Genomic DNA, 72,089 nt, shown 5'->3' with positions numbered 1-72,089 from the left:
CTCAGCAACAACTAAAACATTGGTATGTTATCAGCATTGTTCTCATACTAAACCCAGAACACAGCACTGTACCAGCTACCAAGAAGAAAATTATGTCTATCCCAGCTGAAATCAGGACAGTATCTAAAAATGTTAGTCCCATTGACATAGACCTTGAGTTACACAGATTGAAGGGAAGCAGAGACCAGCACTGCAGAATTTAGAGCTCAAGAACAGTATCTGCTGCTTACAAGGACTTGGGTTTTTTTCTGTTCTCCTGAGAAGAAAAAGTCTAAATGGGAATGGAGATAGTGCTGGGAGAGCATAAGAAAGGGTATGTAGTGATAGGACAAGGGGTAATGCCTTTAAACAGGCAGAGGAGAGATTTAGATTAGACATTAGGAAGAAGTTCTTTGCTATGAGGGTGGATACTGTCCTGGGTTCAGCAGTAGCAGTCATTTTTTTCTCCTTCTTGGTAGCTGGTGCAGTGCTGTGTTTTGACTTTCGGCCTGGGAACAGAGCTGATAACAATGATGTTTTGGTCTGGCCAAGGACTTTGTGAGCCTCATGCTCTGCCAGGAAGGAGGGGAAGCTGGGAGGAAGCAGAGACAGGACACCTGACCCAAACTGACCAAAGAGCACATCATGCCCAGGATGTAACTGGGCAGGGTTGGACAGGGTATGGGTCGGTGCTTGGTAGCATGGGGTGGGGTGAGTTATCGGTCGGCTGGTGGTGAGATGTTGTATTCTCTTCCCTTGTTATTTCCTTTATCATTATTGGTGGCAGCAGTAGTGATTTGTGTTAAACCTTAGTTACTAAACTGTTTTTATCTCAACTGTTGCATTCTTTTCGATTCTGCTCTCCGTCCCTCCAGGAGTAGGGGGAGGGCAAGAAGGGGGGGAAGTGAGTGAACGAGCTGTCTGGCTGGGTTTAAACCATGACAGTGAGGCGCTGGCACAGGGTGCCCATAGAAGCTGTGTCTGCCCCATCCCTGGCAGTGTTCAAGGCCAGGTTGGATGGGGCTTGGAGCAACCTGCTCTAGTGGAAGGTGTCCCTGCCTGTGGCAGGGGGTTGGAACTGGATGAGCTTTAACGTCCCCTCCGACCCAAACCATTCTGTGATTCAATGATTCAGCACTGGTTTCCAGACCAACACTGCTGTGCCTGAAGTACAGTGTAGCAAGTTTTTTGACATTTTGGCGCAAGAAATTACTCCCGATGGACTATGTCTACATTAGGTTAGATTGTGCTGAGCCTATTCCCTAGTCAAGGCAGCTACATGGAAGTTGCTCTCCAGTTCTTCCTACTGAAGTTGCAGCTGTCTCAGGAGTTTGCATTCTCTGTGTTGAAATGGTAGATAAGTAAGCAGAATCTTTCAGGAGAGAAAAAAATGTTGATTCTTTTAATTCAGTCAAAACGAGTTCCTGTATGGACATTTGTATATGCAAGTAATTCTGATATTCCGATATTCTTAATTAACATTAAGAATGTTCACAGTTCTAGTCCTCATTGCAGATATACAATGAAGTATTTACAAATTACTAAGGCAGACTTTCTACGTCTGACACGAGCATAATACAACATCAGCAATCAGGGTCTACTGATGATGTTCTTTGTGCAGAGTCACATTTAGGCTGATCTTTGATCCAGTATGAATGTCAGTGGTTTGGGATGCTTACTATGGGTAACTGACAAAAATGAAGAGATGTAACACAATTCTTAGCACTGAGATGCAACAGTTGGATGAAAGATATACGTCTGAATCACCAAGGACAAACACTTTACGAATAGGATGAATTCTGAGTGTCCCATCTTTGTTCTGCTTAGCCTGAGGCTGTGGGAAGAACAAACACAGAACATGTAATTGTTCTCACACAAGAACAGACTTGCCTCTATTGAAAAGATAGTGAGTGAAAGTATCAGGATTCAGGGACATCATGTGCAGTCTCCAAGGAGAAACAAACTTCAGCCTGAGACCTTGAAGATCAAATGCAGTCAAAACACTAACAAACCCTTCAAGAAGACACAGAAGGGGAAGATCAGCTTTCAGGAGCTCCCTTTGGAGACAAACTGACAGAGACAGGAGATTTCAAGGAGAACTTAAATACATCCAGCCTTCCTAGACCAGGAAATGGCAAGCCTAATAGTTGTATGTGTGGACAGTTTTACAGTTTCAGAGATATCCTTATCTTTCATATGCAAGCAACAGATAATGGGTTTTAAGCTGGCCTTTCATTACCTCTGTCATTGATACCAGAGAAAACAGAAGTACAGTTATGTATGAAGGACTAGGGGAGTCATAATTAATACTCTGGCACCATCTTTTTCCTTTTTAATAGAGGTGTTATTTACTGGGGGTGTGGTGATTTTCTTTCAGCTGTGTGACAAGCACCTTTCAGCATGTTTCTCAGCTGCCAAGCATTGACAGTGTGTTTCTAGTCTGCCAACCCTAATACCTTTGGGCAATAGATGGCCACTTGTAGCAGCAGTCATCTGCTGCCAAATTACTTTGCCAGTGCTGTTCTGATTTCTAGACAGCTTGAAATCCAGGACAGGTGCTCTTAGGCAGTTTGGCAGAGGGCACATCACTCTTCCTACTTATTTGTAGGCTGAGAAACTGTTCAACACATCATAGGCAGTACTCTTCCTTGTTGGCCTCCCAGCCACAGACATTGCTTCTCTCCAGCTTGTCCTGCATTATCTCCCATTGCTGTTAATAGCAAGAGCTATTTTTACAGTTCGAATTCTTTGGTGTCTTTGTGTGTTGCCAAGTTTAAGATCCTGGTGCTTGTTGTCAAAGCCCACTCTGATACCCACACTAGTCTCATTTCTTCTCTTGCTTTCCACCACATTTCTCTCACCATTGATGCTGCTGCAGTGATTCCTTTATGTTATTTTTCTGTCCTCATTTCTTTTCATTATTCCAGTGATTTTCCTTCATGTGGAAAAATTTCCTGACTCGGTATATTGTGATTTTTCTGAAGAATTCCTGAATTTCAGCTCACCCGCTCATCTGCAGACACCTATTATTGTTTCTTTTCCTACACGAGAAGGAAGGCAGGCCTCCAGGAGGCAAATAACCTTCTTTTGTTAAATTAAAGCCTCTTTTTTTGTTGGGTTTTTCCGGTGGGTCTGGGTTTGTGCAGTGTTAGGCTGCAAGTTTATTTGACCAGGACTGGTTTTGTTTGGTTTCATGCCAAATTCTGGCCCAGTGTGTACACTTCTTTCCCAGAAAATTTTCCTATAAACTCACTCAGAAACAGCAGCCAGAATCCACATGCAGCCTCTGAATCCCAGACACAGACTGAGCCTGCAGATATCACCTGCTGGCACAGAGCATTTGCCACACATCATTATTCTCTGCTCCTCTCCATTGAAAAGGAACAGAACAGAGTGAACAAGAGGACAATAGGCAGACTTGGCACACACCATCCCTTGTGCAGGCAGCGGACCTCCTTGCCTGACAGGAGGCTGCCAAGGTGCAGCCATAGCCTGGGGGTGATGAATCGGGCTTAAAGGAAAACCTCCCTGCAAAACTTTGTTTTGAGAAAGCATCTTGAACGGTTGGTGACTCCAGATTCACTTGAGCAAACTGCAGAAACTCAGTCTCAGAAGTTAGATGTGATGCTTCATGTGATATTCATTCTCAATTCTTCTTTTCAGTTTTGTGAAGATTCATTTGCACTTCAATTTCAGAAACAAGAACGCACAGTATTTTTTCATGCGACCATAAGGGGTTTTGTATTGTGGAGAAAATGAAAACCCTCACATGTAAAGCATTGCATATATTTTCTTTCCAGTTTATACTGTTTATATATAGTACAAACTGATTTCTAATATTGCATTTGTTTTCACAAATCTGTGTTTTGGATTTGCATATCTTTGGAGTGCCACAATAATACATGTTTTTCTAAAGTTAATGCTTATTTGTATCTTTCAAGAGATATTTAACAAGTTTCTTCCCTTTTCATATAATAATTAAAAATTATGTGGCTGGGCCATTTTTCTTTACACAGATGAGGTCTGAATAATTTAATCCTTTTTTATCACGGGTCTCTTGAGGGAGCTGCAATTTAAAATATGTAGAACGCTAAAATTGCTGTGCTGCTTTCCATACATTTCAGTAGCGTAGTAGTAGTTCTCAGTGTGTGAATCTGCACCAGCCTCGCTGATGTTAGAAGTGTTAACGCTCAGACAGAAGAAATCTGTGCCCAGGCCTATCCCCTCCAGTAGATGTCATCGTGACAGTGGAGAATGCTGCTGGGGATGCTGGCAATGAGACTTCCTGTGCCAAGGCAGGAAAAAAGCTTTGCTGTAATAGTCTTTGTTTCTGTCAAAACAAGGTAGTTCTCACAATGCTTAGCATTTATAGAGAGCTTTTTGTTTCTATAATGCTTTGAAAACACGATGACTATTAAAACACAGTCACCAGTCAGGTCACGCGGGGCTGTGGTCCATGACAGTAGTGTCTATGTGCTCTGAAAGTGGCCATAAATATATATGTGTGTATATATATGTATATATATATATATGGGCAAACAGGCATTTGCAGTACTTAGTTTGTCAATTGCTTTTTGGTTTGGTTTTGGTTTGTTTTTTCCAACTATACAGTTCCATTTATATGACACCCTTTGCTCAGAGCCATGGCATCATTTCTATTATACTTCTCCATCCCCCTCCTCCCCAATCCTCTTTAGAAGTAATTTCTCCAAAGGAAAACACAAATCCTCCTATTTAATTTTGCCAAGAATTAATCTCTCCCCGCCCATCAGCACCTGAGCTGCTGGACATCCAGTCAGTTTTAAGGTTTACAGCTGCCTGAGTGAGCGATAGTTATTGAGTAGCAAGTAAATACACAATCCTATAGTATTACTAGGTATAATGTTAATCTCTCAAACAGAGAATGAGTCCCCAGAAAAGCCAAGGGACAAGTCACTCACTGGGAATTTTAAGTGCACATAAAATGTATGTTGCTGCAAGGATGCAACATACACATCTCCAGTGAGACAAGGAGGCACAAAAGTACATACAAAATGTAATCAGTTCTAAGTAATGTTAAGTTTGATGGCTTTGTAATGGAAAATAACTGCGGTGCTTGGAGGTAGTTGACATAGTTTCAGGCCCTCAGGGCCTCAGTACAAAAGGTGTGAGAAAAGCAGAATAGAAGGACAGGACCTGGGATGGGGAGTATCCCGGACTAGCAGATGCCCAGGATGAGAGCAGTTAAACTAACTGGTAAGTAGAAGGGCAGGATGATTGCTATGTCTGTAATGTTCATTAAGCTTGTTGGGAAAAGTAAACGACCCTTAAAGACCACCACATTTTGTACGCATGCCGGAAACCTTTTGGAAAATGATGTAATATGCTCAGTGACCATGTAAGGATGACCTGTAGAGCAATTCGGGGACACACGTTAGGAGGAGCTATCCCCCGTGTCTCCCGGCGCCGAGATAAAGAATACCTGCTTGTCAACTTGAAACTCTGTTGGCAAGTTTGTTCCTGGAGTTTTCTCGGAATCACCAGAAGAACTTGAAAAACATGTTGAAAATATGTTTAGGTGTTGTTAAATGGCAGATCTGAGTTTCTTGGGCAAGATCATGAAGTTATGGCTTCAAAAACAAGTATTAGACACCTTTTCCCACCTTGGAAGTCCCAGTAGTTTTGATCCGAGATGCGATACATACCTAGTGTGTGTTGTCTCCTTTAATTTCAGCCGGTACTACACCTATGTTCTTCAGGACAGAATGATAATATGTAGGTTGTCATCAGCTAAGACAGAGCACAGGCTGAGCCAAGTGATGCAAGTTGCTGAGCTAAAATGTGACTTTAAAAAATCAACCGGGTGCAGCTGTATCAAATAATAAGTCCATGATTTGAATGTTCTTTTTTGTCTAGATGATGCCTCTATGAATAATAAGTTTTTCTTCTTTAGAATACCTGCCTTGGGGAAGTAGATGGCAAGAAAGCAGAGCACTAACGGCCTGATTAACTTAAAGAGCCTGCTTCTCCTCCTTAGTCCAGTCTTTGAGACTGAAGCAAGCCTCTCCAATCAACATTAAAAATTCTAGGGGAAATGGACAAATGATTAGAGTAAATCTGTGAGTCCCACACTAAGAGGAAAGCAAGTCTTATTGGCAAGATCTGTTTCATTGTTCGTGTCCTTAAAAAAAAACTTGCTTGGAATTTTGTCCTTGACCGAGTGGAAAGGCTCTCTGCTGGCAGGAAAACAAAACATTTAATCAAAACAAAGCAGCTGATGCTCTTGACAGAGCATGAACAGACATCTGTCCGGCTGTTCTGAGTGAGCAAAACCACATCAGATAAAATAGCAGAAAAGCCCCATAAAATTCTATTAAAATAAGTGAGGCAATGAGAGAAGTGCAAAGAATGCATTTGTTTGCAATTTATCATCTCATTTGGGCACTGTGAAAGAAGTATAGGCCTGGGGGAAAAAAGCATGTCTTTATCCTCAGGAAATTTAGGGTGTTTTATTACCAAAGTTAATAATGAAAACAAACTGTAAAAAACCATGGTGACATTTTAAGAACTGGGAAGATACATCTATCAACTATACAAGCAGGAGATAAACTTAGCTATAATCGATCAGAAAAGGTAATAAAGATAACTATCTACCTCATGTTTGCTTTGGATTTTTCTTCAAATATGTGTGGTTTTTGTTACACATGTACTTCTATTTAAGGATACTTATGTTCCCTTTAACGGTGTTCCCATACTTATTCTAAAAGCATTTCATGGGTGTAATCACTGTAATTTAGCACTCTGAGTTTTACTTAAGTCTTAAAATATTCAGTCTGTAACCCATTACTCTGAGAAGAGAAAGTAAGCATGGCTGATAAAAGTCCAAAAGACCAGGAGATAATCATGAAAAGATACTGCTTAGTTCTCTGTTATCTGTCTTAAAGCAGTGTCAAGTATGCCTAAAGTGCTCTTAAAAACCTGAACTGGTGGCAATTCCACATTTTCTTCCAGAGATCTGCTCCAGTTGCAGTGATATGTGTACAGTTGGAGCAGGACCTCCTAATGCCTACCTTCTGTCTGCCTTGCAGTTTAGCCCTGTAATCTGTCACCCTATCTGCTTTAAAATAAACATCCTCTCTCAGGGTTATGAAACCTAGTAATGTAGCTGAAGTCTTAACTTTCCCTGGGGGAATTGCTTGAAATGTGGAGTCTTCAGACCCTGGAAGAGCTGCAGCTGGGAGTAGAATGGGGCCATGGCAATTGAGTTGGGTCAGACCAAAAAGATGTTGCTGTACACACATGCTGATTCTGCTCTTCAGGGCTGCTTCTACCAGTTCTGTATGGAGCCAACCACATGTTGCCTACTACACTTGCTTACTAACATAGGCCCTGGGTCAGGGTGTCCAAGCACAACATCAGCCTTCTCTGGGCTACTGGAAGACACATGGACTTCATAAACTTGGATTTAGCACCCTGTTTATTTGGGCTAATGGGATTACATCAGAAGGGAGGGCTTCCACTATAAAAGTGCGTGCTTCTTGTGATTCAACGGAAAAGCTGACAAGCATGACCCCAAAGTAAGCAGTAATAAAACATTAGCTGGTAGCTCTGAGCCCAACCGCACCCTCTTCATCAGCTAACCACATAAGGAGGGAGGAAGTGGTGAGCACAACCAGGCCAGCCTCATATACATCAAGCACCACTCGGATGCTGAGCAGCTCTGCCCTGGCCCCAAGCTGCTGCTCCAGGGGGAACAGAGCTTCTCGTTGGGGAGCCCCAGGTCCCTTGAGATGTAGGGTGGAACATGGACTGGTTTGCTCGCTGGGAGACAACTAGTGGCTGTAAGCATCTTCTGAAAAGAATGCACATCTCTTGGGTCAGTCAGGGTGTCTGGCAGCCCCTGTAAACTGAGCTGCTCATTTTCTATGGTCCAGCAGCAAGACAATAAACAGACACACTAAAAATCCTGTCAACATGCCCAGGCACATGTGGGCTGGGAGAGGAATTTTCTGTAGGAATAACAATCAGTGAGCATCTGAAGAACCATGAAAATGTAAAAATTCTTGGATTGCATTGCACCATTTCCCCCCCATTTTTCTCCCTTTTGCTTTCACAGCATCCCCACAAGCTCTCCCTTCTCCTCGTGTTGTTTGTACTGAGGAGGAGCCGCCAGTCAGGCAGTACAAACAGTTGTGGTTAGGGAGAGGAAATCCAGCTCAGCTGTGATAATTAAGATAGCTGTGATACTTCAATTGAGCTGCTAATACCAACGTTGGGATGTTGCGTAAAAGACCTGGTGGATAGCAGATTTTCATTGGTACTTTACTGAGCAGGGAGAATGTGCTATAGGCTGGCTCGTGGGAGTGCTGAGCTGTATCCTCATCACCTTCTTCCATTTTCCCCCTCCCAAATACAGCCTTTCCTGCTGTTGTTTCTGTCCTGATGCTGTGTGTTTGGTTGTACTACTTAGGAGAGCAATCTCTGCTCAGTTCTTCTCCTCCCTCTCACTTACCTCGAGGGCTTGTTTCTAAGGATTCTGGGCTACAAAAGCTTTGATGCAATGCTTGTGTCTTTCCACTCAAGCAATTAATCTTGTGAACTGCTGCACATACAAACCTATATATGGGGTTTTAACCTCTGCTTTTGAAGTGTGAGGAAGAAGTAGTAATGGATTTCCTAGCTGCCATGTAGTAAAGATAGTTTATGCATTATTTACGTTTATTATGATTTGGTTGCTATTTTTTTTTTTAAATTTTGCCTTATATTAGTGGTACAGTAAGGAAAAGCTTTTTCTTTTACTAATCTTCATAGTAGCTTCTCCTTAAAATTTAATCAAAAGCAACAGCTATTACATTTTATTTTATAGCGTTGCAAACGTCATCCTTTAGTGAAATATTCTGTTACGGAACATATCGTTTAAAGAACTTGCCTTCAGCAGCAAGCCAAACTTGGTTTTAAATTTGAGTTATTTGAATATAAGTTTTTGGAGAGCCTTTAAATGCTAGAATAAATTAAAGATTTTGGTTTTAATTCTACTGGAGCGGTTTTGTGATACATATTTCTTTGCATTATTAGCAAATCAAGGCATAGTAGCGTTATACTTATGTGTAAGTTTTGCCAAGAAAAACTAAGTAAGGAGACCTAAAGGTCAGCGTAAGATAAAAGCTGTCTTTATTTGCAATAGAAAATATTTATCATAAATTATGAAGGAAAATGAGGTTCTTAGAATTCTATGCCAATATATGATTTTTTAAAAATCTGAATTTCTATTAAAAAGACTTTATTCAATCAGTTGACCAACAGAATGTTTATAGAGGCCTTCTTTCTTGAACACTTTCCTTTAAAGTGTTTTGTGATAATATGAGAAATCTGAGACTGTAAGATCTTCAGTGTTTCAGAGTCAGTGATTTTTCACTTTCCTGGTGATCTGGTAAAGAGCTTTCTGCTACAGCAGTTTTCTGTCAAAACATGGGTTAGATAAAATGTAACTTTTTGTAGGAATATATCAGTTTCATTTGTTTTCAAGAGAAAGCTATCAAAATATTAATGGTTGAAACTACAGTATGAAGAGAAAAAAACATAAATCAAAATCAAACATCTGACACTGTCAAAATATTTTATTTGTCAGTTGTTTCAGAGCTCCCAAAATAAAAATTGCAGACTTTGTGTTTTTGCAAAGAGTGTTGACTTCTTGTTTCTATTTGGAAGGGAAATTCAGAATATCTGGTGTTTGTTCCTAGGTCAGCATGATTTCCTTACTCTTTTTCCCCTGGCTTTTTACATGCTTTGGTTACTGAAACAGTTTTCACGGAGCATGTCAGACCAGGAGTCTCCAGAGCCCTCTGCATTTCATGCAGAGCTCTTGGAACTCTGCTGACTCCATGCTTTCTCATAGTCCCAATTAGTGGGGCTGTCAAAGTCTCTGTAGAAGAGCAATGCAAGTTCTCGCCATCTCTGAAAACATCCGCTGAATTTCTAAACGAAACTACAGACCACTCTTGATTCTGCAGTTGTTACTCCATCCTAACTGAAACAGAAGGGCTGCTCCACAATGGTTCTACCGTCTGTCTAGCAGCATATGCAGTTATGGTCACGACCAGCCAGGTCTAGGTTGGTAGTGGGACAGAGGACCAAAAATGTCACTTCTGGCGTTCTAGCTCTCCCTAAATTGTGCCATTCTTGGTGTCTTACAGGCTACAGATATGGTATGAGATCAGATGACTGCAAATAACTGTTATTTTTTCCCAAGGTCCAGATGTACTATCATTTAAAAATGGACTATGTGTTGAACTGGGCTTTAAGAAAGGTCATATGACAGAGATTATGGTTGTTAAGTATTTATTTAATCAAGGATTTCTATTTTTAAAGAAGCTTACAACTCTATCATAGTTCACAATCTAAATATAAGATGAAAAGGCATGGACCAAAAATAATGAAGCAGGCAGAAGCTGTAGGCTCCAAATTATGCTCCTGGACAATGAGAATTTTTTATGAAATACAAAGGAAACTTCTTCCTGGAAATATTGTTTCTGAAATGACACTGAGCAGCCCTGACTGCTGGGGAAATGGAATAAAAGCTCTGATTGTCTGTAGCCCTCCTCCTAGAGGGCAATTTGAAATGGGTTGCTAATGGCCAAACCCCTGCCATAAACACAGTACTAAAAGGCAGTAAGCGATGCGCACATCTATGCACAGAGATACAAAGATAGTCAAAAGAAAATATATTGCATACAGTTTACTGCATTTAAAATATTTAAGGCTAATATGGTAATAATGCCTGAAGCACTAAAATAATTTGGGCATTATTAAAATCTGTGGAAGTAATATAGGGTATTCTGGGCATCTTTGAAAATGTTAACTGAATTTCTAAGCAAGACTATGGACCCTTCAATTCTTTTCTTTTGATAATGTGACCCACGGAGCTGTTAATGTATGTCATATGCTGCATGTGAAGAGTTTGCCTGCCTTTTGTGGATGATTCATTACTTTTATTAATCATTACAGTCACAACACATCAGTAACAGTAAAATTAACAACTACTGATGGTATTAGTACATTTCTCTGACATTATCAGGGTCACTTAGTATGTCATCTGTGTCACAAGGCACATCAGTACCTAGTCCTAGTACCATCAGCCTCCTGATACTGGGTCTAGGGATGCAGGTTAACAAACTCCTCCTGTACTGTTGTATTATTTGCTCCCATTCCTTGTTCTCTGGTCCATGCTGCTCGCACAACTGCAGGATTGAGCAGTAAACCAGCTCGGGAAACAGAACTGTGTTAAAAATCCCTTGGTTTTGCTACTTGGTTCTCTTCAGGCTGAACTGATTTGGTGTTTTGTGCAACTGTTGGATCACAAAACCCAGAAGGGTCTTGGGAGTAGGTAGAGGCAGCAGGTGGGAAGGACATTGTGATGGGAGTCTTGTGTGCCTGCACTGTTGTTGCCAGAAATAGTGATGGAAACGCAGAGATATTCAGATAAAGATCTTAACCTTCCCCCCCCCCCGCCTCACAAACCATTAAGTATTCTGGCTGTGATTCAGATATATATTCTTTCTAAAGTAGAAATTTATTATCTCACTCATAAAGTTCCATTTGGTTGTTCCTAAGATTATGCCATTTGATTGTCTCTCTTCACCTGAGTAAAATAATAAAGCTTTTTTTATACCTTTATTGGAACTATTATCATCTTTCTTTTCAGGAAAGCAGACCTATTTTATCCAGTGTCATAGAAACTGTTGCCAGAATGAATTTAGGCCGCAAGACAGTGGGTGTGTTATAAAGACAAATGGCTCAGTAAGAAAGACATTTATATTCTAAAAGCAGTTTTTATGTATAATAATTTGTATTATAAAAGATTATTGAAAATAATGCATACATTTTATTGCCAATAAATTAAAATTATGTACTAGATACCCATGGGAATTAATGTTACAATATTACAAGTCTAGACACAGCTCAGACAGAAAGATACTGACATACATACGCAGGGTGGCCAGGAAAGTTTGCAGAAGTGCATTGAACCTGCCATTTTCTCAGGTTCAGGGCTCCAGGGAAGTCAATAAACTTTTATGTGAACAGACTGTCCACCTGTGCAGACTCATTTAGGAAATTAAGACTGGTAAAGCATAGAAGAGCATGGCTTTTAAATGAGTAGTTGTGTGCGACAAGGCTTTGTGACAGTCAGCGTTGGTGGAGCTAATTCGGGCTCTGTCATTACATGGTATTTGACACTGACCAAATCACAACCTGCTTGCCTCAGTTTCAGCACACAGCGATTATATTGCTGATTAACTTAATCTTTATTAATCCTGAAGATTTCCATAAGCGCGTGCTTCTAAGGATTAAAGCTTCATCCTCAAAGCCTGCTTGCAAAGAAACTCTGGTCCTAACAAAAAATGTAGACTGAGCTTCAGTTAAAACAAAAAGGAGCTGGTTATGCAGTGTTCAGTTTTATTTCAAGATCATTCTTCAGAGCAATCCAAGGATGAAGTCAGTAGAGAGTAAAAAAAAATAGTAAGAAAAGTACTTGTAATTGAAAAGGGCCTTAAGAGTGCTGTGGAATGAAACTTGCCCGTAGTTGCTGCACTCTGGGAAGGCTGGTAAGAATCCAGAACATAGCTAACGCTGAAGACGCTACTGATAAAAACGAAGAGGCATCCAAAGGTGAGGCATTCCCATTTCCCTGGCGGAGCTGTCAGCCGGCAGCTCTGCGAGGGCTGGGGCGTTAAAGGCTGTACTTGGCTCAATAGTCAGTTACTCAGCCTGTCACCAGCTCCGGTTTCGTTTCCAGCGGCGGCAGGAGGTGGGTGTGCATGTGCTTTCTGACAGCGGCAACACACGCGCCCCGTGCTGGCTCCCCCCCGGCGCGGCCCCTGCGCGTTTCGCTCGGTGTGACAGCTCCCGCCAGCGCTCCGGCAGCGTGCGCTTCCCTCAGCCACGGATGGAGCATCTCCCCTCGGGGCACGGCCCTCACCAGCGCCCCGGGTCAGCCTCGGCTTCCTCGGGCGCGGGGCTGGGCTCTGCCCGGCGCCGGAGGCACGTTGCCGATTCAGCCCCGGCGGGGAAACAATGACTTGTCTCACCCCACGGAGCTGCCACCGCCTCTCGCGTTTCCGGGCCTGCGGCTGCGGGACGCGAAGATCCCCCCTCCCTCCAGGGGCGCCTTCACAGACCGGCGACCCCCCCCCCCCCCCCAGCCCTGGCCCCGCCGCCGCCCGCCCTCGGAGCGGGGCAGCACCACCCATTCGGGGAGAGGCCGCCCGCACGGTCCGCTCTGCCTCTCTATTGGCTGGCGTGACCGCGCTTTGCCCTCTGATTGGTTGTGGCCGCCGCCAGGCAGCAGCGGGGTCGGGCGGTGCCAGCCCGCCACCGCCCGCGCTCGCCGCTGTCGCTCCCGGCGGGCGAGTAAGGCGGCGAGCGGCGGCGGAGGCGGGCGGGACGGGTGAGTTCGCTTAGCGGCTGCTCCCGCAGGGCCAACTTTTCTCTCGCGGGGCTGGCGCAGCCCCTCAGCGCCGGCGGGACGGTTACGCGGTTGGGCAGCTAACGGCCGGCTGCGGAGAGCCCCTCAGGCTCTGGGTCCCGCACTCCGCCCCGGGGGAGCCGTCGGTGCGCGGTTACCCGCGGGGCTCGCCCGGTGTGCGAAGGGCGCGGGCACGGACGGGGTGGCAGAGTTCACGCTGCGGGGCCGGGTGAAGGGCCGGTGCTCGATGCAAGGCGGGGGACGGTGGAGGGGCAGGGCCGGCGCCCTGAGGGGGTCGGCGGTCGCGCCTCCCGCCTTGCTGAGGGAAGCTGGTCTCTCTCCGCGGGGCGGGGCCGCGCTCCGGGCACCGGCTGCAGCTTTCCCCTTCCCGCGGTCCTCCCCGGGCGCCGCTGGTGTTTCGGCTGCGTCTGGGTCCTGCGCCCGCTCTCGCTCGGGTCCCGGGCGGCGGTCGGGGAGGGCGGAGGAGGGGAGCGGCGGCCTTGGCGGGGCGGCTCGGGCCAGCGGGGTCAGTTGTGTCGGCGGGAGGAGGCAGTGGGGGGTGCGGGCAGCCGGCTGCGGGCCAGACAAAGGAGCTGCTCCCGCTGGTCTCCCCGAGCAGCGTGGTGCCTGGAGCTGACTTCTCGCTCCCCGGCTGGGAGCGTGTGCCTGCTCGCTCGTGGAAAGATCTGGGACGTAGTTCAGTGACGTGCTGTGGATTACATCCATTCCAACCCATCTTTTCCGTGTGGTTTTTGTTTTTCCTGCCGCGTTGATTTCGGTGTCCGCGGGTAGGGACGCGGGGAGGTGGCTGCAACAGTTGTAATTGCTGAGAGTTTGTGGTTGAGGTTCATGGGGAAGCGCCGCAGACTCTGGGGGGTTGTGCCTGTTCAGGCTTCGGTATTTGACTTTCCGCACGTTATACTGAAGTAACTTTCCATCTGCTTTGTGTTTTAAAGGTAATGGTAAAAACAGAGATAGTGGTGGTGGACATGTCTTGTTCCCTGCAATCCCCAAAGACCTCACGTTTGTTTTCCATCCAGCTGGATTCTGACTCTACCCCGAAAAAGCTCCCGAGTCTTAAGTTCTCAAAGGAAAGATCTGTGTACTCGAGGATTTTCAAGTCTTGTTAGCATTGTTCTTTCGTAATCTTTAGTATAGGCTGCTAGTGTGTGAAGACGACTGTAGAGGAACAAAAGATGAAAGTTTCTATGAAGTGATTGCTGTTAGCTGCAAATTCCGATTGGGTGATGAGGTTTTTGTTTTTTTTTTTTAAAGGCAACTTGAACAAATGACACGGCAAAGGGGCAAAAAGGCAGTTTTGCGCAGCAAAACGTAGAATGACATTGGTGGTTGTTTTCATTGCCTCTAAAAAGCTTTTCGGCAGTTTCTCCATCCAATAATGCAGTTAGATGCTATGGAGTCTATTCAGAAGCTTGTGCTTTTCACAGAATGCCTTCGTCTATGACAGTGCCTTGCTTCTGGTGTCCTCTCCTCCTTCCAACAAGTTCTCATACGCTGTGAAAAGTAACCAGAGTTGTAAAGGTTGGTCAATTTCACTTACAATCTGTACTACTTTCATCAGTGAAATACTTTTGGTACCAGCAATGTCTTTGAAGCTGCGTTCTAGATCCATCTGGCACTATTCTTGGACATATTTTTTCCTCCCAAGAAGACAATATGAAAATACTACTTTTGAAATGCAAAACTCGGCTGCATCTCTCTGTGATAACCTCTTTGTGAGACAAGGTACTTTAAGCCGGCCTTTTATCAGAGAGGTGACAATTTTCAGGAAGTTCAGTATGACTTCTGATGATTTATTAGCTGTAGCAATTCACTTCCTTTCAGTGTTGAGCTCTCTTTAAGGTACGAGTTGAATTTACTCCGAATGCCTTTTACAAGGAAAAAGGCTTTCATGGGCAGAATCGTGCTGAGCTCCTGCCATGGTCTTGTGAATGGGAGGGTTTTCTTTCACTTGAGAGAGTTCATGGTAGTCATGTTCACAGGCATAGCTTGGTAGTTAAGTCACTTGAATTCTAATTTTGCAAGGACTTGTATTGCAAACAAGCGTGTGCTTGAGATACTGCAAGGCTAGGCACTACAAATGGTATGTGTCATCTGTATTTCACCTAGCACAATGGAGCTGGCATTAAGCTGGGAGAAGAGCCCATTTACTGATGCATATGTTATGACTGTATCAAACCTAATAGTAAGTCATTGAATTAAAGTCTGATTTTTAGTGCATTTTAGTGTAAAACCCCAACATCTTGAACCTTCTTTGTATGTTCATGTCAGGAAATTAATTTTCATTAGTTCCTGCCTTAAGGTAGGAACTCTTAACCCATTGCTGACTTTAATACATGCAATATGAAATTTGTCATGTTCATTCTAGAGACTTACTGATTATGAAATCCTGGCTAATGCCTGGCTGTCTTAATTAGAAAGTAAATACATGTTTTATGGTCTTATGTGACACTGTTTTGTTTCAGGTTGTGTGAAAAATGCATAGCTTGAGAAATCTGGATGATTTATGAGCAAAAATTCACAGTTCCCAGACTTTCCTTTGGGACTAAGAGCCTGTGGAGTACTCTTTACATTTGAGGCTTTCAGATGAAACTTTCATGAGGCTTAAATGTTTATAAGAATATTAAAATACAGTAGCACTTGGGATCTCAACAAAGATCACCTGGGCACTCTGAAAATGTACAAAGCTTATATCAGGAACAGTTTAGAGATAAATCCTTTGGGTGGATGACCCTCTTGGGTTTAATTATCAAGCCTTCGCTTGATGTATGACATGTAGGATAAGGAGGGGGGTGGCTTTAAACTAGAAGATTGTAGATTTAGGTTAGATCTTAGGAAGAAATTATTTACTATGAGGATGGTGGAATAAACTGGCACACGTTGCCCTGAGAAGCTGTGGCTGCCCCATCCCTGGCAGTGTTCAAGGCCAGGTTGGACAGAGCCTTGGGCAGCATGGTCTAGTGTGAGGCACCCCTGCCTATGACAGGGGGGTTGGAACTGGATGATCTTTGGAACTGGATGATGGTCCCTTCTAACCCAAATCATTCTGTTCTTGGCATAGCCTGGCATGCTTTCTCTCTTGCAAATGCAAGACTGAGTACAAAACTTACACTTAAGTCTGCCATAGGATTTGTGGGGGTAGTTTTGCTAGCATAAATGGAGATTTACAGGTATGAACTGCTGCATTGGTATGTTATTTAAAGTGTTACCAGTGACCAGTCTTCCAGGAGCAATATGGATGAAGTTTAAGCAGGAGATCCTGTCATCCTGTATAGGGTGTATGATGATATGACCATCACTGTATGCATGCTCTGTCTTCTTTGAATTTGGAAGAGCTCAAATCTGAAACTATTGCACTTTTAGAAAAATTAAAGGCTGCAGATTTGTATTTATTTACCAAGGTGTAATACCCTGATGACTGGAAGATGCTGTGTAATCTCCAAGACTTCTTGTACGTTGTTATGAAGCTTCAATATGCTTAAAACCTGCATTTTATATGCAGCATTTTTCAGTGTGTTGGTTTGTGGTTGGTTGGATGTAATTGGAAGTATTTATTGCTTTACTGGAATCTGATAGTTTTCCTGCTTAACAAAATACAGCTTTTGATCTGTTAATGCTCTTGTTTAATTGTGCAAGTATAAAAACGTCCCACCTTCATTAGAATTGTAGGCGTGATACCTTTCAAATCTGTATTTTCTTTCTTCTCCAGAAAAAATGGTCCTTTTGTCAGTTTGCTGTCCTCAGTTGCCAGAATTGACATGGTGGTGTATTAAATGCACATTTGGGAATGGAAAATGTGCTGGCTTTAGAACATATTTTTATTAGCCTCAGTTAATTAGGAACTTAAATTGGATTAATTAATTTGAAATGCTTCTTGAGATAATCTTGGAAGGCAATAAGAAAGTGGTGTCAGGATAAGGACTGAAATCTGTGTCAGACTGGTGATGTTGAAGACAAGGATTACTAAAAGGATGAAAGTGTTTTGAACGTGGAGCAACTCCATATTGTCGCAAGGCTGTGTTTAAAGCTTCTAGGCTGCTCAAGCTCTGCACGCCATTAATATCATAGCATATAGAATCATAGAATCGTTAGGGTTGGAAAGGACCTTAAGATCATCTAGTTCCAACCCCCCTGTCTTGGGCAGGGGTGCCTCACGCTAGACCATGCTGCCCAAGGCTCTGTTCAACCTGGCCTTGAACACTGCCAGGGATGGAGCATTTACCACTTCTTTGGGCAACCTGTTCCAGCGCCTTGCCAGAATCTTCCCTATACATCTATTATAAGTGTATGCACATGCTTCTAAGATGAAGTACTTCTGCATACTCTCAAGATTGTCTTTATGAATAACTGACTTTTAAATTATTTTAAGTTATTTGAAAGGTTTTTTGTGAGTCTGCAGGGTGAAATACTTCTACATTTGTTATTGTAAATCATAAGATTTCTATCAGAATTTGTGCTGGAACTTTGTTTGCTTGAAAGTTCAAACACTCATGGATTAGATAAAAAACTCCCACAAAACCAAAACCCACCAAACAAAAAACAACTCCAGTGAAACAACAACATCTGAAAGATCCAACAGCTCTGGGTTTAATTTAGCACATCTAAAATAATGGAGGATATGAGGTGTACTTCTGGTGAACCTGTTGTGAAGCCTTTGTCCTAATTAGGACCATGTTGAAGAGCAGCAGAATAAAAATAGTATGTCAGTTTAGACAGGGAGGGTGACTGTTATTTACAGGGATTTCTTTAGACGCATCCCCACATGAACTTACGTGCTTTAGTAACAGCTGGAAGACTGGTGAATGAAAGCAGCCTAACTTACAGCCCAAGCACATTGAAATCATCTGAATGTGACACTTTCTTCTCACTGCAGTGGCAGAAATGGGAGGATGTTGGTGTATTTGTTTGTGTGATAAGTTAAGGGCTCTGTTTATAAAGCATCAGTGTAACTTCCAAATGGTATACAAATTTAATACAAGTGGGTTCAATAAAGAGTTGTTACTAAGAGTGTTATTTATTAGAACTGGAATCAATAAAGCATGTAGAATTTGAACAGATACTTAATCATTATCAGTCTTCTGTGTGGAGAATGCCATGAAAAGCTACGGTGTGCATGGAAACACTTTTTAGTTTATTTTAGAAGACCAGCATTGCTGAAGAATGATCTGATCATTGAGAGGAAGACTGGCAACCGGTTCTTTGTCCAAAACATGTATATTTGTCATCTTCTCTCCAGCCTTCGATGATCTGAAATGCTGTGTAGCAATGAAAGTGTAACAAAGATGCTTAGGTAAAAGCAGTGCTAGCTGAGTAGTAAAACATGACTATTGCTGATGCAGAAGTTGTATTCTATCCTGACTGGATTAAAAGCTCTCATTCTAAACTTAGTGACAGAAACTGTATATCTTGGGCACTTTGGTAGCTATTAAAAACATCTCTCTTTGTTAAGAGATAACATAACCTTTACATTTTGTTGCCTCTTTTTCTTTTTTTGGAAACTAACCTTTAATCAGAAATGGCATAGTACCTTCTGAAGCCTCACTGGATACTAATTAACTCACTTCAATGTTAAAGCCATGTTGTCTCCTACAGTTTCCTGCTGTTTGCACCGGATAAATATTTATGCTTCAGCAAGGCATTAACTTCAACCTGATGAATAGTGCATACAGCTTTAATATTTTTGTTAATGCTAAACACCATTATTCAGTACTATTACTATACTTTATTGCAATATTACTTATTATTTCTTTTTAGAAAGGGGGGAAGAAGCCTGTTACACTTTAAATATGCAATAGAGAATTAAATCTAATACTCAATAATTAAACTGTCTAGCAGTCTGAGTATCATACAGAAGCTAATGCTGGATGATACAGGGTCTTCCTGAGTGTCTGGTTAATGGACAAGGCTGTACTTGTCATTGTGACTTGTTTTCAAGTGCTTGAATCCTGTTCACATATGTAAAGGCAATTGTTTCCTATTTTGAATTATTTTTAATACTACAGTATTTGCTGTATTAAAACAAATTACTGGAATATGTGTAAAAGCATTAAGTTGACCTAATCTTCAAAAACTGCATTTAAAAAGTTTTTTAACTGGACACCATCTCTGAAAGTTAGGATACTGTGAATATTTTCAAGAGTCTATCATGTAAGACATGTTGGGTATACTGTAGAAACATCCCTGTCTGAGGAAGCATGCTATAGGATCTGTGGGTACAGAATTTAACGCTTTTCCCCCAGTAGCACTCCTCAGTGTTTGCTGGCTGTAGGAAGTTGTGTTACTCTGCCAGAGTTGAAGTAGGTTGCAAAATCAGGCTGCAACATCATATATTCTGAGTTAGGCTGATGAAGGGGAATTGTTTTGTGTTAGAGAATTCCTCAGCTCCTGATACTTCCCACTAAAGCAATAATTTTATCTTCCTCACAGTAACTTCACACTGGATTTTTGCCAGTGAAATTCTGAGTATTCTACAGTTTGTCATTTAGTAGCATATCTGGCTGAACCAATTACTGTCTCTTAATATAATACCTTTTGTTACTGACTTTCTTTAGGTTGTGCCAAAATACCTGCCTGTTTCATGTCATGTGCTGTGGACATGCTACTGCTTTTACTCAGTTACAGCTTTTAGGCTCAATAAGCATAGTCTTTCCATTCACATCTCTCATGCTTTTAATTATATTGACTCCATATGTCAGGTCTAGAAAGACTAATAGGTTCCTGCATTTTTTTTTCCTGCTTTGAACTAAACTCGAGTGCAACAGCCAGAGGAGTAGGTGAAAGCCTTTTTGATGATAGTTCTGCACACCCACTTACACGTGCATTCTGTAGCTTTTCCAGCATTGGTGTAGCATTTACCATTTCCTGCCTGTCTTGAGAGAATGTGATTTACATTTAGTTGTAAAGCTGAGGGAAAAAAATTCAAATCTCAAGTTCCTTTCCCTGTTCACTGTTTTCTTAGCAGCATTTTGTGTCAGTATTGTAAATAACAGGCGTTCTTGCCACAGTGGTGGTGTGATGAGATGCTGCAGACAATAAGGCTTATCATGTTACTTAGTGAAACTCAACAAAGGGAACATCTGTTTTGTAGAGTATTTAATGATACTGCTTGAAGTATCAGAATTCTGTTGTTTTGGCTAGAATTGGTTGAAATTTTGTTGAATTTTAAGTCAGGTGTGGAAGTATAGCAGAACTACTCTTCCTGCCCTTTTTGCCTTGTGTTAGAGATGTAGACTTCCTATCTCTTCTACTTGTAATTTTTTGCTGCCTTGCTAATTTTTGTTTGATAGACATATTTGCAATAGTATTCTTTTTTGTCTTATGCTAAAATTTTAAGTGTGTCTGAAGCATATGCGTTTTCACTGGTTACCAAGAGTTCTTACTAGAATGTAATATTTATTTGTGCAATGATATTTTATCCCAAGCTGTTGTTACTGGCAAGGTGCAGCTGTAAAGGGGAAACTGATAAGGGTTTTCCACCTGAAACTCAACATAATGAGATTTCTCTACACTATCCAGTTCCTTTGCATCCATAATGCATAATGTTAATTCCTTAAGGGAGTAATGAAAATCTTTGATTCGTTCCCATTTTATGGGTATTCAAAAGTGTCTTATATGTTTTGTCCTATTCTGGCAAAGAACTGGATGACAGCTCACCTATGTTGAATAGTTCACCTGTTGGAGTGAGTCTAGAGGAGGCCACGAAGATGATCAGGGAGCTGGAGCACCTCTCCAGTGAAGACAGGCTGAAAGAGCTGGGCTTGTTCAGCCTTGAGAAAGCTCTGGGGAGACCTTAGGGCAACTTCCAGTGCCTAAAGGCTGTGACAAGAGATCTGGAGAGGGGCTTTTTACAGGGGCATGTAGGAATAGGACAAGGGGGAATGGCTTTAAACTGACAGAGGGTAGGTTTAGATTAGACATTAGGAAGAATCTCTTTACTGTGAGGGTGCTGAGGCACTGGCACAGGGTGCCCAGAGAAGCTGTGGCTGCCCCATCCCTGGCAGTGTTCAAGGCCAGGTTGGGCAGGGCTTGGAGCAACCTGGTCTAGTGGAAGGTGTCCCTGACCGTGACAGGGGGTTGGAACTGGATGAGCTTTAATGTCCCTTCCAACACAAACCATTCTCTGATTCTGTGTTCACCAAGTTGCAGCAATCCGGTGGAACAGTGACAGGACTGATTTCCTTAATTGTCTACAATTGGTTTTGGGTTTTTTTTTTTGTGTGTGTGGTAAAATACAAGTCCTGTATAAATTAAGTAGCAGCAGTAGGATGCATACTTCACATCAAGGGAAGAAGGAGCAGTTATAAGAAGGTCCCTGCTTGTACAGTAAACAGAGGAACTGACAAAAGTGTGAATAGGAAGTTAACTGATGAAACAGGAACTAAATAACGCCACATTTACGATTCCAGAAGTTCCTCAAATGTGTCTACTGATTTTTAAATGATAGGTGTATGATCTTTTTGTGTTGTGCAATTAACCTCCACCCTCCAAATGTGCTGTTTGGAAAGCATCCATTCACTGAGATTATATTTGCTTTTTGCTCTCATGTGGCACAGCTTGCTTTGCTCTTGGTTCATTGCAACGCCTCTTTCCTGTTAATAGGACAGTTTGTACAAGCATAACATGTTGCTTCCTAGGGTTGTTAAACTGTATTGATATCATTCAGCTCAGGTTCATTTGAGTCCACTGTGTCCCACATACATGTGTAGTCAATGACCAATTTCAATATATTGTCATAATGGCATCTGCCATTCAAGCGACTTTTCAGTTGCTGCATGCAAGCGGAATATGATAAATCAGTTCCAAGCTCATGCGCTTTGGATTATTATAGAAACAAATTTTGACTACTTTGCTGTTAGGCACAGAAATATTTGTCAGGCTCTAAATCATGAACTCTGTGCTCTAAACCACAAGGGTCTGAGTTTGTAACTTGAATATTAAAGTGCCACTCTTTCATTCTAGAAATACTAGATACATAGGTCTTACAGTTCACACAAATCAGGCCTGTTTTGAGCAGAAGACATCTTGGGATTTAGTGAGAATGCAAATAAAAGAAACAGGAAAGGAAAATGAATGCATGCTCTGTTATGTGTAATATTAAACTGTTCTCTGCTACCTAAGCAATATCAATATAAATTCATTAGACACTATCTGTTGTTATGGCTTTAGAGCAATGGCACATAAATGACACCATTTACTCTGAAAATCATTATATCAGTTGCTCAAATAAGAGTCCCTCCAGAACCTATGTAACTTGAGATTCATTAGGTTTATATTTCTTTCTTGGAATAACTAATGTTCTGAGTTTAGATGCTTTCATGCTTTCAACTCTTTGAAATTTTTTTCATCAAATATTAATTCAATCAAAATTAAAATGCTGCACAAAGCGAGACAATTAACACCTATTTTTTCCTTCTCTGTCACTATTATGCTTTTGGGTTTTGAGTTTTTGTTTGGGTTTTTTTTTTTTTATACAATATAGGACAAGACGTATGGGGAAGTAGATTATCTGAGACTTCAAGTTGCACACACACTTAGTACTGCAGCACTGAAATGATATGTGGCAGTAGAGCATTTCATGAATATATCTTTTCTAAATGAAAGAGAATTGTGGGTCCTGCTGTGACTTTTTAAAAATTTTAGTTAAAAGTCATGTTTTTCTGTTGCTTAAAAAGTGTGTAAAAACCACAGAGTTCTCGGCTGCTCTGAAGGTCCTTGTGAGTATAACAGGCTCATGCAGGAGGGCGTTTGTGGCTAGTGGGGGAGGAGGGGATGAGGAAGAGCGAGAAGACTGCCACGGAGAGATAAAGCAATTTTTGCCCTGAAGCCATTTAACACAGCATTATGTGCATGTATTGATGGATCAGTTTAATTCTGCAACTTAACAGGGAGCAATCATCAACCACTCAAAGCAAATGAAATCCTAAGTTTTTTTTTGTATTGATATACCCCTCTTCTGGAAAATGCACCTTCATATATTTTATTTTTTGCTATCAAAATGAGCCACTAAAGCATGTATTAATAGACCACCATAAACCTCTTCTTGCTATAAAATCTGTGGTGTATTCCTAATAGCAAGGTTCCTGCTTTTCTCTCATGATCTTTGGGGAAATAGTGGAATGGTATACTGGAGATAATATTTTGCAAAGGATAGTGTTAGGGTGGTGGGATGTATCATAGCACTCACTTAAAACAGATGCTCTGGAGTACAGTAGGATCAAACCTTTCCATTGCAGTCATATTTGATAATGTCTGATGTTATTACACTATACTGTAGATCTACCCTGGGTAAATGCACCATAATGGTTATTTTTGCAGTGTACCAGGTTCTTTAAAGCCTGTTTCTGGGACATCCAAATCACTGACCTGTGCTAGCATTTATGCCAAGAGCGCAGTTTCAATACTTGTTTCACTTGGAGTGTGTTGGACTTCCGAAGTTACAAGTGGAAGTTCTTTGGAAGGATAGTTCATATTTGGTTTACATGAAAGCTTACAAATGCTTGCAAACTAGGAGTCCAGGTTGTAGAGAGACGTTTTAACTGGACATGCGCAATAAAATAATTTTCATGCTTTTAACATGCTATTGTTAAAAGCTTCTAGAACTTAAACCAACTAATTTTTTGGCAAATGAAAATAAGTCCCTGCTGAAGCATCCGCAACTTTTGCAACTTAATCCTCAGTTTGTGGAGTTCATCACATTTTGCAGAGGCAGAAGGAAGAGTCCGTTGAAGTGAAGTCCCAGTAGCTGCTACAAAATTTCTTCCTCATGGGGCTTGTGTAGCAACATCTAACATCAGCTTCTGGCTTGCACGTACGCATCTCTGCCTTTCACATTAAATGAGGTGCAGATACCGGGAATGGGCTTGAAAACTGGCAGAATCACATGAAATCTCATTCTCGGCTAGTGGAGTTGGGAATTTTTGGGTAATGTTGCTGCTAAAAAAGTAGAAACTGAAGAGTATTACAAATGGAAGGCAAAGAACTTGCTTAAACTCCTGTCCCTATTTTGTGAGCTGAATCTTTTTGCTTCTGATATGTCACTGCAAAGCTACTTGTGAGATGAATGCTTTTCCATTTGCTCTAGGTGCAGCTACATGCTGTAATGGTAGAAGGTGTTGGAATTGTGCCTTTAACAGTTGATGCTCAGAGATGAAGTACTGTGCCTGCTCAGTTCTCCACGTGCTATTTAAACATGCTCAAGCTATTGTGCTGTATCTGCTTATGCATGCTTTACACTTAGAGTCTTTCCAACAGCTGAATTACCTGACACCTTTCTTTTTGATATGTGGCTGAAAGTTCTGAACGAAGTCTCACTGAGATTACTTGCAATTTTCACTTGGAAAACATATTTTTAAAATTAGCTTGAGCAAACACTTCATGAACTGCTAGAGTAAATGAGTAACTGCTTGTACAGGTATACTACAGTAGCACTGAAGTTTGAGAAGGCAGCAAACTAGATGTCACAGCATTACTACCGAAATAATGCCATCTGCTATTGAAAAGACCACTGGTTACTTCAAGACTTGTGTGCATCACTGGATCAAGAGCTGTAGCATAGTTATTCTCTCTCTCTGCATAGTTTATTTTATTTCACTACTTGTATTTGGTTTTGGGTTTCAGGGAAACTTCCTCATTTCATAGGGATGTAATTCATTTTGGGCTTAGGGAAACTAGGGCATGTGAGAGCAGTAAGTTTACTTTGCTTGGGGTTCTGTAGAAAACGTTTCTTGTAAGTGGTTAACTTCTGTAGCAATGCTTTCCCTCACAGAAGTGGTAAGAACACTTGTGTCAGCTGTGGTATTGCCTGCTCATAGATACTCTTGGCAGAAGTTACAGGAGTGCTGATACCCAGGAAATAGAGAAAATTTCTAAAGTTTTCTAGTTCATTCTTATCAGAGCATAAAGAAAATGCATTTATTTTAGTACTAAGGAATTATGTGGCTAAAGCAAAAACTCGAAAACCTGTGTGGGTTAGGTCACTTTTGTAGTATTAGCATGCCATTCCATTTAACACATTTCTTTTTGTCATTTCAGTTATGTTTGGTTAAGTTGTGGTTGTATTCTAGTGTTATTTTTAATTTCTTTTTCCTTATGATGTGTACAGTTATTACCTCAATTTTTCTTTTTGTATATTAAACTGTTAACTATATTAATCCAGAGTAACAACACAGAAGAAAGAAGCATAGAAAAGCTGACACTTGAGGATATACGGCAAATGGAATAGCTTGAGAGTAGGGTTTTTGCAGGCTAGAGAATAGGGTGTAACCAGAGTAAGCTGGCTTATAGGTGGTCAATTTTGTCCGGCTGTGGTTATCAGTACAGCAGTTGTACTTACAGTCTGCTTTAGTGCAGAAGACAGCAAGGAAGAAATAGTAAAGCAGGTTTAAAAAAAAAAATCAAGTTGTGTAAGTGATGTCATTTTTATCTTCAGTTTGGTATTGTGCTGGTAGGGCTGCTTTTGTACTGCTTTAGCAATATAAATCTGGCTTACAATGGCTTGTATAAATTCAAGCAAATATTTCAATGTATAATCTCATGTCTCAGTGAGTTGTTTAGCTGTCATGAGTCATTTGGTTGTCTTGAAAGTTATCACCTTACTGGTTGAGGGCAAATACAAGGCTAGTTGTGTACAAAGGTGATTTGTAATTGTTGATTGCTAATCTGAATTTGAGCAAATAGAATTGTCAGAAGTCAAAGATCAGGATTAAAATCTTTAAAAGCCATTGCTTATAGGGATACTACCTTCTGTTCAAGAGATTTTAGGAAGCTTTCGTCATGAATGTTTTGGGTCATGTGTTCCTTCACGACTATTTGCCAGCATTGTAAATGGAATTATCACCTTAACTGTAGGTGGACTTTTTGGGGGAGGGAGAGTGGTATTTTTCCTGTTAACAGAATTGAAATGTTGTAAAAGGCCAAGTTGTAGTTCGATGTGTCAAGTAGTTGTGTGTAGGTTTCAGGACTGCAAAGTGTCAATATTCTGTGGTGCTGGATCGTTTGCCCAAGAAATGGGCATTTAAGAGGGTTATTTATAGTTTCTATACAGTCTAGTGAATGTACGCTTTCTTTCTTTAGAGTAACTATTTTTTTCCTTATTTGCTGTTATTAAAACTGAATTGAGGTCTGTCATCTGTGGCTAATGTTATTAGACCTGTGATTTTAAAAATCTGTAATGTGTATCTTTCGAGAGGACTTTTCCATTTGATGGGCAAATATCTATCATTTTGTTGTATCCCAAGTGTAGAGTGTTCAAGAAGCACATGTGCAGAGGAAATCTTATTTAAATCTATATTGTGGAAATGTCCATTGACCCTTGACTCTTCAAGGCTGATGCTCCACATTGTGATCTGAAGTGTAAGCTGCAATTAAGGTGGTTGCTTCTAGCACTGATGGAGGGGAGGGAACAGTAGGAGGGGAGAGCAGCAAAACTGAAAAATGCCCTTGGCAACGTTAAATTCAAATTGACTGCAGTTTCAGTTCCTAAAGCTCAGTAACCTTTACAAATCACTGGGGACAAACACATTCAAAACAGTTGTCTTTGTGTAGTTTCACTGCCCTATTGTGAAGAAGACTAGTAATAACTATACTGAATCAGACCAGAATTTCTGAAACCTTGTTATCTCACAGTGGCTGTTAATAGAGGCCTAGAGAGGAACTTAGAGGGGAAATTGGAAGAGTGTTTTGGGGGAGCAACTTCTGACTTGAACTACCTGAAGAGGAAGAAGTGTTTATATATTTAGTGGCTGTGGATGGATTCTTCCATGATTGTCTCCAAGATTCTTTTTATGCACATTTATGTAAAGTTCATGTACTTATGATTCAATGCATACTTCTTTCACATTGTTTTTGGTAACTCCTTCTGTTTGCTTTGAGCCTGTCTCCTACCGTTTCACCCAATGCTTGGTTCGTTCTTGTATAAGAAGATGCTAACTCGCAATCGCTTGTCATTTTAGGAATTGGCTTGAGCCTGTGTCAGTGATGCTTGATGCACCATAGGTATCTTGTTGACACTCCTGATTTTACACTGACGATAAGGATTATCAGAGAATATTTGATATTGAGTCTTCAAGCACTGCTTGCATTGTGTATTTGAGTATGTGACTGTTTCAGGCTGAGCACAATGGGTGTTTTGTTCCTTTGTGCAAGTTTGAAAAATGTCAAGAAGCCAGACCTGGCCTGTATCACTAGAATGAGTTCTGCATTGAAATCAGGAAAATACATTCCCTTCTTTGTCAATTTATTCAAGAATACACTTGCCCAAGTGCTCTTTCCTGTTGTGAGGCTTACCAAGGATTGTGTCTTTGTCTCTGAAACAAGCTGGGAGAGAAAGGGGTTTGGCAGTGTGAATTTTAAGTACAGACTGTAGTTCTTAAGTGAACTTGACAGATGGTGTAGAGCTGATTAAAAAGTTTTTAATAGTACTTGTACTGCTTGAAAGGGTAGGAAAAGTTGAGTCCTAATAGGCCCTTCTCTACTTCTGTGTACAAACTACTATCAAATACAAGATTGACATGTATCAGGGACTTGATCTCTTATGCGTCTGGTATATCTGAATGCTCACAAGTCTGTTTTGTTGTTGTTCTGGGATGAGTTGACAAATTTGGCTGATGATTCATAAAAATCTTAACTTTCTGTCCCATGTTTCCCATAGGCTAAAAAAAAAATTCTTAGCAAATAGTCCAAACTTCCAAGCAGATACTTTTCAGATTAGGTAAGGATGTAGTATATGCTTTCCTTCCTTTTCTAGCAATTCCCAGAGGACAGGACTTGAGCAGTCTTTGGCTTCTGGTTTTATTTTTTCCAGCTCTGACTTCCACTAGCAAACACCCACTACTGTGCTTCCAGAAGGTCAGTTCTGCAGAACTTGAGTTCATTCTTCATCCAAGTCCAGCCTCCTTGTACTTAATCCAGATTTCATTTACATGCATGCATTCTGTGGATGAATTCTACAAAGGCTGGGTAGCTTTAAAGAATGGGAAAGCCACCAATTGTGAGAATTTCTTTTTAAAGAGCAGCCTGTGAATGTATTGTCTGTGACTTCCTCAAGGCCATGGTTTGATATTATTGTATTAAAAAAATAATAATTCTTGAATGACTGGTATGAAAAACTGAAGCTGTTTTAAGTAGGTGAATCCATTACTGAGTTTGCCAGAGAGTACATCTTAATTCCTCTTGGCTTGCCCTCCACTAGCTTAGTGCATAGCAACTTTCTCTCTGTCCCCCTTCCCCTAAAAATAGTAAATTCAGTAAGTTCCTGTTGTATCTGTGCTGTAATAGAAAAAATAATGGGGTTTGTAGAGATTTTGTAGAAGTCTCTTCTAAACAAGACTCATTTTGGTCAGATACGCTTGCCTAATATCTTGCTCTGTTTGTACTACTCGTCTTAAAGCAAGAATTGGTATCTCCTATGTAAGGAGAGCTTTATTGTAGTATTAGAATAGAGCACGATCAATTTACAGCTCTTAGAGACTGCTTATTACTTGGGAAAATATCCAGACAAGCCCTAACTTAAGCTATATCAGAATGGATTGCAGACTTCAAGTGGAATGTAAGTTAGACTTATTCTCCTCTTGTTGGTATTAGAGCTCAAGTTCCATATGTCCGACAGTTCCAATGTTAGAGATTATTAAGGGCTCTCTGGCTTAAAGTATGCTTACCTTAAATAGATGTCCTACTAGGAAAATTAGTTTAATTATTGCTTAGCACCAACAAATAGGATTTATACTAATCCAAGTTGAGAGTCTTGTGGAAAATACTCCTAAGTACTTCTAACTCACAGGGCATAAACAAACAGATAAATTTGTCATGTGTTAGCTGGGCTGCAGTAGCTACACATGCTTTCATGAGGTGGAAAATGTGAAGTAATATCATAAGACCTGCAATGAGAGTGTCACCTGAAGTTGCTTTACTTTGTGTGATATAGGGATATGTATGTTTCTAATAAAAGTTCAAGAAAGATGGACCACCTGACTGTTACAGAGATCCATCACAAATAACGTTGTGATATCTTTGTTGAATCTTTGAGACTCCTTCCTCTTTCCTGCAACTGTCTTCTGTCAGAGCATCCAAATGATTCTGTCTCTTACTCTCTTCGAATGAGGCACATGGGGACATGCTATGTTTCAAAGCTGCTCATCAGCAGTATTGTTTGATTTGTGGGGACAAAAGCAGTTTGTTTTTAAAGAAATTCTCAAACTCCACTCCTCTGAACAACTTGAAGGGGCTTAAGAGGAAGACACCAAGGGAAAAAAATATTCAAAGGGTGTTTATGTGCCAATGTACTTTAAAACAAGACTTTCTTGGAGAATTGCTGGGTAGTGTTTGCTGCATTGTTTGAATTTTCATTATAGTTTTGGTATTTATAGAGTACATTCTCAGTATAACTTCACAGCTTTTTTTAAAGTAGCATGTGTTTACTTTATCTACTTCTTGTTTTAATTCCATAGTGACTGGACATGTAGTGCTCACAGTGGCCTTTATCTTGCAATTGAATCCACTGAAATGGAGCTATAATTAAGGCATGCTTTTTTAATCCTTTTGGGATTTTTTCCAATAGAAGGTTAACAGATGCTATAAATTAGGCTTTATTTTGGCTCACTTTGTGTTTAAAAAATTCCAGTTTAGAGTTACTTTTGTAAACTTTATATAGGCTTCATTAAAAATTGTGTTGTTAACTGAAATTTGTTAATCCTTCCTTTAGAGCAGTTTTAGGATTGCTGACTCTGTCCATACATTGTTGCAATACAATTTGATATATTATTTAACTAGCACGGAATGTGTCAATCCTCAGCAAAGCAGTAGGTTGTCTGCCAGTTTTAATAGATCCCACACACCTGATGTGTGGAATGGAGGGGATTTTTTCCTTCTGGGGATAGATCAGTCTGGCAGATAATAATCTTTGTCTTCAAGGGAAATAATTACAAAATTAGACTGCTTATTTGTGACACTCAAAAGTGTGTTATTGGATGCTTCTGTGCTCAGAGTTAAACAGAGTTTTCAGAAAGGTACATGCGTTTTTTTAATGTATGAAGGTAAAATAAGGACAGTTTATCTTCTGTGCATCTCAACTGCCTTAACTCTCAATGGAATACCTCTGCAACCTAAAAAAGTCAAAGACCTGACAGCAAAAACTTTGTCCTGTTTCTTTTAGTTCATTTTTTTATAGATTTCATCTTAAAAGTTCACGGTTTTGCAAAAATTGCCAAACAAAACAACAAAAAACCCAATTTGCCTTCAAATACTTAGTCATAAAAGCTTGAAATACTTTTCTTAGTCCCATGAATAATGCCAGCCAAGGGTGCTGTTACTGTTCTTACTAGTCAAACACATCCTGTCTTCTCTTGGAGCCTTTAATCTGAAAATACTGATCCATCTGCTTGATGGATCAGTAAGAATAGGTGAAAAAAACCCGACCATGTATATCTTGCATAAATGTGGTGTCAGCAACAGACCTGGAGTATCCAGGACTCCTCTGGACACCTTTAAATCATGCATTTCTTTGAGCAATAAATATTGCCACAGGGATTTGTGCTATTGATGGCTCTCGGGCAATGTTTGCTATTGTCAACCCTGCTGAAGCATGTGAGGTTGCAAAAGCTTTTTGTCCACCTTCACAGGAATGAAGGTAGGGATAGTAGAATGTGTGATACTGTAGGACTTGATGAGGTTGTTGCTTCAATAATTGTAGTAGGACCATCATTTGTGTGTGTTACACACAGTTTTTTAAATAATATTTTTAAACTTCCTGAGATTCATGTGTTGGCTCATGTCTCTGCCCTGTTGATGTCCCTGTGAATGGCAGCACACCCCTGTGGTCAGCCCTTTGAGCCTGGCAATTGAGGCAGTCGTGGGTGTTCAGAAGCCTGGGATTCCTGAGGGCTGCTCTTGGTGCTAACAACAGAAGCAAAGGTGGCAGTGAGTACCAGTTTCCATGTCTTCTGTCAGCAAGTCCTCTGCCCCGTTCCATCATGGAGCCCTAGTCTTCCTGTTGCTTGTGGTATTTTTGCAAAAGCCCATGAACCATTCTGGGCATTCTTGATCCTCCTTCTTGCTCTGATCCTTCTTCTCCTTGGGATCCTATGTTCTACCACATCATGGTCACTGCAGCTATGGCTGCCCTGACCTTCGCATCATTGCCCAGTTTCTCCATGTTTATAAGTATGATGTTCAACAGAGAGTCTGCCCTTATTGGCTCCTTAGTAACCTCTTTCAGAACGTTATAATCGGTTCAAATCAAATTAAATTTGTCCCTCTGTGGTTTACAATTCCTTAGCCCTTCCTTATTCCCCTTTCATCCTCAGAAAGCATCTTGTGTGTTCGAGTCTTAGTCCTGATGATCTTGTTCTGAAAGGGTATTGGGCAGGGGCTCAGGCTACCTGCTGAGGCAGCAGGCTCATTGTCTTGCAGTTGCCATGGTGGGGGAGGATTGAAAGGTTTTCCATCAGCCTTTATTTCAGTGACCTTTTCCAAGTTAGGAATAGCAGTTGACTAAGAAAAAGCTAAACAGTCATTTCTCTTCAGTGAGTCCATACACTTTTCTCTTGAGTTCTGTAAGCTGAAAAATAAATTGAAATGGAGAAAGTAGTATTTTCTGTTTTCAAAATGCCATTTCTGCAAATCTTTGACTTACTGAGCTTCCCACGCAATACATACTTGGAATTTATTAAACTGCTGTATGTGAAGTCTCCCATGCTTAATGCTTCCATAAGAGAGGTAGAATGAAAGTTCAAAGTAATGTCAGCATGTGAAATGTTAACAAGTAAAAGCATGATAAGAGTCTTTAAATATTCACAGGGACTTAATTTTCATCATCTACTTAATGCAGTGACTGTGTAGTTTTCACAAACTCTGCTTATTCTTTCAGGCTGAAGGTCTTAGAACGGATGTTGGAAGATGTTAGCTGTGGATACTGGGGCTGTGGAGGAGTGGTTATCAGAGTTCAAGGTAATATACTCTCAGATATTTAGCCGGTAGTGTTTGAATCTCTGCTGGAGTGGAGTGGTATGGAAAAGTGCTTAATTGCTGTAGAAAATAAAAAAGAATAGTAACCATGTATTTTGCTGAGGTAATGTGACATATACAGATGATTGGTTCTTAACTTGCCCTCTTCGGGATTATATCCTTGTACAGTAAAAAGGTATATCACAGATAAATGGTCTTGTTGATTTGAGTATGGACTAGACCATGCTTCTGGTCTGCTTAGATAAACTGGGAATGTGTTTTCCTATCTATAGTGGAGTTTTATCTCCTTTGAAGGAGTGCAGATAAGAAGCACTGTAAGAGCTATGAATAGTAAGTTAAAATGTACAGCTTTCAAAGGGTTGCTAAAAAGATTAGATTTTTACCCTCTTAAGTGCGAACAGAAAATCTGTTTAGTGTCAGAGCAGAGCTGTTCACATCAACTGGAGTTTGTGTTCTTTCAGAGGCTATATCCTGTCTATATATTTTTACTATATCCTGTAATTTTCAGTAGCTGTGTACAGAGAAAATCCCTTGAAGTATGGCTCTGCAAAGTGCTAAGCTTCAGGTACAGGGCTGCACCTGGAAACTCTTGTTTTTTTATGTTACCCACCCACTGTCATTACATGCTATATGAAAGTGTCTGCAAAGTGATAAATGCAGTGTGTCTTCTGGCAGTTTTGTTGTCCTGAAAGCGTGGTGCTTTCTATAATAAGGATTTCTTGTGAAATAAGTTTTAGTTTACAGTAAACTGGTAAACAGTAATCTGTAATAGGAAATAGTTGTTGAAATAGCTGTTATCTTTTTATGGTAAAAATTGCTTTTTCTACTAGTGTTAATATTTTTGTTTCAGACACTGCCAGAAGCATCCATATCCAGCTATGCTACAAACTTGAAAGATAAGACTACCTTGATTTCATCTCTTTACAAAGTAATTCAGGAGCCACAGAGTGAAGTGAGTATATCTGATCTCTCACACAACATGTCTGACATAACATCAGCAGAATAAAAGAAGACCTTGCATACTAGTTAATTGTGTTCTAACTATGCAAACTACAGAACTACATGAAGCATCTCCATCAAAATGTTTGTTCTTAGCAGTGACATATTACCATGGAAATTATTCATAGGTTTTGTAACCCACTGATTATAGCTAAGCCTGTAGATCATACTCACGGGCTTCAGAACTTGGCTGTAGAATTGATAAATATGTTAAGGGATTGAAAAGATGTTTGAGACTGACAGAATTCTTTTTGTAATTCAGTGTCAGTTGAATGTGAATCTGTACATATCAGAAGCTCATCTATTACAACCCAAGAGAACACTGTTAGGTAGGTTTGCAATCCTTTTAAGCTGTTGCTTTGGTTGTACGGCTTTTGTTGTTGTTTTACAAACATAAAATATAAATATACACATTTATACAGTGGATGTACCCTTGCTGAGATGATGGCAAAAAAAAACCCTAACACTGGAGAGAAGGGGACAGTTCATTTACCTGTGCCAGGAATAGTTCCACACCTATGAATGCACTTGGTTTAAAGTGTTCAGAACATACTGAACTGGTTTTGGTTGTGTCTTGTTAACTGCATTGTCTCACTTTCTACTGTTCAGCAAGCCTATTTTAAAATTGACCAAGCCCTTAATTAGTTTTCTGAAAAGACCCAGCATAAGAAACCTTTCCAGAGTTTGAGATTATGCCGGTAGTGGTCAGAGGGTAAAATGCTTTCAGTATGTACTTTCTAGAGAGACTGCTGGTAGATAAACTCCCAGATTGTCTAGCAAAGAAGAAATGTGATTTTACTTTGCTGCTCAGAAAGGCATTCTGAGTCATTCCAGCTACTGAGTCAAGCCTGTCTGGTCTTCAGAATGTGTGTAACATGTAAATTAATCTGATGAGTCTCCTTGATGGTAGCCAAATTAATCCTTTCGTATGTTCTTTGATTTTTTTTTTTTTTTACTACTTCTGACTACCACTCGGTTTCTCCAAGACCTTAGTAACGGGATGGTCAAGGACGCAAATTCTGCTTGAAAAGGTTGCTGGGATAATTCTGGGGGCAAGGTATCAAAGATTTCCCTGTTTGTGAGACTTTGAATTGAAATGAAAAGCCAGTGCTGACTGAGTGTTGTGCTGCCTTGGGAGAAGTCCTAAAAATCTGTACTTTGGGCTGTTCTCTGAGTACCTGCCACTTTGTGGAAAGGGCTACTTGGAGCTTTCTATGTTGTGAAAATACTTACAAGCTAGCAATTAAAAAGACAAGTAATTTCTTTCAACTGTTATTGGACATCTCTTAGCTGCACTGTGTAATGGTAACTTGCTTTACAGTGTAGGATGTGTGCTGTCCTTTCTTACCTTGTGTGTGTACTGCAAAAGGGATGGGTTAATGCATGAACACTAGAAAAACTGGTGAGATTAAAACCAGACAAACAACCTTCTATTTACCTTTGGATAAATGTACTTCTAATATAACAGCTAATGGTACCTTAAAATTGTGATTAATCTCACTTGGGGGTGGATGTGTTCTTTACTTTTCAAATGCTTAAAAAATATCATATGTATTTGCATCTGTGACTGTATTTTCCTGCTGGCTCGCGTTTTCTTTACATAAGGAATTTTTTGTTTGCGTTTCAAAAATAATTAAAAATCAGTTTGTGACAGAAATGAGCTACTTGTTTGCTATAGAAAAATAAAAAATACCCAATTCATAGTAGCTTTGATTGTAAAGATTTTGTTAATTACTTTTGAGGTTCCTGGGCCATTGATAAGTGAAAAATGTAATTCAATACGAGTATTGAGTAGACGTGAAGATTTAAAGGACTTTTGACTCAAGAATCCAACAAAAAAAAATTATAATTCTGAGTTTTTTTTTCTTCAGAAATTCAAGATTTTCTGGCTTTCTACCTAAAACACTGTTGCTGTTCTTGTGTAAGCATTTGCATTAGGAGATAAAGTGTTTGGAGTGTCTAACACATTTGTATGCAGCTTAAATGAAGTAGAGATGAGATTGCTTGGACATTCTTCTGTTCCAGCATTAAAAATTGTTTCAGTCTAGATATCTTTTAGAACTGTTTTAATGTAAAACATTATCCGGAAACAGCAACAATCATTAGCTCGTTTTGATATTAGCTTGCAGCATGTGGTGGCATTTTGAGGAAGAAAATCTGTTTTCTTACTGATTATGCATTTAAATGTGCTGATATAAAGCTGTCTCAACTAAGATAACAATGTGGACATGGGTACCTGTCATAGTTATTGATGTGCCTTTTAAAGTTCAAGCACATCATTCTGAACTGATACTTCCTTAAAGGAAGCATGCAAATTGTGTGAAATATGCAAGCTGAAGGTGGAAAGCGCTTGTGCTGGTGAGGTTTTCTAGAAGGATCTTTGATGCTCTGCTCTTTAAGCTGATGAGTAGTTTAGCTTGGCATGATGTTTTGCCTTTGCTGTAAATTTTTCCCAGATGATTTTTTCCAAAGAGGAGCTGTATCTGTCACAAGCTAAAAGTTCCTCATTTTTTGAAGGGATCAAATTGACCCAAATTACTTTTAAAAGAACCAAAACCTGCTAAGATTCTTTGGGTTCAGAAGTAACTTTGGGAGGTAAGAAATGTTGTCTCAGCTTTCTTTGTATTGAGCAGGAAACACTTAGGAAAGCAAGCAAACTTTTTTCCAGCTTGCTCTTCTGGTGGTGGTGTCCCCTTTGCTGCAATAAAGGGGGGGGGGGGGCGGCAGTGTAGAAGAATGGGCTTCTTAGCTTTTTGAAAGCTTGTTCCATTGAACAACTGAAGTTGTGACCTAGGCATAATAAAATGGAAAATGTGTTCTGCATGTTACTAGCACTAAAGTACATGCATATATTGAAGTTTTTAAGGATTTTCAGAAAGGTGTTGGGTAATACTTTGCTTTCTGAACTGACATGCAGTGGCAATTCTGATGATTATGGTATCTTTTCTCAGTGCAATCTCTAAACTAAAATGCATGTCTAGTTTGGATTCCATTCTTTTCAAGTTAAAACTTTTGGGGATTTTGTGCAGGAATACATTTCAGTGGAGATCTGTTACTAGCCTGAACACTCCTGATCTTGAAATTAATTTAGAGTCTATTTCTGTGGGTCATGTTGATGAACTGTAAAGATCTTAAGTCTTGGAGTTTAGAAGCAAGGTAAAATAACTAGTCCTTTAGGCATGTTACATTTGAATCTTGTCTTTCAGAGATTAGCAATGGGAGAATATCATATTTTAGATAATTTTGTTTTTTTTTTAAAGTGCATTAACTGGAGCTGATAAAATTAATTCTGAACAGCAGGAATCTCAGAGTTCATTTTGTGAAGTTTGCTAATGTAAATGTATCAGCTGCCTAGATCGTTTTTCAGGGAATAGTTTCTTACATGGTAGGGTCCTCCTGTTTATTATTTCTTTCCAGTTATTTTCCCAAATTATTTTAGAAGATTTAATTAAAATCCCCCTTTTCTACCCAAACATTGTCTGTTGGGTTTTTTTGTTTGGTTGTTTTTTTTTTTTTAATTTTTTTTTTTTTTTAAGAAATCCTTTTACAGGTCTATACTTACACTTTGCTGGGTTTGCTGCCAAAAAGTATTTCTGGGTGTGCGCTTTTGAATTTTTGCTTTAGAGTTCAGCATCCAGTTCAGATGGCTTTGTTAGGGCCTACTGGTTTTGATGTTATTTTCCACTTGGGTTAGGAAATCTTTTAGCTAGGTGCCAACATAAATATATAGCTTCTGTGCATTGACACAAGATGGTTAACACTCTGTTTTGGCATTTAGTGGAGATAGGTGTTAGCACAAAGATGTACATTAAATCCAGAAGCACAGTGCAAGCTGATTGCTTAACTGTTTTTTTAGTCTGTTTTATTTTTTAACTTGTTCTAGCTCAGTGTTTTATTTTCAATTCAATATAGTATTTCCATTTATAACAGCTTAACAAATTTGGTTATAAAATTACTCCTGGGGCTTCCCATTTCTGTCTCAAACCTATAAATACATTTAAGTTTCCGGATGATTTTAATGTGAGTGGAGAAATGAACTAATTCTACTCTGTACTAAGTTATTGTAATACTTTGAGAGTTACGCAGCTCTTCTCATTTGGTGGTTAAAAGCTTCTGGCAATTTGTGCATGCTGTTGGAGCTCTAGAATAGCAAGAACTGTTCAAGTACTTTTCCTGTATATCAGAGATAGTGAGGACATGGTATGGGGTGTGGTGATAAGCAGTATCTTCTATTTATGCCTTTGAGGCTGGAGGAAGTGAGCCAAAAATGAAAGAAGGAGCAGTTGGAATTCATTCTTCATGCAGGATGGAAGGCCCTACTTTTACCATCTGAAAGTATGTTATAAAAGATGCAAGTGTGTAAGGTGACTTGAGGAGTTACTGCATCAGTCGCTCCCTAATAGCTAAAATGTAACATTTATGAGTTTATAGTTTTGTCCAAAGAATTGATCCAGACAAAGTTGCTGTTTCTTGTAATATTTTATTCATTCACAATTGTCATTTGTATTTCAGCTTCTGGAGCCAGTTTGCCATCAGCTCTTTGAGTTCTATCGCAGTGGTGAAGAACAATTGCTACGATTCACGCTGCAGTTTCTGCCAGAATTGATGTGGTGTTATCTTGCTGTCTCAGCCAGCAGGGATTTGCAGAGCAGTGGATGCATAGAGGCTCTTCTCCTAGGAGTTTATAACTTGGTTTGTATTTGCATGTAATTATTAAGGCCTAAAAATATTAGTGTGCTTTCAGGTGTACTGTATTTTACTGGTGAATAATTAACAATTTCATTTCAGAATTGAAGTGTTGAGCATCTTAGTTTTGACTTTTCAAATTGGTATCCATGTCACAAATATGCAACATGAACTTTCATTCTTTTACTTCAGTAAATATTTTCTCTGCTCTTTTTGTGGTTCCTGGAAAGTGTTAATGTGCTAATGGCTGAAAGAGGCAAAGGAGTCTTCTTAATTTCCTTATTACTTAGTTCGTGGTATGGTGATTAAACTTACATTCTGCTTGAAAGCCTTTAGAGGTCTTACTTTTGAAGTGGTTGCCCATATTTTCTGGGGTAATTTGACTCTCTTGACTAGAAAACACACACAAAAATCACAAATTCTGAGCACTTGACTGCTGAACAGATTGCTTAGCTTTGAGAAATTAAATGTCATCGTTAATTTTGGAATAACCTCGGCACTTTTTTTCATGTTTTATGTTAAAAGATACTGTTTGTTACTAAATTACTGCTTTGAAGGGACCTTGAAGAGCACCATATTTTAATTATGCATTTTGTCTTTTTATGGCTATTATAGAAAGCTTAGTGTTATGTCCACTGGGATTCTCTTCTGTGTAGTTTGTATGTTCTGGATGTTGTAGGAAGGCTTTTTGGGAAGTGAAACAGTGATGAACTTCAGGTCTTCTCATTCTGAAAATCTGGAGAGGGCACCTTCCATTCTTCTAAAAATAATCTCAAGTGTCTTTACCAAGCGAGTGAAAACACCTTTTTTTTTACCCAGGAATCTACTTAAAAAGAACTGAGCTCTTAAATTCAACTCACGGTGCAGACTTCATGTGTCTTCTGTGTGCCTGGTTGTATCTGAGAAGAAAAATATTCCTGGAAAGCATTTGGTATATCTTATGCCTTAAGTCAATTCACTCCTTTATTTCCATGATGAAGTAATCTAAAACGGTTGATGGATGTGGCTGCAATCACTTGTCTTTCTCCTAGGAGAGATTACATTTACAGTTTATTTTGAAATTGGTCCAGAACGTCTTCTCTTAGCTATGAACAGTTTCTTCCTCCATTAGTAGCATAGCCATCCATCTCCAGCTGCTTGGAATTTTAAGAATTTTACAGCAAGTTTCTGTAGAAAGCTGCAGATAGACCTGATCTTTGGAAACACTCCCCCCCGCCTTCTGCTTTAAAAAAAAATCAATGCTTATGCTGAAGGAATGCTTTGTTACTGATGCTGACTTCTTCCCCTCTGTTGATGTTGTGTAAGATTTGTAACTTTTAACAGTCATGACGTAACTGTTCTTCAGTATACAAGGTTGAAAAGGTAGTGAGTTTAGATACCTGTTTAGATACTTCTGTACTATTTAAACAGCTACTTTGTTTTTAAAGGCAAGAGGAAAGACCTAGCCTAATGCAAATAGTAGTTCTGTGAATGTATAGTCTCTTGGAATGTGGAGGAATTAACATGCTCAACAGAGTCCTGGAGTTTCTTACTGAAAGAAATTGAAAAATCAAGTATTGCTCAGAATAATTCTAAATTTGCTACATTGTCAGGGGTATGGAATTATTGTGGTTGAACTTTGAGATCATGAACTGGTTTGTTCTGCCTTCAGATTGGAGACATACAGTGATAGTGCGTGCAGTTGATGTTTCTGGCTGTAGGTATGAATATTTTTCCTAGTACACTTCAGTTCTTGAAATGCACTCCCGAAACTTAATTACAAATCTGATTAGAATGAAGAGTCAAAATATTGATATTTTAAGGTTTTAGGAGTTTGGATGTAGCCAGTTTCTCATGCCTTCTCCTCACATAAATTGAGGAAACAGTTTTCGTTGTTGATGCAGAAGCAGTAATGAAGTCAAAACTATTGGTGGTTTTTGTGGAGTGGAGGACCTGTATAACTCTTCAGACAGAGCAGCTTTGTATCCCTTTTTGATACTTCTCAGTCTTCCTTTACCACTTAATATCCTACTTGAAGGCATGAGTTTTCGTAATTACTATGTGAAGTTTGTCTTCAGCCTTCCAAAGGCAGGGGTGTTAGGAGACGCTAAAGCTTCTCTCTGTGATCTCTACCTTCGGATACGTGAAATCTGGTGCTGAAATTAAGCCGGGGGGGGAGGGGGAAGAGCTCTTGTGTGTGTGGTGTTGGATATTGTTCAGGTCTGCTTTGCAACTTCTGAAGTTTATTTGAAGTATTTCAGTGCTCTTCTGTGATACATCTTTTTTATTCTTTTCCCTTACCCATTAATCTCTTGCTAATTTAACAGGAGTAGAAGTCTGCCAACATACTGCTGTGGTGGTAACTTGCAGGACAGTAGCTTCTCTTAAGCTGTGAATCCATGCTTGTTTTAACTCTGTAAATAAGGAATTGTTAAACTTGGGCTTTTTCAAATACTCTGATGTCTGCTGCTGTCAAACAATATGCCGCTGCAGTCATTCCAGAACTGTATTTTCAGAACAAATTACTTGTAGAGTTATTACTTCATGGGTAAATAGTTTTCAGAACAGAATTATTGAGCATTAAACTTCACAATTAGCAAACAGTGCATAAAAAAAAAAAGTTAACACTTTTAAACATATTGAGATTTCCAGTTAGTGCTTTTAGGGTGGACTGTGTATGAAAGTGTGTGTGCCCTTTGCTAAATCATTTATATAGTTTTCAGAAACAAAGCAAATGCATTGTGATAAAAAGCAAATCCAGAGATAATTTTCATCTTGTAGTTTAGATTGTTATAGTATCTCTATCTGTCCCTATAATAATTTGTTGGCTTTCTTTTTCCATTTACCCCTACCCAGCATTTAACATTTTGAATGTCTGGTTTCTGTAGTACGGTGTAACCATTGGTATCTTCTGTCTTTTTCAGGAGATAGTTGACAAAGAGGGACATAGCAAAGTGCTGAGTTTCACAATTCCATCTTTGTCCAAACCTTCAGTCTATCATGAAGTAAGTGATATTTACAACATACAGTTGTTACTGATCGAAAAAGGCAGTATGCTTTGGGGGCCTATTTGTTAAAAGTAAAAAGTAGTTTTAATGTGTTGCATGATGACATAGGAGCATATTTCTCAGTCTTCTGAGAACTACTAACTGGTCTCTGAGGCCTCTTCAAAACTTAATAGTCATAACTCCATAACATCTTTGCACCAGCTGTGTCTTTCTTTTTGTATTCTGAAGCTATATACTTTATCTGGTGTAGAATCACTTCCCAAATCTAAGACAGCTAAGCAGTCATATAACTTTAAGCCGGTTGAAAATTCATGTATAAATATGATGCTACTGATTGTTGTCTATTTTCATTTGCATTGTAGCAAGACATCAGGCAGACATGTTTTGAATGACCCTTTTTTCCTTTAGCCTTCCAGCATTGGCTCCATGGCTCTCACCGAAGGAGCTTTATCACAGCATGGTTTGTCCAGGGTTGTATACAGTGGACCTCATCCTCAGAGGGAGATGTTAACAGCGCAGAACAGGTGAAACTGTATATAATAGGATTTTGCTTGAGAATTACTTATGAATCTTGTAATTTTTAATATAGTTAAAGATTGAAGATGGGTAGGTGAATGCTGTGTCTTGTCGGTTTTTTGTTTTTAAAGACATGTAAATGTAGATGCAGAAAGATTAGCAGTGCATATTACTACATAAAGAAGAGTTGACAGAACCAAACTACTCCATTGTCAATTTTATTGAAATGAGATACCAAATCTGTTCAAGTAGCTCTTGCAAATTTCTGTGTAAACTTGCTTTCTTTTAAAAAATAAACTTGGTGATGTAATTTTAATGTTTCTTTAAATTCCAGGTTTGAAGTGCTGACTTTCCTTCTGCTCTGTTACAATGCTGCCTTGAGCTACATGCCTGCAGTTTCTCTTCAGTCACTGTGTCAGATTTGTTCAAGGTAATTTTTGTAGGTTGATTACACTTAAAACAGCATTTTCAAAGTGAAATACAATGAGTTTGATTTTTTTTTCTTTTTTTTTTTTTTTAAAAAGCTTCAGGTTCCCAAAAGCTGCTTGTAAAGTTGACTTTTTTTTTTTTTTAAGTGCTTAAAATTCAAAACTGACAGAGGGTGGTGAGGCACTGGAAGAGGTTCCCCAGAGATATTGTGAATGCTCAATCCATCCCTGGAAATATTCAAGGCCAGGCAGGGTGGATGGGGCTTTGAACAACCCGACCTAGTGGAAGATGTCCCTACTGATGCTAGCGGGGTTGGAAATCAATGAACTTTGAAAGTCTCCCTTCTGACCCAAACCATTCTATGATTCTTCCTTTATAAACATCCACGTCTTGGACTGTTTTCATTTCCTTGCATGTTGTCACTAGTGTGGCTTCCTGTCTTTCCTGATGAAGTGTTTAAACTCTCTTTAATTTGGAGATATGGTGATATCAGCATGAAGAGTCAGATTTTGATCATGCTAGATACGACATGCAGACTGGTATTGCTGCTGAACTGAATCCTGGGGGCAGTCTTCTTTTTCTTGTTTTTTTTTTTTGTTGTTGTCGTTGTTTTATGTAGCCAGAGACTTAGTAATGATGTGTTGTGGGGTAGACAGGAGAGGAAAAAGTGCAGTAGGTTAGTGGTGAAGTTAGTGTTAATAAAAGACTCCTGAAATGCCCTACCCATTACAGATGTAATTTGAAAGGTACTATGATACAATATATTTTTTTTCATTTATTTTTCTGGAAAAAACATAGATCTAAGAAGAGTTTAAAAGCTCTCTGATAATGAAGCTGAAGAATTAAAGCTGCCTTAGACTAAACCTTCTAGTCTGCTTTGGAGAAGTAGTTTATTTAATGTCATTAAAGGTCATTCTACAAATCATGTAGTAGCTGACGAATTGAATATTGAACTACCCAATATCTTTGTTTTACAAAATGTGTTGTCTACAGGACCTGACATGGGATTTAGTTCACAACTAAACTCTAAAGCTGATTTTACTGGAATTTAGGATAATTTTAGTAATTATTTGACCAGAGCACTTGTGGTTTCTTTGCTTGACAACTTGCATGCAACTTCCATTTTATATGCAATGTCACGTATGTTTCTGTCTGTAATATTTATAGTTGCTATACTGCCCTATTTCCTTAAGTATCATTAACTTATTTTTTGTCTGTTCTGCAGCAAATGTGTGGATCCAGAATAGCTTTTACTGGCAGTTTTTTTTCGTGGTCCCCTGTAGTACAAATATAACGGGCATGTCTAGGCTGTCTCTCTTTCGAAGGATTTGAACTCTGCCAGCAGAGGGCATACCCTTCTTCCAGTATAAGAAATAGGCTGCTTCAGCACAGGGTTGTTGATGGATACCTTCATGTGGGTCTACTGTAGTTAAAATGCATACTAAACGCCTAGTTTTGTAGTGTTCTATACAAGGGTGGTTGGTTCCACATTAGTTGCTAATGAAAAATGCATGCTTTTTCTAGAATTTGTGTCTGTGGATATCCTCGCCAGCAAGTAAGAAAGTACAAGGGAGTCAACTGTAGGATTCCAGTTTCATCTGAATTCATGGTGCAGATGCTAACAGGAATTTATTATGCCTTGTAAGTTGTTTGGGTTTTTCTGTATGCATAAAAAATACAGAAACATCAGCTTAATTTCTACACTTGTTTAGGTGTGTTACCCCTGAAATGTTTTATTTTCTAGTGGATGATAGTGGATGATGCTGTGTCTAGCTATAACCTCCTTAGGAAGAGAACATAGTTCTCCAGCTAGTTGTCTGAAGTTACTTATGTCATACGGGGGAAAGAGGGCTAGAACAGCACTTAAAGGGTATAATTGCTGATGTAAAAAAAAAAAAACAACTTTAAAGAAACCCCAACCCTTTTCCATCCATTGTGTGCTGTCTGCATTTTTGCATGTTTAGTTTTGACATCAGTCTAGTTAAGGACAAAAGGTCTTTTTTTTCCTCTGAAATGATGTCGTCTACCCTTTGATAGTCAAGTTAATGTTTGAAGCTCTGCTGTTAACTGAAATAATTAAAGATTAGAAACACAGGAATACTCAAAAGGTGGAGTAATATTAAAGCAGTTCTGCTTGAATTTCAGAGTATTTCATGACAAGCTGATCAGTAACAAATGACGTAATTTCTGAACTGCTCAGGATGGCCAATTGTAAATAAAACTGTCTCCATAGATGCTACTTCAGAAAAAGTTCATTAAATAGCAAGCTTACTGCTAGTGAGCATAAGTAGTTCAAGCCCTCTAAACTGAGCTCTGAAGGGATGCTAAGTCCGTGAAGGTTATGTCACCAAGAAGGTTCTTCTGTTGATACAGATGCTTATTATTATATATATATTTACCTTTGTAGTTATAACGGAGAATGGGATCTGGCTCGTAAAGCTATGGATGACATTTTATACAGAGCACAGCTGGAACTGTATCCAGAACCTTTGCTGGTAGGTACTGTATTTCAGCATTTTTGTGAGTAGAATTTTTAGTCTAGGAAATCCTTCCTGTGAACACACATGTTGCAACATCACACCAGGAACCTAAATCTCACAAGGTGTATGTGGCTGTGCTTGTGTGGATGGCTAGATCTGTAAGTATGCACACAGAGGCACAGGTATTTTCAATGCATTTAGTTATTTTGTCACCTTCCTTAGTGACAAGCTATTTTCAGTAGAATGCTTCTAAGTTTTGAGAGTGTAGATGATAGTAGAGAAGCATTCTCAAGTAATAGCCACATCTCTGAACTGGAAACACTTTTAAAACAGAGTGCAAATGTTAGTACTGAGAGTTAATTGCAACCAGCATTCTTTATAAGCTGTGTAAAAAGCTGGTGTGCTTTTTGACTTTAAACTGGAATTGTACATGGTATCCTTCTTGGAGTAATAAGAGTCCCCTGACAGAATTCTTCTAGAATTTGCATCTTTGTGTTAAGAACTTCACTGCATTTTTTCTGTTCTAGGTTGCTAATGCAATAAAAGCTTCACTGCCTCAAGGTGCCATGAAATCTAGTAAAGAAGGTACAAGATGCATTCAGGTTGAAATTACACCTACTTCATCCAGAATATCAAGAAATGCTGTGACTAGCATGTCTATCCGAGGGCACAGGTGGAAAAGGCATGGTAAGAAACACGCTTTACAATGAATTCTCAACTTTTTACGTATGTTTAATGTAATACTGAGAATTTTGTTATTGTTCATCTTCATTGCTAGTAAGCAAGCAGCAGTTTGGAGGTTTTTATTTTCTTGACCGGTGAATGGGAGCCTTAATGCAGTTCAAATGAAGTATTCTCTTTACTTCCCTCATCATGGGGGAGGGGAGTTGATTAAAAAAAAACCAACAAAACAAACCAAACAACAAAATAAATGAACATACAAGCAAAATCCACAAAACCCCTTTTTCTGAAAGGGGAGGGGAGCTGTACAAAGTTACAGATTCTTTACAGAGACTGATATTCCTGTCTTCTGAAAAGTAGTTTATAGTACCTGAAGCAAAGCAGATATTTAACAGCTCTATGCAGAGCCTCATCTCTCTTAAATCCAATTTTTATTTAAATATTTTAAGGGTAGAGAACATGAAAAATTACGTTTTGGTGTTGTGTCAGCTGTCCTGGCTGTGTCCCTTCCCAACTTCTCATGCACCTCCAGCCTACTTGCTGGTGTAGAGGTGTGAGGAGCAGAAAAGGCCTGGACTCTGAATTAAAAACCTCCCTGTATTATCAATGCTGTGTTCTGCACAATCCAAAATATAGCCCCATACCAGCTACTGTGAGGAAAATTAACTCTGTCGCAGCCAAAACCAGCACATTCAAGCAAACTAGTGTAAGGGTTTCCACAAAGTAGAACTGGGCCCAGTAGGCTGGGCTCAGAGGTAGAAAAATGGTGCTAAATGAACTGCAAAATATATTTATTTCTTCTACCAACTTCAGATGAGGAAAGCGCCACTGGACCAGTGATCGCAACTGACAGTGGCTTGTTCTGCTGGCCTTGTAATTCTGGTGACAGGCTAAGTGAGTGAGTGTTGATAAGAATGCTCTTTAAAAGGTTCAATAAAGATTGTGAAGTAGTATCATAAAAATTTCTGTATGATGTGTACTGTAGGAGCATTTGTAGTATATGGACAGTTTGGTTACAAAAATATTGCCAAGTCATGTAACATGAGGGACTGAGAGTTAATTCAGGTAAATGTTGAGAAAACTTCATAAATACACTGATCGAAGATGCTTTTAAAATAATGATGGAGCTTCCTGAGCAGTAATGGTACACATTGGTGATAATAGTACCAATAGTAAGCTACCAGAGGGAGTGAGGGGCAAACAAAGGTTAAACCAACCAAACTTCTTTTTGATTGATTAAAAACTGCTTAAAACTGTTAGACAGACCTGAGAAGCAAAACACTGGTGTCTAACTTGAGTGAGGTCCAGGAACAAGTCATTACTGAAATCTCAAGACTGCTAAGGACCGTTTTAGTCCTTATCCTTTATTTTCCTTTCTTCATGATTACAGTTGTTAAGCAGGGATTACTGACTGAGTGCAAGAAAAGTGTATGATAGCTCAGCTTTTAAATGGACAAATCCCTCCGAAGCTTGGCAGTTCTGTCAGCTATTAGTTTTTAGTGGTTCTGATGCTTGATCAGATGAGGTGGTGGCAGGGAACACAGATTAGGGATACTGAGTGCCAGTTTGTTTAGAGGAATTGAAAGTGTATGAAAATAAACATTCCCTTTGTCTTTGCATTTACAGAAAAAAAGTAAATGTTACAGAATCAGCATTGGAACCATCCTTATAAGAATGCATCTTTTTCAGCAGATACAGAAAGCAGTAATTGTAATAGCTTCCTGATTTCTTGCAGGGGTGATGTTCAAGGGAAAATGGGTGGGACAAGTGTGCCCTGCAGCAGATAACAGTAAGGTGAAAGGGAAACGAGGATAACAACTCGTACAAATGGGGCAGAATGTTGTGTTTTATGGGAGTCTCATAAAGCAGGACAAGATGAGAGAAACAGTGATACCTAGTCAGTATGACCCAAGTAAGGAGCAGTCAGTGTTTAGGGATGAGGATTGAAAGATCAAGGACTTTAACAAAAAACCTCTTTTCAATATTTTGTTTGGATTATTGTGAAAACTTTGGATTTGCCTCAGTGGTACAGGGTTTAATGAAGAGGAAGAAAATCACTCATTGTAGGGTGGGTGCGGAGGGGAACTCGTATGGTAGATTGTGGGAGAAGTTGTAAATTTGAAGGCTGTTGAAAGATTAGTCTGAAACTGAGTCTATGGTATGTTTTACTAACTGCTTTTCCAACTGTTTTGTTTTTAAATAGTAAATGATCTATGCATATACTACTTCAGCTAATCTTCTAAACATTTTCGTTATAAAATACTAACAAAATTGTTCAGTTTAACTTGAAAAGCCTTTTTAAAGTCAGAATAGATGGTCTCCTGATTTCAAAATTCCTAATAATATAATCCAGTGCTCCACAATTCCTGATAAAAGAAAGATACAGAATAGACCTTTGAGGTCAGCATGCAGAAAAAAATAATGAGGCTTATGCTTACAGGTGCTTGTATGAATTAAACTAAACACTGGAATTGGTAGAAATCGGGTGACAAACCCTGTATCTCCTAGCCATTATTCTCCCATGGTGTAAGGGGAAAAAATGTAATTGGGGGTTTTATTTTTGTGCTTGAGTATAATAACAATGAGTTACATAAATGAATGAGGAAGCTGGAAGAGACAACTGAGAGGCAGTTTGATCTTACACATTATGTGGACCAGAAGGATGGATGAAGCAACGCACCCCTTGGGGAAGCAAGGGCAACAATTTTTAATCGCTAGCTATTTGTGTAAAATAACAGAATTGTAGCTAATTACATTTCTGAGAAGCTATAATGTAATATATATAGCTTCTCTATATTAGTATATAGCTTCTGTGCATTCGAAGCTGAGAAGCAGAGACTTTATTCTTTTATATTTAAAAACCCCTCGTTTACTGTAAGTTTTCAGACATCAGATCTTGCAAGCCTGTGCTAGAACTCAAGGCTGAAGTCAGTTTTGAAAAAAAGATTGGTTTAACATTTAATTTTGTTGCAGTTCTCAACCCTGTAACTCATTAGTTAGAGATGTTACTTATGACTTCTTTAAAGATCAAGTTAATATTATGCATTTGGCCTTCTAAGGTAGGTACTTTAGAGATACTAAAAGTGAAGGTCATTTGCAAAATGGATCCATCTAATCACAAATGGATAGTATTTATAGAGTCAGGGAATACTAGCCAGCACTTACCAACGAATTATTGAGTGCTGTTGAGTTGGATTACCTATAAATAGTAAAGCTTAAAATGTTTTAAAAACAAGCCTTGAGTGGCATCTCCATTTCCATTCACACATAGAGGAAAACCAGAAAAATCATATGGTGGGTGAGGGACATGAACACCTAAATTAATGGTTATTTATGGAAGCTAGGAAAAAAACAAAGCAAGCCCTAGTAGTGCTTTGCCTGCTGACATAAAATCTGCCATACTGCCCTATACAAGTGTTGTTTGGGAAGAACTCCTGTGTAGAGGTGTAATGCATGTAAGAGAAATAATCTGATGTAACAGACTGCGTAAAAAGAGCTAAACAGATATTGGTATGATACATAACATAAAACCCAAGGCATCAACTAGAGAATAGAGAGAAGATATCTTTTTTCCCCAATACAGAAATCGATTTTCATATAGTACACAACATTTAGAAGCATTAGTCTTTGAATCACTTTTTTTGGAAACATTATGAATTTCTGAAATAGTTATAACTTTGAGGAACCTGGAATGAATGTTAATTTTGGAATATAAATTTGATGCTCCTGTGAATAATTCAAAATGCTAACGTTGTTGTGCAGGAAATGCAGCTTGAGCTTGTGGTGCTTAAAATTGAATTACAATCCAGATGGGCAGTTTGCCTGTGCAATCTGAGGTAAATGATCTAGGCAACCGTAATAATAAGGTAGGCTATAATTGAAATATCCTTTCAGTGAATTCTTAGCAACTGGTAATCATGAAATGCATTTATCAAGGTTGGTTGTACTACTCATAGCATTCAGAATGTGACTCCAAATGCAATTTTCCTTCAATTGCTATAGATATATTTATATTAACTTTCAAATTGATGTAATTTATTGAGTTTCATCTCTACACTATTTAGCAGTGTCCTTTGTTTTCTCTTTTGCTACATTGCCTTGTGCACTGGGTTTTAATATCTCTTTCACAAAAGATATGCCCCCAGAATTGTCCAGCTTGAAGCAATATTCTGTTCAAAACCAAGCACTACGAAGCTGAAGGTTTGTTCTAGGTGTTCTTAAAAGTTTTAAAATGAAGAGGCAATGCTATTTTGGAAAGCATGGATTATGTAGTCTTATCCCTGCCATGAGACTGTAGGTGCTATGGTAGTTAAGATACTCAGTATCCCATTTGTTTCATTAATTTTCTCCCCTAGTTCAATGCCAAACCCAGAGAAAGGTAGTTCATTAGGAGTAGTTAATAGCATTTAACTAAAAGATTGGGCATAATTGTACTGAGTAAAACTCTTCATTTTTTTGGCTTGGTGTATCCTCCATCCATTTTCACCCTAAATCCCCGCAGTTCACGGTTTATTGTGGTAATGGTTACACAGTTGTGGGAATGCAGCAATGATGGGTAAAGTGCTAATATCACAGCAATGTATTACATTTAGAAATGTACACCACCAGACTGTAAGTATTGCTGTTATGCAAAATCTGTAACAAAATATTCTTCCTCTGCTCCATTCATTTCTGCTATGCAGTCTGAGTCTCCTTTCTTTGGAGCTGGATGATTAATTAGTGCTTTTCTGCCCTCGGAGGGGAAGGGACTTGACAATAAGTTCTGTTCTGCCTGCTCCTCTCTCTGGTGTCCTGGCTCTAAATGAAGTTTCTGTCAGAATCGACGTGAGTGTGTGGAGATCAGTGGATCCTGGAGAGAGGTTCTGCTGGAGTAAGGTGCCTGTAGCTGCAGTGATGGGGTAGCAGGAAGGAGTTTGAAGATTGCCATAGAGAAAGTGCAGGTACCTCACCGTAGTTAAATTAGAGTAATGAGGCCAATCAGAGTGTTGATCTTCTCTCCTTGCTAACCTTTCTGCTCTTGTGTTTTTAGAAGAAAGGCTGTATACGATGGTGGTATTACTGTTATTATTACCACTATTGTTGATATTATTTATTACTATTGCAGTTCATGGTGCTTGGTTGTACCTTTGCAACTGACAATAGAAGACTTTTGCAGAATGTGCTATTAGAAAGAGTAACACAGAAACAGGTCTAACTTGATTTTCCTACTAAATATGAGGAAGTTAGTGGCTAACAGTAGCAATTATCAGTGCCATTTCCTTTGGATAGTACGACTTAATAAATACGTACTTTCATTTGTAGTTGACTAGTTAGAATCTTGATGCTTGGCATTTGCAGGTAAAATTGGGGATAGCTCTCACACCAAGGGACAGTTGTGTCCATCCCTGCCAGAATAACTTTCTAACTCTGAGATTTATTGTCCTGATAAATGCAGGCAGTGCAAATGCTAGCAGAAAGCCCAGTGCCGCAACCCGCTTGACCTAGAAGTACACTGTGCCTGTGCAAAAGTCCTCACTGTGTGCACAGGGGGAAGATAGTGTCTCCTCCAGCTAAAAAGCATTAGAGCTGCCACTGTGAAAAATTATCTCATCATAAATTCCCCTGAATTTGTACTTCATACTGTCAGTTAAATGTCTGTACTGTCAGCTTCTGTCATATGCAGTAGCAAACTGGCAGTATAGTCTGGATCATCCTTACTGAATCTTCCAGTCTGAAAGAGCTTTGTTATGAATAAAACACAGGAACTCAGCTGAGCTTTATTCTGAGCTGTGCTTTCCGTGCATTTTTAGTCTTGTCAAGTTTGTGGCCACATTGCTTGCATAAGTGTGTATATATAGAGATATATAAAATATATGAATATGTAGCAATAGTGTAGTTCTTGCTCATTTGTATTTCTGTGGTATACATCTTCATGGAGGATGTGCCCTGACTATCTGTAACTGATGGCTTCTTTTTTTTTTCTTCTTCTCCAGGTCATCTAAATGCAGTTTTCCGTTTATAGAGCTAGTTGCTGATAAAGCAATTCTGAATATGTTTAGAAAGACCTTCAGATACTGAGACTACTTCAAACACTGTGGAGCTGACAGGTTGCTAGGATTGTAACTTGTTACTTGCATATACTTGGAATTTCCATAAAGTTTCAACTCCCATTTTTATTTTCACTTTTTTCCTTTTGAGAGTTCATTCGTCTGAAACCTGTCTTCATGTAGTAGAGACAGGCATCTTCTGAGCTGGGACTTGTTTTGCCAAGACCCTGTAGGAACTATTGCATTCTATCGTTATTAAATCTCTTGTGCTGACACACAACCATCATTCTCAGACTTTAAGTAACAGTGGAGTTTGCTTTTTGCTTGAGGATTTTTGGCTGTCTGCAGGAATCTTTGACTGTCTTGAAATAATTTTTTGGTCAGGTTGAGCATTTGTATATGTGCTAGTGATGTCTTACCCAGATGAAAAGAAGTAATCTTAGAAACGAGCTGCAATGGTGTTCACTTTAATTTCCCCTTCTCCCTTCCCCCCCCAGTGCAGCAGAAAGTTGTGGTGCTTTCCCTCCCCCCAGCTTAATCCCTGTTTCTTCAACTATACTTAGTAGCTGACTTGTGTGACAAATAAGTTTATTGCAAACTGATTTAGTTGTAAGCTCATATAACATGCTTAAAAAGGCTGAGATGATCTACAGTGATGTTGTTAGTGGGTGGCAAAAATTGTGGTAAAACTCCATAGGTTTTATCTGAATAGGTTGACTTTAGTAACTGGAGAATTTTTCCATTTGTAAATCTTCCAGGTTGAAATTAGTCTTTTGATATGACGAAAGAAAATGGAAGTCAGTGTGCTTGGGTTGGCTTAGTTGTTTCACTCTTAGTTTTCAGGCTGACCTCTATGCAGCATCATGACATTGTATGTGTAGAATTTCTAGTCTTGCATGGTAGCATTTGAAGCTGCTATGCCATTTCGTTGTAAAAGTAAGTTTCACTTTAGCATGGTGATACAGAGAATACAGTCATAGAAGTGTATTATGGAGAATTCTTTGATTTCTGATAGTCTGATAAATGTTTGTTTTGATGATCCTTAGAAATTTCAGTTTTGAAAGAGCAAGCATGGGGCTTTCCAGTATGGGGGTGCAGGCCAATCATTGGAAGAATCAAGCCTGTGATTTAGAAATAAAGCAAAATTCCATACATGCGAATACTGCTAATTAACAAGAGGTTAATATATGAACATCTGCTTTAATTTATAATGCTTTATTCATCTGTATCTATTGGCCTTTGTTTCATGTTTTGTTTCAGCCATCTTTTGTTTGTTGTTCTTTTTTTTTCTTATCCATCTTTAATTCTAGAACAACCAGAGAATGGTAATGATGCTACTGAATTGGGCAACTTTATCATACCTGAGATTAGTGTCACAAGTGTGGCTGGAGAGAGGACCGGGAATGGGGAAAAGAGCAGAGCACTAGCAGAGAATGATGTTCAGCATTTACAGGGAGTACAGGAAACAGCTACAGATCCTAGAACTGACAGCAAAGGCATGCCAGAAATCAGGAGACAGAAATCTGTAAGAAAAATGATGGAGGATGGAATAAACTCATCTGGCAGAGTACAGTTTTAGCAGAGCACTTGTAGCTGCACTCTAAGGTACCCCTGTTGATTGAAAGGGTCACTGCTGCATGTTTGGAGACTTAAAGTATGCAGTTAATATATTTGCATGTGTAATAACACAAATGCATGTATTGCATACAGCTTCGTCTGTGCCACAGACTGTGGCAACGTACTTACAAGTAGATTTATTTAATCTCAAGAAAATACACTTTGAGACTCAATATACTTTTGAGTTCACTAAGCTCTATTTATTGGGTTTACAAAATCCAGTGATCAATGGTTTGAAGAATCCATCAAAATGGATGTGAAAAGTCTTCTGCTGTGTACCTCAGGTTTGCCAAATTCACCTTTTATGGTATACTGGAGATCTCATGTTGTGCTTGAGTTTCCAACTCATACCACTAGACCTGTGATGCAAAAGGTGACCTTTCAGTCCTAAAGCATTCTTAGGTTGCTAAACATGCCAGTGCCATACTGGGTGCCCTGGAGCATTGATCACATACCTTCATAATTAACGAGCTTTGCAAAATCATGTACGGAAGCACTTGCTGAGAATAAGATTTACACGTTTTGTTCTGTGTGGTATCTTCTAATCTGTAAATTTCTTAAGTTTCTAATCTGCATGAATTAACAAGACTGCCTGTTTGTTTTCTTTTACAAATCACTACAAAATGAGATTTTGGGCATGCTTTTGATCTAGTTAATGCAGTGTTATTTGCTGCAACTTTCTATCTTAATGAACCTTAATTCCAAAATAAAATGGAATAGGTAAGTGGTTTGTCTTCTATTCTCTCTTCTGTTGCTGTATGGCTTCATGCTTGTAAATATCAAAATCTAGCAATACATAAAATCAGTAAATGTGAGAAAGTCAAATGCTAATTCTTTTATTTTGTTTTCTACCATACAGGTAATACTGATTTAGAGATACAAGAAGAACTGATCGAAGTATCTGAAAGTGATGAAGGGTTTTACTCTAGGGCTACTTCTAGCACAAGTCAGTCTGCCCTATCTAACAGCAGCAACACGAGCAGTAAGAACCTATTAGGGAAGAGCCAGCGAAGGTCTGGAGGAAGCAAAGCTGGAGGAAAAGAAAAAGAAGGAGAAACCTGCAGAGAACACTTGTCACGAAAACAAACTCAGAGAGCTATGAGTGAGAATCTAGAGCTTGTCTCTCTTAAGAGACTGACACTGACAACTAGCCAGTCCCTGCCTAAGCCTGGCAGCCACAGTCTGGCCAGAACAACCACTACAGTGTTTAGTAAATCCTTTGAACAGGTCAGTGGTGTCACAGTTCCAAACAATCGTGGTGGTGTATCTGGTACAGAGGCAAACAGGTTTTCAGCTTGCAGTCTCCAGGAGGAAAAACTGGTATATGGAACAGAAAGATCAGATTTTCCGATCTTAAGCAAACAACCTAACCAGCAGAGACCTCCTAGTATTAGCATAACTTTGTCAACAGATTGATACTCAGTTGGCAAGTATGAAAACTAAAATATTGATGGTTTATGCTGGTATTGGTGCATTGATACATTAAGCTCCTTAATATGTTATACATTACTTTCTTAAACCACAAGCCCATAAATTCTTCCTTTGCTCATATTTGACAGTAACAATGAATAGACAACAGTTGTAATTATTTTGCATCAAATTCTAATAGCTTGCAAAGTTCCTCTTTGACTTACTGTATTTATATACCCAGTTGTTTATGGCTTCATGTGAAGTTACCTCTTCATCGGTCTAAGAAGCATTAACTGGTTGTTTAACCACTGACCAAGATGTTTGGCTTTTTACAAATGCACAGTATGGGAACAAATAAATCCTCTTTCCCAGATTCTGCTTTTTCAGTACCACTTGGCATAGGCAAAACTGCAAAGACTTGTTTTGTTTAAGCTGAGTCTTGCAGTATGGGCATGGCATTTTGGAACAGCATTGTAAGAACAAACATTCTTGTGTGTTAGCCATGAGAAAGCTGTGCTTACATGTAAAACTAGAAGCATCAGTTCAGTGTTTGATGTTCTGGTGGTTTTTGTAATGGTAGTTAGTACACATTGCAGTGTTCATACGTATTTACACCTGTACAAGTCTGAATTATGAAAGCATTTTGGTTTTTCTGTATGTTTTTGAAACTGGGCCAAAAGTCATACAGCAGCAATACTTGCAGATGGGAGTTCTTACCAGTTGCTATAGTAGTCACTCTTTAGACTTAGGAATCATGTGTCAGACTGGGTTTTTTTTTCAGATTCTTAAATATCAGGCGCAAAGCTACTCACTGAAAAGTCACTGTCATCAGTATTATTATTTATGGGGAAGAGATGTGCTTATGTAACAATGTTATGCAGGAAATAAGGTGTGAGCCCTTTGCACTGACTCAAGCAAATCAGGAGTGTGAATGTGTTTTACATGGACTTCTTACTTGAGACTAAGAGAATACTACCAAAGGATGTGTACTTTCAGTAACTTGCAAGCACAAAGGGAAATTATCATGTAAATATAACTAGCACTGTAATTCCTAGTCTTTTATATCTGTTATTTTTCTAGCTTGAAATTGTAAAACAGCAGCCTGTTCTTGGCTACCAAACCTTTAACCTTCAGCTAGTTTGATGTTGTTTGATACCAACTTTTATAATGTTAAGGTTTTAATTAAAAAAGGGTATTAAAACTTCTTATGCAGAAATTTGGAGAAGCAGTAGCTGACAAAACTACTCCAATAGCAGTGATTAGCTGACAGACAATTTATTATGAATGAAGTAGAAAGATCTAAGGCACAGTCATTCCCAACCATCTAGATTTCTGCAGCTATTGATCCCTTATGGTCTGGAACCTTGTAACAAAGCAAACTAAAATTCTAGTAGACTCTCCCATTTGCCTGAAGATAGGTTTAGATATCCCTTTTTTGACTTAAACTGAAGCACAGGGAACTTTTAAGCAGCTAATGTTATTCAGGTTTATAGCAATTAAGAAGTTGGTTGATTAATGAAAAGAGATGAGGAGACAGTTGGTAGGGACAAGTAAGTTGTGTAATTCTGCTTCTAAGACTGCAGAATAGGTGTGTACCTTTCTTAATGTTCACTGCAGCCTGTGGAATAGCTGGAGTGGTCTGCAGGTGTTCATCTTCACCTGGGAGCCTGACTTTAAATGAATGTGCCACGTTTTCTCATTCTTCAGTTTGTTGTGTGACTGTTCTATTCTAGTAATGCAGTAGTTCAACTTTTTACAGAGGAGTGTTTTCTTAATTGTACATGAAAACTTACATTCCTAATGTATAAACTGCAGGTTTGTCCTGTTTAGTGTTTAATACTTTAGCCAGTGAAATAAACTGGTTGTTTGAAGTTGTATGTTTTTGTAAATTACTTTGTGTGGCAGAAAATTTTGCCTTTTTAACAGGTTTTTCTGCAACAGCACATTTGTTTCAGATTGACTAATGCCTGTGGCCACTTGGAGCATGCGTCGCCACAAGCAATAGGAGGGAGCTGATAGCAAACCCTGGCTAGCACTACACATACTGAATGTGGAGCTCTTCTTTTCCTTGAAATTGTTCTAGATGATATGAGGAAATAACATGCAGAACTTACAGCTGCCTCCTGGTCTGCTCTTGCAGAGTAGCATTGGAGAATACTTAGAAAATACTTTGCAGTAATTAAAACTGAAACATAAACTGGAATAGACACAGAAAATAGCAATTGATAGATGTTTGCTGTAATGGTATTAGTTCTGAGTGTCAAGGGGCTAGAATTTTGAAGTAGTTCTACTGGTTTTCTTTTGTTTCATTTAGTTTGTGGTTGGTTGGTATCTCCACAGTACACACTCTTTTCAAGCTGGATATTGGTTTAAAAGATCTTTATTATACTGGGAAGATATAGTCACCTTAGCTATAAATAGAATTTTGAAGGGTCTAAAATGCCATCATGTTTACAGTACCATTGTCTACCAGTCAAACAGTGTTAAAGTTAGTTTATAGTTTATCCTTTTATTTTCTCCAGCTAATTATTCTAACTGGTCTGGCTTGAGCCCAGGGACCAATAGGCTCATATTGGTACAACTCAAATTATATAAAGCTTCACACTTTTTTTTGAGAAAATGATGAAAAGTTTTCGGTACTAAAGGCTGCTGTTTCTATACATGTGTGGCTTCATATAAGTATGTATGTATTGGTCTTTGGAGCAACTTACGCAATGAGCCTGTTTTTGTGAACTGACATTACATGTTTGATACTGATCAAGTCTGAATAATTTCTTTCCTGATGTGAGCAGTAAAACTTTCAGTTGTGTTTCTTTCTTTCCTTCCTTAAAAGTAGACCAAAAAAAAAAGAAAAAAAGGCAGGAAAGCAGGATAGGGAAGAGGGAGGCCAGGATTATTTGTTTTCAAAATATCTGTGGATTGGAGGTAGGGGGGAAGCAGGGCAGGAGCCAGATATACTAGTTCTTTCATGATATTTCTAAAACTGTCAGGCTCTTGGGTTTTGAGCATTACTGGATCACTTCAGACTGATGAATGAAAAATGTGTATTAATGTAGTATAGGTCTCCTAAGAGTGTAAGGAAGACCTATAAAGACATCCCATATTGTAATCTGTCTAGCCGGCAGTGGAGAACACTCCAGACATAACGCTTTCCCTGAAGAATGTGTATGCAGGATTGAATCCTCTCAAATTATAATAAGAGAAGTTGTTTTAATGCTGACACTTACTTACAACTGACCTTACTGTTTTAAATCAAAAGGCACTGTGTCCAATTACGGCTTCGAGCTTTCAAAACTGTTGAAGCTGAGAATAATTATTTTTGTTGTGAGAATCTGTACCATTTGTGGAAAAAGCGGATGGCCTCTAACCACTTGCTGTAGAGCTTCACTGATTTTTCCAAAGGGAGTGAAATGTCCTTGAATTGCCTTGAATACCTGACAGATTTGACAGGTACAGAAATATAGCACTATTTTAGGTACACTTTTCTCTAAGGATGTCTCTTCTGATTTCTATGAGGATTCTAGAAATTTCTAACTTAATTATTGTCTGATATCTTTTGTCAGTGTTTGAGGGTTACAGTGCTGTATATAGGTGTGTAATATATTGCCTTTTGTATTTGTACAATTCTAAGACTAGGTGTGTACATTTCTAATATTCACCAAAGTCTGTGGAATAGCTACATCAGTCTGTAGGTGTCTGTCTTCACCTGAGAGCCTGAGTTTAGTGTACCACACTCTTTCAAGTTCTTCCTTTCATGTGTGACACTGTTCTGTATTTTCCTAATGCAGTATTTCACCTTTTTACAGTGAAGTGTTCTCTTCATACCTGAAAACTTACATTCCTAATGTATAAACTGCAAGGTTGTCTTGTTTAGTGTTTAATAATGTGGGCAATAAAATAAACTTTTTTTTGCAGTTGTATGCCTGTGTAAATACTTTGTTCAGCAGAAAATATTGCTGCCTCTTTGCAGGCTTTGTTGATGAAATACACAATAGATAGCGATGTATTTGTTCCATTTTCATTATATGCATCTAGAAGTCACAGACCACATTACTTAAAATATGCTGAATACCCATTTTATAGAGCCTTGTCAGGTGAGTCACCTTGCTGAGAAACACTGGCTGACGCATGAAAGGTGAGTTCAAGTAGATGAATTTTAAACTGGTTGATGGCAGGAGTAGATGACTGTCCTGTCAGCAATGTGGCACTGCTTGGGCAACTTGGAAGTTTTGGTGGTCTTAATATATATTAATTATAGATAACATTATTCCAATATATATATTATTCTAATATGTCCATTATTTTAAGATGTATATAAATGTATAAGAATAATTATGTACATTAGAGGAATATATATATTTACATAATATATTAGTGGTTTGAAACACAGGTATAATCTGCAGTGTGTCTGTTATTAGATCTTCCATCCAGCAGTCCTCACTGTGTTACTGTGACCTGCTGGTGATCTCAGAGCTGTTGGATGTCTTTGCCGCAAGGGTGCATGTGTTGCTGCATGAGTGCATGTGGCTGGCTCACATTCCCATTGTTTCCCCAGGGCTTTTTCTGTGAATCTGCTTTCCAGCTCTCTGGTCCCTGTGTGTGCTGGTGCCTGAGATTCATGGGTTGGCTCATGTCTTCTGCCCGTTCATGTCCCTGTGAATGGCAGCACAGTATTGTCTTCTCCTGGTTTTGTGTTGCCTGCAAACATGCCAAGGGTGAGCTCTGCCCCATCACCCACCATTGTGAATGAAAATGTTAAACTGTCCTAGCCCTGGGTATTGACCTGTGGTGTGCACCAGTAAGGCCAGGTCTGCAGCTGGCCTTGGTGCCCCTTTGAGCCTGGCAACTTAGGCAGTTGTCTGTACTCAGAGGCCTCTTTCTTTTCCAAAAGGTATAAATTAGACTTGATGCTGTGATTGTCCTGTCAGTGTGTAAGATTTGCTGTTTCAGGTACAGTGGGTGAAAGCCTGTGCTCAGAACCTGCTCTTACATTGCTTCAGGTAAGATTTATTATTGGCTGGTAAAAGACAATGTGAATTTGAATACCTCTTCTCAGAATGTGGTAATGAGTATGGAAGATGGTAATGGTAGCCCAGCAGCCCTTAGCAGAAGATGAGAGCACCTGAGAGCCCGCTGCACAGTTCACAGTGAGAGGGGTGTTTGAAGGCCATAAAAGTGATTAGTGACCAGGTACAGAAATTACCTTTGTTTTTACAGACTTTACAGCTAGCTGCCTGCACTGAGCTTGTAATAATTTATTTTTCATGTTTTATGTTAATCCACCTCTGTAAGGAAGCTGACTTCAGTGTGGGGGTTTTCTCCCCACCCACAGCTGCCAGGTAATAAATACATCTGCTAATTCAGGATAGTGGGAAGAAAGTCACCGTGACTGCAGAAACCTTTACAAAGCAAGCCTTTACATTGCACAGTGCTTGCTTCATTAACTTGATTCCTGAAATGAGGCTGTGTTTAATCATCTGTTACTCTAAATGTGCTGGGACAATACTGAAGTGTAATGGTGCAGAAGGACTTGGGGGAAGCCAGGCTGAGTCACAGTGTGCTCCTGACAAGCTGCCTCATTGTTGTTCTCATCATTAATGCTGACTAATACTGGCAGTAGAGTTTCTTGGTCAGAACTGTGGTGGTAGATTTTTCTAGTGGGAGAGATTTCAGGGGAGGTGAGAGGAAATTCCACCTTTTACTTCTGCAGCACGTTAACACTAAATGAAGGAGCATCAGGTATTGGCACAAGAAGTCCTTGGCGTGGGTGTGGTGGTTTTCCCAATATTCCTTCGGTCCACACAGTGAACCAAAATAATGAACAAACATCCTGTGATTTCTCTCAAAAGATACTTTGCTTGTGCATGAAACTTGAATAGCATCATGGATTCCTATCAGAGTAGGAACTGAACAGTGACTCACTTAAAACATACATATAAAACCACATAATATATATGTGCGTATGGACATTTATAAATATACACACACATACTTGGTTTCTTTTTCAGCTAGTCATGGTATGGAGGTTGTAGAACTGTTGGGGAGGAGACGGTTGAAGCTGGAAAAGGCTTGGACCAGCACTGGTTAACAGTGACCTGTGATACCATCTGAAATGAATTGGATATGGTTTTTTAACAATCACCATATTAATATTTTTCTCCTAAGTTTTTGTTCTTAAAATGCATGATGGTTTCATTATTGTTAATAATCCACAGTTCAGACTTTGCTAATAACTTGGGTTGAATAATTAACTGGGATAAGGTTATATCTGCTAACATTTTGGAATCAAGTGCAAGCCAACTGTCATAGCACATGTCAGCTTTCATCAGACTCTCATGCCCCTAAACTGTCAGTGTTTGAGAAATCTGCTCTAACAAATCGCAAAACAGAAAGATTTCCCCAAAGCAGCAGCACTGATATTCCCCAGACTTACTTGTTAGTTCACTGGGATTTGTATCCCATGTTTCAGCCATTAAAGAAAACCAATCCAGCTGTATTTAGCTAGACTACTGATTTTGGCTTTCCCTGTATTGACTGGAGGAAGATACAAGCACTGTGAAAATGATTCAGAACATCCTGAGCCAGGGAGATCCTTTCTGACACACAAGAAGTGTTCATCCCATCCCTCGCTTCCGTCTCATCCTGAACAACTAGCTTAGCATTGCTGCCTTGTTACTGCTTCCTGCTGAGTCCGTACACCCCCTTCTTTTGCTGCACAAAGCCAAAATAAGCTTTAGTGTATCATCAGTCACTTCAGCGCAGCTCCGTATCCCAGCAGCTGTCCGCCTTTTGCCAAAGGCCTTGCAAGCAGGCAGGTGTCAAGGAAGAATAGATTTGTCCAGGATGTAAAGCTGGCTTGAAATAAATGTGGATGGGTGCTGGGAGCTGAGATTCAAGCTGCATCTCTTTGGATAATCTGAGTAATCATGAAGTAGTTGCATTTGTAAATGATTGAAGCAGGGAAGAAGGAAAGAACTGGAACACAAACCTCTCTCTGTTTCTGCTATTGCTTCAGGATCCCACTTAGAAGTATGTAATAGATTTATGAGATTTTTGTATTTAAAGGTAGAATAGCAGCAAGGCTGTTAAAGCTTCCTTGCAACCGAGTGATTCGTGTTCAGCTCTAGCTGAATCCTCTGACAAATCTGAGGCTTGGTTCTTAACTATTCAGCCTGGGAAGGAGCTTCTCAACTGTCTCACATATGACATCAAATTCATAACTAAGCTTCTTTGTTTATCCATGAGAACTTTTTCCTGATACCAGATTAGGGAGCTATGCTGCAAAAGCATTGCCCTTGAATTTAGCATGAACCCAAACGTGTTTCAGGTGCTTTAATCTCCCCCAGCTCAGGGCAGAGCCAAGGAGATGTTTTCGTCACTTCTTCAGTCTTTGCCCAAGACAGGCTTCTGTGTCCAGCAGGCCAAGGGAGGTGATTCTCCCCCTCTGCATCCTTGTGAGACCCCCCCTCTGCCCTGCAGTACTGCATCCCAGCTCTGGGGCCCCCAGCACAAGAGGAGTGTGAAGCTGTTGGAGTGAGTCCAGAGGAGGACACAGAGATGATACAAGTGCCAGAGTAGCTCTGCTATGGAGCCAGGCTGAGAGAGTTGTTCGGTCTTGAGAAGAGAAGATGCTGGCAAGACCTTAGAGCAGCCTCCAGTGCCTAAAGGGTATAGTGGAAGGTGTCCCTGCCCATGGCAGCGGAGTTGGAACTGGATGATTTTAAGGTCCCTTCCAACGCAGACCGCTCCATGAGATGTGTTAGAATGCTGCCAGCCTTGTACCAAGGCACTAGTGCGGCAGGCAGTTCTATGTGTGGTGATGGGAGTGAGGACAGAGGCCAGTGCAATTGCAAACCTGAGGACTTTTTCAATACTGAGCCTTTGCATGGGTAGACCTGTGCGAAGCAGACCAGCAGGAGGATGGATGCACCTCCCAACTGGCTGGCTGGAGAGGCAATTTCCAGTGTCTTCAACTGGACACTGCATTGAGCCCTAGCAGCACTGCAGCTGCCCATCTGAAACACTGTGATCCAGCTTATGAACAGATTAGGTCACTGCTTTGGCATCATTACCCAAAATAAAATGTGCTTATGGACAAATACCTTGAAATTACTCAGCAATGAATTTCTCCAGAAGCCCACACTGTATGATCCATCTTTTTCACAAAGCCTGGCAGGAGTGGTACATACTGCAGCATGATATGTGTGCTCCATGCTCGATGAATGACAGAGTGTTTTCGTTACTTAGCAGCAGGACTGGATAAAAAAACTCTGGGATGCTTGTGAGCACAAAGAGTTTTGATGCATTCAGATAATGGTAAGATGAGTAACTTCTTAAATATGCCAACAAAATTAGTTACTGAGTAGATCTACTTATAAGGTATTTGATGCCGCAATTTAATTTCAGGCAGAAAAGCAGTGCCTTGGAAGAGTCTTTATTCAATCTTGAGATATTGAACATCTTTAATATGCCTTGACATTCAGTACCACATTCATAATCCCTGCAATTACTCCTTCCTACTCTAATAAGAGCAGGCACTGTGCAGCGCAAGTACTGAGGGATAGTTTTGTTTCATGCTTGAAAGAAGGAACACGTTGTATCAAGCAGACTTTGTACTGAGCCGTGGGAAAAGAGGTGAATGAGAGGCTAAACCCGAAGCTTTAAAAGCAGTTCAAAATGCCCACTATGCTTCCTCTGCCTGTCTCTGTAGGCAGTTGTGGATGAATGAAGAAGCTGCACAAAATGAGAGGCATAAAGCTGAGAGCTTACTGGAGTGGGGGGAGCTTTGGGAGGAAACCTCCCATGGCTCCCACCGGACTGCAAGGGCAGGAGGCACCTTCCCGTCAGACAGGGCTTGTGCTGTGGTCTTCTGCCCCTTTGCTCCCCCTGCCTGAAGCCTGTGCCTCTGTCATCTTCTTGGAGAGGATCCTGAGCGCTGCTGCTGTCACATCAACAGCTACAGGAAATCAGTGCTGAAACAACCCAATGTGGGGCTACAAGAGCGTTTGTGGGCAGGTGCCTGCGCTCTGCTACGTAGGTTTAAGCACTGATGATCTGCTTGTCAAGTTCCAGTGTCACAAAATGTGTGCCTGGTACCTGAAGCCAACACATCAGGAACTTTTGGGCTGTTTCTGGCAGAGGGCTGAAGAAAAGGAGGAGAGACAGCGAGTACCTGTGAAGAATTTGTTTGCTTTCTCAAAGGATGTGGCCCTTAAACTGCCTCTTGGGGCAACAGTATTAAAAACATTGTAGTGGGAAGTTTTACAGGTCTGTGATAATCTTTTGGGAGATGTCTGTAATTTCCACAGAAGAATGTCAACAGAACTGTCATTAGGAGGGACTTGGAGGACCAATTCTGTATCAGTAACTGCAGGTCCTTATTGCTTCTGGAAGTTTTAACTGACACCCTTGTTCAACAAAATGTTCCTGAACCAAGAATAGGGTGTCCTGCTTCAGTCTTTGAGCCCCTTTATGCTGATACTGGTGAGCAGTGGATTCCTGAAGCTGGGAACAGCCCTAGGTGGGAACTCTTGAGCATGCCATTCTGGTACTTAAACCATCTTTCTCAGCTGGGGCTCTGGACTTCACCAGACTTCATTGTACCGCCTTGAAGTGGTACCCTTGTACCACTCTGTTACAGTGAAGTAACAGAGATTCATAGAAAATAACCTTTTTTTTTTTTTTTTTTTTTTGTTTAAACAAGGAATAAAAAAATGTACCTTGAATGAAAGGACTTTTTATTTCAAAATATTGTGAAATGGAGATGTCTGGATGCTGGATCCTGTTGGCCTGAGCGAAAGCAAAAGCCCAAATGCTCAAAGGAACTTCTGTGGAAGGACAGAGTCTCTCACATTTGCACCTCAAGAAAGGGAGGAATCTTTTATTGGAATCTGGCATTGGACATGTAATTCCCTTAAGGAGCGAACTTGAGCACCTGTAAGGAATAGAATGAAGGGGAAGCAGAAGAAAGCACACAGCGTAGTGGGATCAGAAAGTCTTTGTTGTGGACTGATTTGACTTTTGCAATGAAAATTAAAATACACTCACAGGTTCTTTAACTATAAAACCAGACTAAATAAGAACAAGGGGAAAAGCACAAAGGAACAGGAGCAAGGGCTGAGACTAGCAATGTAAGAAAATGCTTTAAGAAGATTGACATTGCCACCCCATGGCCAGTCAGTACAAGGACATAGTGATGCATGTCCAAAGGCTAAAGCAAATCATACAGTGAGGTTGTGTTCCTGCAGTCAGTCACAACTGCTTCTTTCAATTGACAGTGAAAGGTCAGGCAATGGGGGTAGTGAACAGCCTGAGCTGTTCATCAGTCCCACCGCAGGCACCAGGGTACCCCCCATAGGTTCATTTATGGGCCACAGTGCAGAGTCTGAACAGAGTGGACTCCTTGCACCAAGCACGATCCAATGACCCACCAGGTCAGTGGCTGAATTCCTTTAAGCATTTATTTATCACAGCAGATTACATTTTCTTCAGGCTTCAAGCAAATGTAATAGAAGCCACCATGTGGTTTGTTGTATTGTGCCATACAAAGTACTTGCATTGCTCTTATTCTTTGCAGCTTTTGTTCCCTGGGCAGATAGAATCACAGAATGGTTTGTGTTGGAAGGGACCTTAAAGTTCATCCAGTTCCATCCCCCTGCCATGGGCAGGGACACCTTCCACTAAGAGCAGGTTGCTCCAAGCCCTGCCCAACCTGCCCTTGAACACTGCCAGGGATGGGGCAGCCACAGCTTCTCTGGGCACCCTGTGCCAGCGCCTCAGCACCCTCACAGGGAAGATTTTTTTCCCTAATATCTAATCTCAGTCTTCCCTGTCAGTTAAAAGCCATTCTCATTTGTCCTATCGCTAAATGCCCTTGTAAAAAATTCGTCTCCAGATTTCCTGTAGGCCCCTTTAGAATCATGACTGACATGAAGCACAACAGGGTTACAATCCTGAAGTCACTCTGTGGGTCTTTCTGCAGAAGGAAGATGTCCCATAGTGATCAGGCCTGACCACATTTGATCAGATCTCTCAATATCTGCTCAGTGGGCAAGTTACCGGCTAGTGTAAACTTCCGTAGCCTTGCCAGTTGCCTCTTCTAACCTCTCCTAACACTGGGCTGACAGGCACGTCAAAATACCAAGTCAGCTAAAACACTGAGCACCTCTGACAGCAGGCTGTCACATGGAAACATAAGGAAGTCAAAAAGGAGGTTCAGGGTGCTTGGCAGCCTCTTTCCTATGGACAAACACAAGTCCGTAAGAAAACAAAGAGCATGACAGGATATCTCCTGTTATATTCTATAACCAATGTTACATTGGTTCTGATACCAGCTCTCATTCAACGGCAAACATGGAGCACCTCTATCACTTTTCGCATACTGCTGTACTTCTTCGTAGGTGTGCATGTGACTGTCACCAACCGCAGTCATCCCAAGCCATATTTCTTAGGAAAATATTATTTTTCTGTAGAGCTGTATAGAATGTGTCTGAATTATCTGAAAAAAAAAACAAACAACCAACCCTACATGGAACTATATGAGAATGTTGATAAAAGAGAAATGGTGGTTGAGCTACTTAATAAAACTGATCAATCTTAACTTTTTATAAGCTACTGCATTGGATAACTGAGAGCGCTGCTGTCATAGATGATCTGTGCTAATTACAGCAATTATAATGTTGTGGAAAAGGAAATTTGCAAGAAGTATATGAAGTGTTGAGCACTCGGCTGCCTGTCAGCTGGGAGGAAGGCAAGTTAATTGAATGTAACAGTCTCTCCTCTTTCTGTTGTAAATCAGTGTTCAATTACAATGTGCAGCTCCACGGCTATATGTCACTTGCTGTGGCATGACAGCAGCGTGCCACGTTATCAGTCACTGCGCTGGTGGAGCTGGAAGGTCCTAAATGCCTTACGAAGGCTGGTTGGTTTCAGTGATGCATAAAACTGATCTTCATTCGAAGTGTAGAAATGAGAATTAGGCCAAATATTCTACCAGAATCTAACTATCATTGTGTGCTGTGTTGGTGTGTGTATTTTAGCTTTTTTTAGTATTGCTATTTATTGTAAATAGATTTAAATACAAAAGAAACTGGATGAAATTGCAGAAATACCCCCTAGGAGCAGGCATAGAAAAGAGGTGTTGCCAAGTGCAATTTTCTGTAGACTTCTTGAAGCTAAGCAGAGCTGTCCCAAATCCCAAACTGATTTAATGCCTCCACGTATTTGAAAATTGGCTGGTTTTCATCTATAGCAACTTTGGTTGCCCACTAAGAAATGCAGTTGTCCAAAGGACTGCTTTTCTCTAATGTTTGGCTTCTATTTGATAATATACTTGTACCTGACTGATACTGCCTAGAAATTTAAGCATGGCTTTCAAATTAATGTGCTATAGAAGCCATTCCTCTACCTCACCTCTCCTGATGGATTTTTAGGCCACGGGACTGGTCTGCGTAGGTGCAGATACCACAAATGAGTGTGGGAATGAAGACAAAGTCTTAGGCCTGCAATGCCAGTTATTTGGTACCACAGAGCCTGGGGCTGCAACCTGCAGCCACTGGGAACTGGAGGTAAATGGTGCAGTTACCATTTTAAAAGGATACTCAGGAGTATTTAAAATGGGTAATAAGGAATAGACACTAGAATCTATTGCCAGACATTCCTCTAGCTTTGCCCTATGTAAGCACTTTTCATCTGTGAGGATAAACCAGAAGGTAACTATGGATTCAGCATGAAGAGCAATCCAGCATGGTAGATAACGAGGTTTAATGAAACTATCTGGGTTAATTGGGAATGGAGGCAATTTCCAACACAGATCAATCATGTCTTCTGTTCTGCCTCAGAGTTCAATACTGGACATCATGCAAGAATGCGATGTTTTGTGGTGCCAGGAAAACCACTGTTAGTGCAGTTTATTAGATTGTGCATAGACAGACAGTGCATTTAGTCATTTTTATTTCCTATTAGCTAAATATATGAGTAACATGAGTTATTTTGTTGAAAAGGGGAGTCAAGTCTTTGCAGCATTTGGTTAATTGAAGGTGAGAAAGCATCCAGCCACCTCCAAGTAGAGGAGAAAGGACACCTCTTAAACATTCATTTATCCAACTGTGTCTGGGAAACAGGGAGTTATGCACCTCAAGAAGGACTCAAAATGACAGATAGAAAATTAAAGGATAATTAATGCTTTTCCCAGATTGTGTAGCTATAGTATGGGCTTGCTGCTCTGTCAGGCGGAAACAGAAACACCATTCCTCCTCTTCTATTTTACTAGGATGGTCTTTTGCGATGTATGTATCTCACAGGATTACCTGGGTATATTCTTGAGTTAGTGGTGGTTGCCTCCATCTAGTTGTTTGTAGACTTGGAAGCTGCAGTGCCAGAGAAATAAGGAGCCCTTCTGCATACAGAACAGCGACAATTTATGATTGCTGTGAAGAAGGGAAATGGAATACCCTAGGTGAAGAGGTCAAAAGCAAAACCAAGACCAGCAGTACTAATACCAGGGAGAGCCTACATGGACCTCACAGTGCTGCAGAATGAGGTAAATGGAATTTATTTCTCCTTGCTGCACGAGGATCCCTAGACCTGTAGGCTTGGCAGCTCTCTGAATCCTAACCATAAAGATTACCTTAATTTTTAAGGCATCTTGGAGCTGAGCCTGACATCCTACAGAAGAATGGGTGTCCCAGATGTGAAAGGTGTTGAGGGAGCAATGTTGGTGCAGTGCCGTGCTCCCCTTTGCATGCCTTTAGCAGCTGCAGTATCTCTGGAGCTGTTGGCTTTGTGGCTCTCTAGCCTTAACCATAACCCTATTTTTTAAGGTATTGTGGAGCTGAGGCTGATGTCCTGGTGCAGAATGGGTGTCCCAGATGTGAAAGGTGTTGAGGGAGCACTGCTGGTGTGTCGAGTCTTCAGGACCTACATGTGTGAGCCTGTGTCAATCGTGATTTGGATTTATGTGACTGTGAACATAAGGGCATGGGATCAGAACTGGTATTTGACATTAGTGCAAAATGTAACCAGTGCTCTTAACAAAAGCAAATGTTGGGTCTGTACTCAACTGCCTAAATCAGGAGAAAAATTTGAGATCTCCTTAAGTGGCGTACCTATCCCCTACAAAATATCATGGAACCTATGGGTAAATACCAGCTTCTTTGGGAATCACGCTCAAAAGCAAGGACTCAGAATAACGAACCCCAATCCAGGTGAAAAGTATTACACCTCTATACAGAGGTGTAGCCCACCAAAAGGGATGGGAATGATGATAGACTGTGGAGGTTCTACAGCTTTGGTGGGGAATCTCTCGAATTGTAACCATACTACAGATACTGGCTGGTTTGGTTGGTTCACAGGCAGGTGGAGACCTGTCCGTGAAGGGAAGGGATGGTACTGGTTATGTGGAGAAAATGCATAAAGCATTACCCTTTAACTGGAAAGGAGTGTGCACCTTGGGTGCAGCAGTCCCTAATCTTACAATTGTTAGCACATGTTCTTCTGGAACATGGATTAGGAGTTTTGTTAAATGCATCAGAAAAGGTTACAATCTGATACCTGAATGAAAAGCCGGCTTTCATAGCTTTGTTCAGTGGCTTATCCCATCATTAGGTGTAAATGAATTAGAAAAGGCCATTGTGAACATATCAGCAACTATAGAAAACATAGAGAATAGCACAATAGATGCTATCCAAGCAGTACAGGAGGAATTATCTATTTTATCCAAAGTAGTTTTACAAAACCAAATGGCCTTGGACTAGCCTCACAAGGAGGAGGTTGCTCAGTAATCAATGATAGTGGTTGTTCTGATATAGATCAAAGTGGAAGAATTGCAATTGATCTAAAGGATAGAGGAATGAGTTAAGTTGTGCGGTAACATAAAGATGATACCTCATGGGGATTTGAGGAAATTTAGAAAGGACTGACCTTTTGGTTAACAAATATTTCCTGGTTGAAGCAGCTGTTTACTAAGGTCATAATATTAACAATTCTAATTATAGACACTTGCATTTCAATTCAGTGTTTCCTTCGATGTTGTAAACAGTCAATGATGTACTAGGAAGAATGGAAAAAAAAATAAATTAAGCACCAGGTAGAAACAAGGAAATATTTCAGAAAAACAACAATTTAAAGGATCTTGCAAAAAAATGTGCAAGGGGGCAGAAAAAGGGGGGATTTGAGGCAAGGAGGTACAAAATGAGATATAATCATTTGTGTTTAATCCTTTGTAAGTAAGTGAATTCACTTCAAAGTTACGCTAAGTTTGATGGCTTTTAAATGGAAATGTAATGGCAACGGCAGTGGAAATGTAAATGGCAATGGAAAATAACTGAGGTACATGTTTCACAAAAGAAGTATTCAGAATGCAGCTGGAGAACATAATGAGAATCCTTGCGTAAGATAAATCGTTGTAGTTGGTGTAGTTTTGGGTCTTTATGACCTTAGTACAAAAATAAGTGTAAGGAAAACAGGATAGAAAAACAGGGTGTGTAAATAAAGAGTACCTGAAACTAGCAGATGTCCAGGATGTAGGACAGGATGATTATGTCTGCAGTGTTACCGAACCAATTAAGCTGGTGTAACCATTATCTACTGCGCGTGTTTGCAGGACGGCCAGAAGTGATGAAGATTGTTGGAAGACGTAAACGACTCCCAGAAGAACACTACCACGTCGTTGTACGCATGTGAAAACGGCCGTGGAATTATGTAAAGCGGTTCCCGGGTGGTTAATGAATATGCGTGTTAAGCGACCATAGAACGACGGTCTGCTTGAGGTTCGGCAGAAACACGCTAGGTGGAGCTATCCCCCGCGGTGTTCCCAGCGCTGCACTGACGGATACCTGCGAGGCAACTTCAGCTTCTTTGCGGAGTTCTCAGTGAGTTTTAGGAGTCACTGCGCAGGCAGGAAAAGCAGCCCTTAAGGTCCAGCGCTGCACTGAGCACCTCGCTCCTCACCTCCACACCCAACACTGCTCTCATCACGGGCGCAGCAGGATTGTTCCTCTGGGCAAGCAAAGCAAAGGAATGCATGGCAAAGTGTCCTACACAGTAAAATCCACTCGGGCACCACGTGCCTGGTACAAGCAGCGCTTGAGGGGGTCACTTTCATACACAAGGATAATCTCATGAGAAATGTTTTAGAGACAGAGGTAGAGACAAAGAGGTAGCTGTGAACACGATTAAAGACTTGTCCAAGTAGACAATTAGACCGTGGAAAGACTTGTAAGCCTTTACTGCCCGAAGCTCAAAGCAGCAGCTTAGGGGGGAGGACTCCGAGTAAACAAAGAGCGAGGGCAGGAGGCAGCTGGTTACCTGGTTCTGGTAACCCTGGAGCAGCCTTGCAGGGGCAGAGCGCAGGCCCCTGCTGGAAGCGTGAGGAGGAAGAGGGATCCAGCAGTGCCAGCATCCAGCTGGTGGCAGTCCCTGGCCCCGACCCTGCCCAGGCCTGGGGGACCCTCACTCCCCGCTCTGCAGTGGCTGCCCCAGGCACACCTCGGCTGGCTCCAGCGCAGAGCTGCTCTCCTGGGGAGCCCCCACCTCTTCCCAGGCCACCCTGGGGCGGCTGCGGGGTCTCTCTGCCCGCCCGCGGGATGGAGGCATGTGGGCAGGGGGAGGGAAGGGACGCGACCACGCCGGGGAGTGTCACAGACCGGGTCACAAAGGACCCCGCTGTGAGCCCGCCGCCGAGGGCGGGAGGCGCAGGGAGTCCGGTGCAGGCTGGAGCTGGAGCTGTGACGGTCCCTGTGCCAGGAGCTGCCCTGCTCTCGGGAACCTTCTCTTAGCTCTGTTTGTATCCAGTCTGGATGTGCCGTGCTTCCTCCTCCGTCTGCCATGATCCTCAGTGGGGAACGGGGGCACTTGCTGGATCTGCTGCTGCACGCCTGAAGGGGAATGGACTTGGAGCTGTGACTTGTGCTTCACAAGGGAATGGTTCAGAGAAGTCATCCTTGTGGGGATAACTGAAAGGGCTTTATTAATGACCAATGGTAATTAATCAGGGACTGAATTAAAATCAATCGTAATCCAAGGGTGATTAAGCAATAATTGAATCTTAATTCAACTGTGAATTCACAACGATTTGAAGATGATGTAAATGATAAATCAGACAATGATTTAGACAATGAGTTTGCTTTCCAGTACCTAATGGGATGTTTACAAGAAAGCTGGAGAGGGATTCTTTACAAGGGCATGTAGTGATAGGACAAGGGGGAACGGCTTTAAACTGACAGAGAAGAGAGATGAGGAGATGGGATGACATGGGATGACATGAGATGAGCTCTTAGGCTGAAGCTCTTCCCTGTGAGGGTGGTGAGACATTGGCACAGGGTGCCCAGAGAAGCTGTGGCTGCCCCATCCCTGACAGTGTTCAAGGCCAGGTTGGACGGGGCTTGGAGCAACCTGCTCTAGTGGAAGGTGTCCCTGCCCACAGCAGGGGGTTGGAACTGGGTGAGCTTTAAGGTCCCTTTGAAGCCTGTACATAAATATTTAGTCCCTTGTCCTGGGTTCAGCAGTAGCAGTCATTTTTCTCCTTGGTAGCTGGTGCAGTGCTGTGTTTTGACTTTCGGCTTGGGAACAGAGCTGGTAACAATGATGTTTTGGTTTGGCCAAGGACTTTGTGAGCCTCATGCTCTGCCAGGGAGGAGGGGAGGCTGGGAGGAAGCAGAGGCAAGACACCTGACCCAAGCTAGCCAAAGAGGTATTCCATACCACAGCACATCGTGCCCAGGATGTAACTGGGAGTTAGCCGGTAGGGCTGGCACTGGGGGATTGGAGGAGGTATGGGTCGGTGCTTGGCCGGGCTGGGGGGGCGAGTTATCAGTTGGCTGGTGGTGAGGTGTTGTATTCTCTTCCCCTGTTATTTCCTTTA

The 72,089-nt window shown here is 40.3% G+C and overlaps 1 protein-coding gene across 6 annotated transcripts; it reads left to right on the top strand.

Annotated features, from left to right (window-relative positions):
- The first annotated feature begins 13,301 nt into the window (after positions 1–13,301).
- Positions 13,302–57,053, top strand: HYCC1 (hyccin PI4KA lipid kinase complex subunit 1). 6 transcript variants are annotated; one of them, XM_062622537.1, is made up of 12 exons: positions 13,302–13,365; positions 32,301–32,380; positions 33,249–33,350; positions 37,910–38,089; positions 40,987–41,067; positions 41,479–41,594; positions 41,921–42,016; positions 43,540–43,656; positions 44,423–44,510; positions 45,023–45,182; positions 52,513–52,527; positions 53,679–57,053. In XM_062622537.1, the coding sequence occupies exons 2-12, from the start codon at positions 32,330–32,332 to the stop codon at positions 54,233–54,235; spliced, it is 1,563 nt and encodes a 520-aa protein (XP_062478521.1). In that variant the 5' UTR covers positions 13,302–13,365; positions 32,301–32,329; the 3' UTR covers positions 54,236–57,053. The 6 variants fall into 6 exon arrangements, with proteins under 6 accessions (XP_062478521.1, XP_062478527.1, XP_062478526.1 ...); XM_062622543.1 differs by having other exon boundaries at positions 13,316–13,365; positions 52,513–52,727; positions 53,679–53,842; XM_062622542.1 differs by having other exon boundaries at positions 13,317–13,365; positions 52,513–52,807; positions 53,679–53,817.
- Positions 57,054–72,089: the final 15,036 nt, after the last annotated feature.

Source organism: Pezoporus occidentalis, unplaced genomic scaffold, assembly GCF_034315485.1.
Source record: "Pezoporus occidentalis ecotype Australia unplaced genomic scaffold, CSIRO_AGI_Poc_V1 ctg243, whole genome shotgun sequence".
Classification (NCBI taxonomy): Eukaryota; Metazoa; Chordata; class Aves; order Psittaciformes; family Psittacidae; genus Pezoporus; species Pezoporus occidentalis.
The sequence above is the reverse complement of the archived record's forward strand: the minus strand, read 5'-3'. Positions and strand labels throughout refer to the sequence as shown.

Excerpts from the sequence above, each read along its gene's own strand:
- HYCC1 (XM_062622537.1), top strand. The coding sequence starts at position 32,330 with ATGTTAGCTGTGGATACTGGGGCTGTGGAGGAGTGGTTATCAGAGTTC. Across the intron at positions 38,090-40,986 it reads TCCTAGGAGTTTATAACTTG|GAGATAGTTGACAAAGAGGG; the intron begins GTTTGTATTTGC and ends TGTCTTTTTCAG. Across the intron at positions 43,657-44,422 it reads ACAGGAATTTATTATGCCTT|TTATAACGGAGAATGGGATC; the intron begins GTAAGTTGTTTG and ends TTACCTTTGTAG.